This window comes from Bos indicus, chromosome 7 (genome assembly GCF_029378745.1).
Source record: "Bos indicus isolate NIAB-ARS_2022 breed Sahiwal x Tharparkar chromosome 7, NIAB-ARS_B.indTharparkar_mat_pri_1.0, whole genome shotgun sequence".
Classification (NCBI taxonomy): Eukaryota; Metazoa; Chordata; class Mammalia; order Artiodactyla; family Bovidae; genus Bos; species Bos indicus.
In genome coordinates, this window is record NC_091766.1 from 17549273 (window position 1) to 17613189 (window position 63917).

The window sequence follows — 63917 nt, forward strand, 5'->3', positions numbered from 1 at the left end:
AGACCCTGATGGCTAGCAACAAGAGCAGGAGGAAGGTTACCTTTTAGATATTGAACCATATGACTATATTACCAATTCTTATGCAACAAGTTAAATACAATTTTTAATAATAATAATATCCCAAGAGGATGTTTTTAAATTTTTTTTAATTGGAGGATAATTGCTTTATAATGTTGTGTTGGTTTCTGCCACACATAAACATGAATCAGCCATAGGTATACACATGTCCCATCCCTCTTGAACCTCCTTCCCCTAAGAAGGCATTGATGTAATACAAAAGCTAGCCATGGGACTTTCCTCAATTATGACTTTTTAGCCACTCAGGCCTCTTGACGAGATTAGGTGAAGGGAATTCCAGGCTCTCCTTGCCCTAGAAAACATTGTCCTTGGATAGTGAACTCCTACACATACTTCAAAGCCCAGTTGAAATGTCCCCTCCTCCAAGAAACCTTCCCTGACTCTCCAAGAAGCTGAGTCCCTCTCCACTGGAGAAAACACTCTGTGGGGCTAGGAGCATTGATGCTGGACTCTGTCCCCGGCCCCCAGCCCCATGCCAACATGGAAGATTCTGGAAGTGGAACATGAGATGCTAGCACAGAAATGGACTCACAGGAAGAGTCTGGTGAATAAATGCATGCTTAAAAGTAGACTGAGGGCCAGGACCAGATATCTGGAGTTGGGGGCAAGGGGTGGCTCTCTGCCCTTTGCTTTCATCTGCTACCAAGTAGATGTAACAGGGAAAGGTCCCTGATCACCAGATGGCCATGACCCGGAGGGAGGCCCGGGCAGGAGGTTGTTGTGTCTCTGTAGCTGAAGAACATGGCCCCGGGTTACTTATGCCAGGCATGCTGGCCCTACAGATTGAAAAACTTAGGAAACAGTATTGAGAAATCTGGGGCAGTCCCAGGGAGGAGGGAGGCCGCGGGGAGTGAGGGCTGGTCAGAGGAGGGAGGAAGCCAGGAGCCAGATAAAAAGGCAGACTCCAACAACCTCAGCTCACTGCCCCCCTGCCCTCTCCCTCCGTCCCTCTATCCCTCCTTCCCTCCACTGCCCCGGCACCATGAAGCCCACCTCAGGCCCCAGCCTGCTGCTGCTGCTTCTAGCCAGTCTCCCCATGGCCCTGGGGAACCCCATGTGAGTAGTCACAGCCTGACCCCCAAAAAAGGCTGCTTCAGAGACGAGAGTGTGCATTTGTGGTATGCGGCCCTGCATGTGTAGGGCGTATGCGGTGATGAGTGATTCTGCAGGAGAGGTGATCTGGCGTCCTGGACATTTGACCGTCATAGATTCTGGGAGTTTGTAGTTTCAGGTTTTAAGGGTCTAGAGATTTCGCGTGGGTGTATGTGGCTGAGGGCGTGGATCTGGATCTGGGGTGCCACAGGTTTAGGGAGGAGTTTGGGATGGTCTTGGCTGCCCTGGTGGCTCAGCAGGTAAGGAATCCGCCTGCAATGCAGGAGACACAGGAGACGCGGGTTTGATCCCTGGGTCAGGAAGATCCCCTGGAGGAGGGCACCGGCAACCCACTCTGGTATTCTTGCCTGGAGAATCCCATGAACAAAGGAGCCTGGCCGGCTACAGTCTAGAGGGTAGCAAAGAGTCGGACACGATTGACGCCACTTAGCTCATAGCACATATGGTGTTCCAGGGCTGGGTGTTTAGAGACTTGGGGTGTTTAAAGATTTCGGGATTAGAGCTCCTGGAATAAGTGGATTCAGTGGTGAGTTTGGAAGTCTTGGAAGAGGTGGCACCTCTCATTTTGGTGTTGAGGAGTTGATGGGATGTGAAGCACCGCCCCTGCCTCCTCCTCCCCCGCCCCGCCCCCAGTTGTCTGCCGGTCTCCGGATCCCCTGTGAGACCAGGGACTGGGGCAGAGCGCTCACCCTGGGGAAGGGCTGGCAGCCCGGGCTTCCGGGGATGACAGCGCCACGCCCCATGCTCCCCTCCGGCAGGTATTCCATGATCACCCCCAACATCCTGCGTCTGGAGAGCGAGGAGACTGTGGTGCTGGAGGCCCACGGAGGACAAGGGACTATTCAGGTCTCGGTCACCGTCCACGACTTCCCGGCCAAGAAACAAGTGCTGTCAAACGAAAACACCCAGCTGAACAGCAACAATGGCTACCTGAGCACCGTCACCATCAAGGTGGGCGCGCCAGGGAGCCCAATCCTGCTGCTGCCGCACCAGCTCCGAGAGTCCTCCACGCATCCACGTGGCTGAGCTCTCTGAGCCCCACCCACACTGCCTGAGCCCCGCCCCTTCTGAGTCTCCCCCTCCCCCATCTGAGCCCTCCCTTTTCTGAGCCCCTCCCACTGCTTCATCCAGTGCTTTCTCTGAGCTGTCTCCACCTTCTTTTTTATTTTAAATTAATTAATTTATTTTAATTGGAGGACAATTACTTTACAATATTGTGATGGTTTTTGCCATACATCAGCATGAATCGGCCACGGGTATGCATGTGTCCCCCTCCATCCTAAAAACCGCTTCCACAATTCTCCCCACCCTATCCCTCTGAATTGTCCCAAAGCACTGGCTTTGGGTTCCCGGCTTAAAAAAAAAAAAACAAAAAACTTTTAATTTATACTGGAGCATAATTGATTAGCAATGTTGCAGTAATTTCAGGTGTACAGTCAAGTGATTCAGTGATACATATACATGTATCTATTCTTTTCCAAATTCTTGCCTCATTTAGGCTGTTACATAATATTGAGCAGAGGTCCCTGTGCTATACAGTAGCCCCCTGATCTCTCTCAAATCCACCTCCTTCCAAGCCCTAGGATCTCTGAGCCCTTTCCCATTTCTGAGCCCCCGCCCTCCAAGCCCCTCCCTCTCTTAAGCCCTCTTCCTTCAGAGGCCCTTCCATCTGAGTTTTCTTTTTGAGTCCCTTCCCCTTCTGAGCCCTCCCTCCTCTGAGCCGCCTCTTACTCCCCCTTCCCATCCCTCCCTCTGACTCCCACCCCCTCTCTTACCCTCCCGCCATCTCAGTACCCCGTTACTCCCCAAATCTGGGCAAACCAGAATTGATGGGCAGGCTGTGTTGTGAAGAGGGCAGGTGGAGCAGACCCCTAATGATCTCTTGGTTCACGCCCAGATCCCGGCCAGCAAAGAGTTAAAATCCGACAAGGGGCACAAGTTCGTGACTGTCGTAGCGACCTTCGGGAATGTCCAGGTGGAGAAGGTGGTGCTGATCAGCCTTCAGAGCGGGTACCTCTTCATCCAGACGGACAAGACCATCTACACCCCAGGCTCCACGGGTAAGGGGCGGAGAGGGGTGGCTGGAGAGGGCGGGATTGGGGAGGGGCAGGGCTGGGGGAGGAGCAGAGTCTCACCCAACTCTCTTTTTCTGTCCCACCACCTCTCAGTCCTCTATCGGGTCTTCACTGTTGACCACAAGCTGCTGCCCGTGGGCCAGACGGTTTTCATCACCATCGAGGTACCAGCCAGCCAGGGCCCCAGACTTACCCGGGGCTGAGACTAAGGGAGAGACAAAGAGATCGAGACAGAGAAAGAGCCACGGACGGAGACCCAAAGTCAGAGGCATATAGAGAGGTCGGGAGAGGGGGCCGGGAGCCAGGGAGACCACGTGGGGCGATGCTTGCTTGCGCCTGAGGATTCTAGCTCCAGATAGACACCCGGTCACTGTGTGACTCTGGACAGGTCACTTCACATTTCCGCGTCTGTTTTCTTCATCAGAAGATTGGGATGATGACTGACACTAATTCTCTAGTGCCGCCAGAGGGCGCCCGTGAGCACTTGAGTCAGGCCCTGCCCCCTCCTCAGCCCCCAGCCTTCCAGGGCTCCCACTTCCCTGAGAACAAGTTTCAAGTCCTCCTGTGGCCCACAAGACTCTGCAAGACCTACCCCATCCCCTCCGTGCCCTCGCTGCTTCCCTCTTCTCCTCGGCTTACTGTGCTCCAGCCACACACCAGTCTCTTCAGGCAGAGCCCTGCCCCAGGGCCTTTGCATGGGCTACTCCCCCTACCCAGAAAACCCTCTTCCTGGAAATTTCCACACAGACCGCTCCCTCACCTCCTTCAAGTCTTTGTTCCAGTGTCCCAATTTTACAGTGAGATCTCACTGAGTGCCCTGTAAAATTGCAACACCCCCTCTCCTTCTGGCATCTTGTAAATGGGATCTATACATTTTATTAATTGCACCTTCCCCTAACCTCCACTGAACATAAATTCAGTGCTTGGCGGGTAGTAGGATAAATAAAAACTTACTGGAAGGAGGGAGGGAAGGAGAGGGGAGAGAGAAGCAGGGAGAGATGGGGAGGGAACCATACATGTAGAATGAAGGGAGAGAGAAGGGAGGAAGACTGGGGCATGTCCTCCTGTGGGGATCTTCCTGAGTATTTATTGAGATTACACAGAGCTAACAAGGACCAGGTCCTGAAGGCTGTGAGCTGGCTTTAGAGATTTAGGGGTATACAGGGAACAGGATACACATCTCCCCTCAAGGCACAGTGCTCAGCTCCCAGCAAATGTCACCCCGTACCAACAGAAGCATGTTATCCACAGTGACCTTAATTTCCAAGAGAAGCCAGAAAATTGGATTTCTATGTGATGTCTCCTGATGTTTAACTGTTGGCAATGCATGAAATCACATGTGTATGAGGTCTAGCCATGCAACATTGCTATGTCAAAAAGGCAGATGTGGGCAGTTATGTGTGGTGTATGTATGTGCTAATCAAATGCTTAGCACAGGGTCCTGCATCACAATAGATGACACATGTCATCTATTTTTAACATTTATTTATTAGGTTGTGTCGCGTCTTAACTGCGGCATGTGGAATCTAGTTCCATGACCAGGGATCGAACGTGCAATCCCTGCATTGGAAGCGTGGAGTTTTAGCCACTGGACCACCACCAGGGAAGTCCCAAACGCTAGTTATTATTTGTTTTTGGAGAGACGCTGATCATCATCAGCTCTTGCCTATATTAACATTTCCCAAACCAGTGACATAGGAGTAATAATTATCTTTTTCCAGATATGCTCATTGAGCACAGAGAGGCTAAGTAACTTGCCCAAGGTCACACAGCTTGTAATTGGCTCAGTGGGGATTTGAACCCAAGCTGACTGGCTCAGGGGCACGTTCTTCACCACTGCCCCTGTGGACCTAACACAGAGAAAATGTCCAGACACAGACAGGGAGGGGCAAGCCAAGAGGCAAAGCCTCATCTCTGAAGAGCCATTTTTCTCTCTGTCTCCTGACAGACCCCTGATGGCATCCCTGTCAAGCGGGACTCCAAGTCTTCTCAGAACCAGTTTGGCATTTTGACCTTGTCCTGGAACATTCCAGAGCTAGTGAAGTATGTCAGGTCCTCCAGGAGGGGGTTTGGGGCTCCCCTACCCCAGGAGAGGGAGTGGGGGGCCGCCAGGTCTGTCCAGATCACCAGCCTACCTCCCCCACAGCATGGGGGTGTGGAAGATCAAAGCCTACTATGAAGATTCTCCGCAGCAGGTCTTCTCCGCTGAGTTTGAGGTGAAGGAATATGGTAAGAGGGTCCAGGGAACTGGGGTTAGGGGGTAGGGGGATGGGGGAGTGCATCAGGCTGGGCTCAATGCTGGTCCCCCACCAACATGATCTGTCCCCCCCCAGTGCTTCCCAGTTTTGAGGTCCAACTAGAGCCTGAAGAGAAATTCTACTACATTGATGACCCAGATGGCCTGAAGGTCAACATCATTGCCAGGTGAGGGGCAGGGGGAGGGGCCAAGTGGGGGGAGGGGCTCAACCGAGGCCAACGCTAGTTTGGAGGAAGACTCATCTGCAGAGGGGAGAATCTGAGACTGTCCCTGCATCGCAGGTTCTTGTACGGGGAACAGGTGGACGGAACAGCTTTCGTCATCTTTGGGGTCCAGGATGGCGACCGGAGAATTTCATTGACTCACTCCCTCACCCGTGTTCCGGTACCTAACAGAGGCCCTGTCTGGTCTCCCCCACCCTAAACACCCTTCCTGTCTCCTGTCGTCTGAGCCCACCCCCTGGTCCCTAACCCCAGGTCCCCCCTCCGCCATGAACCCTTACTGTCTCCCCCAGATCAACGATGGTAATGGGGAGGCCATACTGAAACGTCAGGTTTTGCTGAATGGAGTACAGCCCTCCCGAGCTGATGCCCTGGTGGGCAAGTCCATATATGTGTCCGCCACCGTCATCTTGCAATCAGGTGAGGCCCAGTCTGGGGGCGGAGGCCCAGAATGAAAGGGGGATCCAGTCTGAGAGGGGAGACCCAGAATGAAGCAGGGGATCCAGTTTTGAAGGGGGAGATGCAGTCTGAGGGAGAAGGCCAAGAAGGAAGGGGGCAGGATCCAGTCTGACAAGGGAGGTCTCATCTGAGAGAGGAAGCCCAGAATGAAGGGAGGGTCCAGGCTGGCAGGGGAGGTCTAGTCTGAGGGAAGAGGTGCAGAATGAAGGGAGGGGGGATCCAGTCTTACAGGGGAGACCTAGTCTGAGGGAGGAGGCCCAGAATGAAGAAGGGGTCCAGTCTGACAGGGAAGAACCACTCTGGGGCATAAGACCCAGTGCAAGAGGGAGACTCATTCTGAGGGTGGATGTTCAGAATGAATGTGGAATCAGGTCGATGGGGAAGATACATTCTAAGGACAGAGGCCCAGTACGAAGGCAGAGTGCAGTCTGACGGGGGAAGCCTGGTCCTGAGGGGTGGCCCAGGAGCCCACCCTCATGGCTGGCCCCCCTCAGGCAGTGACATGGTGGAGGCAGAGCGCACCGGGATCCCCATTGTGACTTCCCCCTACCAGATCCATTTCACCAAGACCCCCAAGTTCTTCAAACCTGCCATGCCCTTCGACCTCATGGTGAGACCCTGGGCAGGACTGCACCCCTCAACACTGCTCCTGAGCACGATCACACCCCTGGGTCTGCCTGAATGCCCTCCACCTGCCCCTGTACCCACAGGTGTACGTGACAAACCCCGACGGCTCCCCCGCTCGCCACATCCCGGTGGTGACCCAGGGCAGCAATGTGCAGTCCTTGACCCAGGATGATGGCGTGGCCAAGCTAAGCATCAACACACAGAACAAACGGGATCCCCTGACCATCACCGTGAGTTCTGGGCCAGCCTCAGGGGACTTAATTTTGTAGACTGGGGTCCTGACATGTGCACAAAAGGATCCTGTCTTGGGCATAGAGTGGGTTTCTTTCATTTGCATAAAGGGATGTGCCATCCACAGAGATGTTTTCATTTGCATAGAAGGGCTCTTTTTATGTTTTCATTTATTTGATTGAAGTAGAATTGACTTACAATGTTGTGTTAATTACTGCTGTACAGCAAAGTGATTCAGTTAGACATATACATATGTCTTTTTCATATCTTTTTCCATAATGGTTTATGACAGGATATTGAATAGAGTTCCCTGTGCTGTACTGTAGGGCTTTGTTTATCCATTCTATATATAATAGTTTGCACGCATAGATGTGTTCTCATCTGCACAGCAGGGTCCTACCTTCTAGATGTCTGCTGCCCAGATGTCTTCTTATTTTAAATTATTTACTCATTCATTTTTGGTGGCACTGGGTCTTTGTTGCTGTTTGCCAGCTTTCTCTAGTTGTGGGGCTTGGATTTCTCATTGAGGTGGCTTCTCTTTGTTGCAGACCACAGGCTCTAGGGTGCACAGGCTCGATAGTTGTGACACACAGGCTTAGTTGCTCCACAGCATGTGTAATCTTCCCGGACCAGGGATCGGACCCATGTTCCCTGCATTGGCAGGCAGATTCTTATCCACTGTGCCATCAAGGAAGTCCCTGCCTAGACATCTTATATGGACACTTGTGATGGCATTGGGCCCACCTGGATCATTCAGTCTCCTCCCCATCTCCTTAATATCCTTAACCTAATCTCATCTGCAAAGTCTTTCTCCTCACATAAAATACCCTGGTCTCAGGGGTGTGGATTTAGATGTCTCTGGGGAGGGCGGGTGGGCATCATGGCATCCATCTTTCCCTGACCAGGTACGCACAAAAAAGGACAATATCCCCGAGGGGCGACAGGCCACCAGGACCATGCAGGCCCTACCCTACAACACCCAGGGGAACTCCAATAACTACCTGCACCTCTCTGTGCCCCGCGTGGAGCTCAAGCCTGGGGAGACTCTCAACGTCAACTTCCACCTGCGCACGGACCCCGGCGAGCAAGCCAAGATCCGCTACTACACCTACATGGTCCGTGGCTTTCTAGAACTCCCAGTATCCCCGGGAGCCCTCATCCATCCCAGATTCCACCCCCCACCCCCGTCCCTGACTCCCACCCATTCTCCCGCTCACCTTCCTGATCCTTATACCGAACTGTCCCCCCAGATCATGAACAAGGGGAAGCTGTTGAAGGTGGGACGCCAGTACCGAGAGCCCGGCCAGGACCTAGTGGTATTGCCCTTGACCATCACGTCAGACTTCATCCCTTCCTTCCGCCTGGTGGCCTATTACACACTGATTAATGCCAAAGGCCAGAGGGAGGTGGTGGCCGACTCCGTGTGGGTGGATGTCAAGGACTCGTGTATGGGCACGGTAAGCTCCCTGGCACCTCTCTGTGCCCATCTGGAGACCCTCCACCTGGCTGTCCCTCTCCCCGTCTTGTGCCTCTGGCTCTGTCTCTCTCCAATCTTTTGAGTCCATGCCTCTCCCCATTTCAGAGTTCCTGCCTCTCCTCCTTTTCCATCTTATTCTTCCATCTCTTTCAGCCTCAGTTTCTTCATCTTTTTTTTTCTTGATATGGACCTTTTTTTAAAGTCTTTATTGAATTTGTTACAATATTACTTCTGCTTTATGCTTTTGGTGTTTTGGCTGGGAGGCAGGTGGGATCTTAGCACCCCAACCAGGGATCGAACCTGTACTCCCTGGATTGGAAGGCAAAGTCCTAACCACTGGGCCACCAGGGAAGTTCCCTTAGTAGCTTCTTTTTCTTCCAGTTTTATTGAAATGTAATTTACACACAGTACTAAGTTTAAGGTGTAGAGCATAATGATTTAACCTAGGTACATCATAAGTGATCAGCACAATAAGTTGAGTGAATAGTGATCACCTCATAGAGATATGAGATTAAAGAAATAGAAAAAGAAAATCTTTCCCTTGTGGTGAGAATTCAGGGTTTCCTCTAACGACCTTCCTTATATAATGGCACAGCAGGGTTAATTACATATATTTATTATGTTGTACATTACACCCCTGGTACTTAAAACTGAAAGTTTGTTTTTAACCACCTTCACTCAATTCCCTCTCCCTTTACCACACATCTGATCTCTTTTTCTATGAGTATGTTTGTTTGAAGTATAATTGACCTATGGTGGTGGTTACACGCTAAGTCATGTCTGACTCTTTGAAACCCCATGGACTGTAGTCTGCCAGGCTCCTCTGTACATGGGATTTCCCAGGCAAGAATACTGGAGTGGGTTGTCATTCCCTTCTCCAGGGGATCTTCCTAACCCAGGGATCAAACCTGGGTCTCCTGCATTGCAGGCGGATTCTTTACCAACTGAGCTACAGGGAAGTGCCTAATTGACCTATGCCACTATGTTAGTTCCTGGTGTACGACATTTCTACAATCCACATATCAACATATTTCTGTGTGTTTCAAAATGCTCACCATCATGAGTCCTGTTAGTAACCACATGTCACCATACAAAGGTCCTATGTGCTTATTGACTATCTTCTTCACACTGTGTATTTGATCCCTATGACTCATTTATTTCATAAGTAGACGCTTGCACTCAGTATCTCTCTTGCTCCTGGTTTTCTCTCTTTTCTTGATTTTCTGCCTGATGCCAGTTTGGCTTGCTTCTTCCCCTCCCCTTTCAGTCCAGCTCAAGACCTCCTCTGTCTTGGGCTTCTTGAGGTCTTACAGGGCTGAATTCCCCCTCCAACCTGCTCCCCTCCCATAGCTGGTGGTGAAAAATGGTGGGAAGGAAGAGAAACACCATCGACCCGGGCAACAGATAACCCTGAAGATCGAGGCTGACCAGGGGGCCCGAGTGGGGCTCGTGGCCGTGGACAAGGGCGTGTTTGTGCTGAATAAGAAGAACAAATTGACCCAGAGAAAGGTATGCCCCAGAGTCGCTGAGGTTGGTTCAGAGATGGCATTGGGTTGAGGTGGGAGTGATGCTTATTGTCGTTCAGTCACTCAGTCCTGTCCAACTCTTTTTCAATCCCATGGACTGTAGCCCACCAGGCTTCTCTGTCCATGGCATTTCCCAGGCAAGAATACTGGAGTGGGTTGCCATTTCCTTCTCCAGGGTACCTTCCCCACCCAGGGATGGGACCTGTGTCTCCTGCATTGGCAGGCAGATTCTTTACCACTGAGCCACCTGGGGATGATGCTGGAGAGGAGCAGATAGGTTGAGCATAGAGGTCTGAATGGATGTAGACACGGGGATGGGTTGAAGTCAAGTTGAGGATGAGAATGTGGGTGGACAAAGGTCCACGTTGGAGATGGTGCTGGGAATGGACGCAGTCCAGAGTCCAATTCTGGATCGTCCATCGTGGCCTGCCAGCTTGGGGAACAGGATAAGGATGGATGGGGTGGGGCTGGATGGACAAGCTGGCCAGAGGGTGGTGGCCCTTCTGACCCTCCGCCTGCACTCCACCCCGCAGATCTGGGACGTGGTGGAGAAAGCGGACATTGGCTGCACCCCAGGCAGTGGAAGAAACTATGCTGGCGTCTTCACGGATGCAGGACTCACTCTCAAGACCAGCCAGGGCCTGGAGACCCAGCAGAGGGCAGGTGAGGATGCAGGGAAAGGCAGGGCAGGCGAGAAGCAGGGCCTCCATCCCCCAGATACTGAGATCATGTTAAGGGCAGGGCTCTGGGGTGCAGGTTGGGGTGTTGGAAGTCCCGCCTCCACTATCATCTCGCAAATCACTTCTTTCTGAGCCTCGGTATGGGCCACAATAACACTCCAACATCACGGCGGGGGTGGGGGTGGGGGGAGGCTGCAGTGGGGAGGAAACCAAGGACACATCAGTCAGTCAGTCAGTTCAGTCGCTCACTCATATCCGACTGCAACCCCATGAACTGCAGCACGCCAGGCCTGCCTGTCCACCACCAACTCCCAGAGTTTACCCAAACTCATGTCCATCGAGTCGGTGATGCCATCCAGCCATCTCATTCTCTATCGTCCCCTTCTCCTCCTGCCCCCAGTCCCTCCCAGCATCAGGGTTTTTTCCAATGAGTCAACTCTTCTCATGAGGTGGCCAAAGTATTGGAGTTTCAGCTCAGCATCAGTCCTTCCAATGAACACCCAGGGCTGATCTCCTTCAGAATGGACTGGTTGGATCTCCTTGCAGTCCAAGGGACTCTCAAGAATCTTCTCCAACACCACAGTTCAAAAGCATCATTCTTTTCTTCACAGTTCAGCTCTCACATCCATACATGACCACTGGAAAAACCATAGCCAGGACCTTTGTTGGAAAAGTAATGTCTCTGCTTTTGAATATGCTATCTAGGTTGGTCATAACTTCCCTTCCAAGGAGTAAGCGTCTTTTAATTTCATGGCTGCAGTCACCATCTGCAGTGATTTTGGAGCCCCAAAAAATAAAGTCTGACATTGTTTCTACTGTTTCCCCATGTATTTGCCATGAAGTGATGGGACCAGATGCCATGATCTTAGTTTTCTGAATGTTGAGCTTTAAGCCAACTTTTTCAGTCTCCTCTTTCACTTTCATCAAGAGGCTTTTTAGTTCCTCTTCACTTTCTGCCATAAGGGTGGTGTCATCTGCATATCTGAGGTTATTGATATTTCTCCCCACAATCTTGATTCCAGCTTGTGCTTCCTCCAGCCCAGCGTTTCTCATGATGTACTCTGCATATAAGTTAAATAAGCAGGGTGACAATATACAGCCTGGACATACTCCTTTTCCTATTTGGAACCAGTCTGTTGTTCCATGTCCAGTTCTAACTGTTGCTTCCTGACCTGCATACAGATTTCTCAAGAAGCAGGTCAGGTGGTCTGGTATTCCCATCTCTTTCAGAATTTTCCACAGTTTATTGTGATCCACACAGTCAAAGGCTTTGGCATAGTCAATAAAGCAGAAACATAGTAGGTGCCTAACCCATCTGGTTCCCCTTCCACCTGCCTTTAGATCCGCAGTGCCCGCAACCAGCCACCCGCCGACGCCGCTCGGTGCAGCTCATGGAGAAGAGGATGGATAAAGGTGTGCGCCCTCCGCTGGTCCCCACCCATTCTGGATCCCAGCTAGAGAGGGAAGGGGAGGGTCTGACCGTGGGGAAGTTCTTCCTGGGCTGTGTCCTGAGTGTCTGCTGCTTCGAGGCCAGCAGCTGAGGGCGCGCGGGACGTGTCGGGGAAATCTGTGTTCCCATAGCGGGTCAGTACAGCAGCGATCTGCGCAAGTGCTGCGAAGACGGCATGCGGGACAACCCCATGAAGTTCCCGTGCCAGCGCCGGGCCCAGTTCATCCTGCAGGGCGACGCGTGCGTCAAGGCCTTCCTGGACTGCTGCGAGTACATCACTCAGCTGCGGCAGCAGCACAGCCGCGACGGCGCCCTGGAGCTGGCCAGGAGTGAGTCCTGTGGCGGGGAGGGCGGGCCTGTCCGAGGTGGGAGGAGGAGCCAATCCGAAGAGGGTAGAGCCAATCTGTTCAAGGAGCGGGGAGTCCAGTCCTAGGGGGAGGAGGTGCCTGTCCGAAGGAAGAGGGGGTCTCTATCCAGCGAGTCCGAGGTGAGGAGGAGGCCTGTCCGGAGAGGGAGGAAGACGTGCCTGTCTGAGGGAGGAGGAGATCTCCAGTGGGGCAAGGAGATCCCTGTCTGAGAGGGAAGGACGTCCTGTCTGAGGGGGATGCGGGTCTGTCGCAGGTGGAAGAAAGTGCCTGTCTGAGGGAAGAAGGACCTAGTCTAGTGGAGAAGACTCCTTTCCTGAGGGCAAGGAAATTTCCTGCCTGGGTGGATTAGCCTGGCCCTGGCCCCAGACCCTCTGAAGTTTGACTTTACCAGTGCCCAGGACACCCCTCCCTCCCATGATCTGAGGGATCATTCTAGAAGATAGAGCTGGTCACACTAGTTGCCAGTAGGAAGACATGAGATGGGTTATAAGCTTGCCTTTACCAAAGAAAACTAATTCATGTTGCCTTATTAAGAGACCTGCTCAACCTTTGCCCAATGTTCAATCATTCATTCATTCATTCGATTCTGGAGAGGACATGTACACAGTCAAAACTCTACATCTCAGGCCACATCAATCTTAAGCAAAGCCAGGGCTTCTCTTAGAAGCCCCCTTTAAGCAAAATCAGAATGGTCTCACCACAAAGTGGCCTTTACAGAACTGACACAGTCTCCACGGCCATCTGTTGAGAGACAGAGGAGCCCGGTGTGGCCTGATCCCACCATTATTCAGTTTTTAAAATTTTTGGTTATGCCATGTGGCATGCAGAATCTTAGTTCCCTGATCAGGGATTGAACCTATGCCCCCTGCAGTGGAACTTCGGGACCTTAACCACTGGACTACCAGTGGGAGAAAAGGAAGTCCCTCTCCTTTTCTTTTTGTTTTTTAAAAATATATTTTAGTATGTCTTAATTAGAAGACTTCTGTGCCAGAATGGGCTTTGTTGAAACTGAACTATCTGCAGATAACTTCTCAAAAGCAGCCACTGCCAAAGTCAAATATTTCTGAATTCCTTTAGCTGGAAAACTAGCAACCCCTTCAACCCTCTACCCCACCAAAAACATGATTCCCAACATACATGAACACAGAATTCTACCTTCAGTCTCTTTGCAAATTATAATGACTAGGCATGCTACTCTCTGCTCCAGTGACCCAAGACTTTTCTTTCGCAAAGAAGAAATTTAGACAATGTGTGTATGATTTACACACACGGATGACTTTTTTCCCCCAGCATTATGTCATTTTTTTAGCCAACTGGGGGTGATACAGAGGGTTGATTAAGAGTTAGTATCCCAAGGCACTTTCATAGATTACTCCAGAGTACTGGGCTTCCCTTGTGGCTCAGCTGGTAAAGAATCTGCCGGGAGACCTGGGTTCGATCCCTGGGTTGGGAAAATCCCTTGGAGAAGGGAAGGGCTACCCACTCCAGTATTCCGGCCTGGAGAATTCCATGGACTGTATAGTCCATGGGGTTGCAAAGAGTCGGACATGACTGAGCGACTTTCACCTTCTTCGCTTTTATGGGTGGATTTAAGTATCTATGGAATTCCACCTACTTTGTGGTTAGGCAGAAAAGTGAAAGTGTTAATCACTAAGACTCTGACTCTGTGACTCCATGGCTGTAGCCCACCAGGTTCCTCTGTCTATGGGATTTCCCAGGCAAGAATACTGGAGTGGGTAGCCATTTCCTCCTCCAGGGGATCTTCCGGACCCAGGGAACCTGTAAGTCCTGCATTGACAGGCAGATTCTTTACCATCTGAACTACCAGGGAAGCCCCAGAACCAAATTAAAATCTGTTCATCATTGTTTGAGGAAAGCCCAGCCAGGATTAAACTCTATTCTAGTCCAGCTTTGTGTACTTGCTGATGGGGTCAAGATGACTTTTAAAGACCACTGTCTCTTTGGCAATCTCCATCAAGTCCAGAGAATCTCTCAGCTAGCCCCATTGCTTTCAGGATAGACTTAACCATCACATGGTTAATGTAACACAGCAGGCATGGGCCAATGATGCTTTTAGAGGCTCTTTCATGCAAATATTTTCATTCCCTTGAAAATCAAAGGGGAAAAAACAAATCAACCCAATGCAGTGTGGCTTATTTTCACCTTTATACCAACATGGTTGTAAAATGTGACTTTTAATATTTTTTTTTATGGAGAAAGGAGCCTCTTGGGGCAAATGTGCCTAGGATCCCTGGAAGTGATCATGTGACCTTGGGTGTGTCCATGCTAGGAATCCCTCTAGGGGATGATAAAGATAAATATCTAAAAGGGACAGTGGAGGGAGCAGGAGGGGGGATTCAGTCTGTTTTAACCCCCCACCCCCCACCCACAGGTGACCTGGATGATGACATAATCCCAGAGGAGGACATCATTTCCCGAAGCCAATTCCCCGAGAGCTGGTTGTGGACCGTCATTGAGGACCTTAAACAAGCAGACAAAAATGGGTAAGGCTGGGATGGCCCCACTTCAACCTATCCCCAGGCCAGCTTCTATGGTCACCCTAGATTGGACACTGCATTTGCATGCCCCTCAAACCCCCTTCTTTTGTGGAATCATGGTGGAAGCACACAACCCAGCCTAGAAAATAGAGTTGGGGCTACCTAAATGTACCCACCTCCAGCCCCCTTCCAATCCTGTCCCTTGGGGCCCCTCCCTACCTGCTCTCCCCCTGCATCCTGCTAGATGTCTTCTCCTAATCACCGCCCCCCCCCCCCCACTTCTCCCTGGACCAGAATCTCCACGAAGCTCATGAACGTGTTTTTGAAAGACTCCATCACCACTTGGGAGATTCTGGCCGTGAGCTTGTCAGACAAGAAAGGTGAGAGAGGATGGTGGTCCGGTCCTCGGAGGCCGGGACCCCAGATCCCCTGAGCATTTTCTCATTCCATCCTGACAGATCTTTTGTTTCTTGGTGGCTGACACTTTGCCCTGGTTACTAGAGAGGGATTAGAGTGCAGAATGTGAGTGACATCGTGATTTGGTAAATAGACTTTATTTTTAGCGGTTTTAGTTCAGAGCAAAATTGAGAGGCTGGTGCAGAGACTTCCTATGTACCATTTTCCCTGACCACATACACAGCCTCCCTCACCATCTACATTGTAACAATTGATGGACACATCATTATCTTTGCTAGTTCTTAGCTGACATTAAGGAGAAAGCAATGGCAACCCACTCCAGTACTTTTGCCTGGAGAATCCCATGGACAGAGGAGCCTGGTAGGCTATAGTCCATGGGGTCACATAGAGTCGGACATGACTGACGCGACTTAGCAGCAGCAGCAGCTGACATTAGGGCTCACACTCGGTGTCTTACGTTTCTGCGGGTTTGGACAAATGTATAAAAACACACAGGCTTCCCAGGTGGCGCAGTGGTAAAGAACCTGCCTGCCAAGGCAGGAGATGCAAGAAAGGCAGGTTCGATCCCTGGATCAGGAAGATCCTCTGGAGTAAGAAATGGCAACTCGCTCCAGTATTCTTGCCTGGAAAATTTCATGGGTGGGCTACAGTCCATGGGGTTGTAAAGATTTGGACACGACTGAGCGATTGAGCGTACACGTGCATAAAGACATATATCCACCATATCATATAGAATTATTTGCTATATGATGTATTATTCTATAATATCATAGAGAATAATTTGCAACAACAACTTGGTAGGGGTGATGTTGCCATGATAGTGAGTCAAGCAATTAAGAAAAAATAAAAGAGGAAGCGGGATGAAGTGAGTGATTGAAACATCAGCAGGTAGGCTGTGAAACACAACAAAAAGGGGTATGCGTATCCTCCCCCGCCACTGCCACCAACAGCTGCGTGTGGGACCCTGACAAACCCTAGTCAAGTATGAATGATTTAGAGCTGGTCTGGGAATGGGGCAAGGAAAGTGAGGCACTGACTTTGAATGCAAAATTAGGTGGGTGCCAAAAAATCTCAGTCATCAAGGTAAATTGTATTTTCATGCAATAGTTTTTTAAAAGATCAAAATGAATGCCAAAAAAAAAAAAAAATCCATGATGTACAAAATACCTAGATTTTAAATAAAAACCAGCACTGTGTTGAACCCTGTTAGAGCTTGAGGCCAAAGGAAAGATGTGTTTCATATACATATTTTCTGTCCATTTTAAAGGTTATTTTTTTTCCAGAGCATTAAAGTAGTTGAAAAACTATTAAAAACACACACAAAAAAGATGTATTAAAACTCACAGCATTAAGTGTATTTCATTTATACCACACCCAGTTACTCTAGTATACGTTTATTTAGTTATAATTTATCATAAATTATACGCAAGGCACATAGTTTTCCTTCTGCCTGGGACTCCAAAGCCACTCAGCACAGTTCTGGTTTGGGGTCCCCATCCCTGTTTCAAATCAGGGCATCTTCATATTTGCCTGTTGTGCATTTCTGTATACCAAGGTTCTGTCTGAGGTTTCCTTTACCTAAAAAATGTTCCTGCAGCTTGAAAAAAAAATGTAAACTACCTTTAGACCCTTGCCTCTTAAGCATGTTCTCTGGACTAGCTGCAATCTGGTCAAGAAGCTTTACCTCGGAGTTTGTTAGACATTATCTTTTTTTTTTTTTTAACTTTTTTATTTTATATTGAAGTACAGCCGATGAACAGTATTGTGATGGTTTCAGGTGGGCAGTGAAGAGACTCAGCCATACATATCCATGTATCCATTCTCCCCCAAACTCCCCTCCCATCCAGACTGCCACATAACATTGAACAGAGTTCCCTGTGCTATACAGTAAGTCCTTATTTGTTGCCCATTTAAAATATAGCAGTATGTATAAGACATTTAGGCTTCCCTTATGGCTCAGTCAGTAAAGAATCTGCCTGCAATGCAGGAGACCTGGGTCTGATCCCTGGGTTGGGAAGATCTCCTGGAGAAAGAAATGGCAACCCACTCCAGTATTCTTGCCTGGAGAATCCCACGGACAGAGGATCCTGGCGGGCTACAGTCCAGAGTGTTGCAAAGAGTCAGACACGACTGAAGCAGCTTAGCATGCATGCAACCAATAGAACTTGAAAATTTTAAACTTAAGAGCTCTTATGGGGTAAAGAAAGAGTATTGTTAAAAGTGGGGCGCTTCACAAGCCCAAGTCCCTGAGTCCAAATCCCACATCTTTCTCTGGGCAGCTGTGTGGCCTTAATCAAGTTACTCAGCCTCTTGATGCTCATCTATAAAATGGGCACAACTGAAAGAGTAACTACTCAAAGTGTTGGGATTTTATAATAGTTATAATAGTACCGGACACATTGTACATGTTCAATGAGTGTGAACTATTATTTTTATTATTGGAGTTGAGCATATTTTAGGGGTCAAAGAGTAAATGCCTTTTGGAGATGTATAGACGCCTCCTTAAATGACACAGATCAGATATCAGAAGTCAATTCTTTTTTAAAAGATATTTCTTTTTATTTATTTATTTGACTGCACTGGCTTTTAGCTGCGTCATGTGAGATCTAGTTCCTTGATCAGGGATCAAACCTGGGCCCCCTGCATTGGAAACCCAGAGTCTCAGCCACTGGACCACCAGGGAATTCCCTTTTTTAAAAATTGAATTATGGTTGATTCACAGTGTTGTGTTAGTTTCTGGCTTAGTCATTTCTTTTTAAGAGATTTTCTTTTTGTCCACTCCATGTGACTTGCAGGATCTTAGTTCCTTGACCAGGGATCAAACCCCCCCAACCCCCGACCCCCGCCACGATGTGCCATCTATGTGTGTGTGCTTAGTGGCTCAGTCATGTCCAACTCTGAGACCCCATGGACTGTAGCCCGCCAGGCTCCTCTGTCCACAGGATTTCCCAGGCAAGAATCCTGGAGTCGTTTGCCATTGCCTTCTCGAAGGGAATCTTCCTGACCCAGAGAACGAACCCACATCTCCTGTGACACAGGCAGATTCTTTACTATCTGAGCCACCAGGAAAGCCCCCATATTATGTCTATGGGCTTCTGCAAAGACCTTGGGATAGCTCCCGCGGTTAAGTGTAAGCACTGAGACATTGGTAGGGGCAAGAGTTTGGACCCAGTCCACCCTGCCCAGTCCTCTGACCCACTCCTGACACTCTGTGTTCTGTTTCCACTCCGGGCAGGGATCTGTGTGGCTGACCCCTATGAGGTCACTGTGATGCAGGATTTCTTTATCGACCTGCGTCTCCCCTACTCGGTGGTGCGCAACGAGCAAGTGGAGATCCGAGCGATCCTCTACAACTACCGGGAGGCGGAAAATCTCAAGGTGCGTCCCTGGCGCAACAGAGGCATGGAGGGCGCGGGGACTTGGGGGAGCGAGTCTGTGGCACGTTCTCCTGACCCCATACTCTCTCCCCCTGGCAGGTGAGGGTGGAATTGCTCTACAATCCAGCCTTCTGTAGCCTGGCCACCGCCAAGAAGCGCCACCAGCAGACTATAACGATCCCAGCCAGGTCCTCGGTGGCGGTGCCTTACGTCATTGTGCCCCTGAAGATCGGCCTCCACGAGGTGGAGGTCAAGGCTGCCGTCTACAACCACTTCATCAGTGATGGTGTCAAGAAGACCCTGAAGGTCGTGGTGAGTCCTTGGGGTACCTGCTGCCCCTTGTCCTTCAGGAGAGGCTCCGGTTCTCCCTGTGCTGTCAACCCAACTTGGAGACCCAGGCACACCATAGGAGATTCAGGAGTTCTGGAACTTTGAATGGAGGGCCAGGATTAGGGTGAGGCAAGTGAGGCATTATTCTTGGGCACAGAATTTTTAGCAGACACCTGAAAACTCAGAAATCAATAATATTTTTTCATTAAAATATATTTTAATATCAAATATGACATCTTGTAACATTTTAGCACAGGAGTTTTCTTCTGACTTTAAAAATCTTGGGGACAGTTCCCTGGTGGTCCAGTGATTAGGACTCAGTATTTTCACTGCTGTGGCCCTGGATTTGATCCCTGGTCATGGAACTAAGATATCATAAGCCACACAGCACAGCCAAATAAATAAGTAAAATTTAAAAAGCTTGAGAAAATATATTTCACAGAGCAAATATTGGAAAGGAATAATACACAACTGCAAGAACTAGAACACTTCTTTTTTACCTATGAGTTTTACCTATGAGTCTTTACCTATGAGTCTTACCCTTAAAATACGCGTTAACACACAACAAAAAAGAAGACCCATGGGGAAAAAAAACTCAACCCAGAAAAAAAGAAATATGCATTAACAGTCATATTTCTGTTACTGTTTCCTATAGTGTTGAACATTTTCAAATATAATAGACAAAATCATCAACCAAAATGAAAGGATTTTAGCATCTTTCATGAGTACTTTAAAGCAAAGCATAAGATCATAAACAAGATCAAAAATATTTTAGTGCAATATTTTAAGAAATCAAAATTCATTCCCAAAACCTCTGCAATATACAAAATATCAAAATTTTAGAGACAAATTTGATGGTGTCAAACTATGTCATATTGACACCTAAAGCAAAAGAAAACTGAGTTGGGCCCGTGTATATTTTTTATCAGTTATTTTTTCCCAAAAAACATTACAGTAGTTGAAAAAATATTGAAACATTCAAAACCAAATGTATCAAAACTGACAGATTTCACATTGAAATGTTTTATTTACACCCAAATCATAATTTATTATAATTTTTATTTTCTGGCTTTAATGGAAGCAAACATATTTTTTCAACTACTTTAATGTTCTGGAATAAACCTAACCATTAAAATAATATATTTTAAAAATTACATGAAAGTGTGTATATATAGGTGCACACGTTTTTCCCCTTGCTGTGAATTTCAATATGACTCAACACAGGCACTGGTGGGAAGAAACCAGTAGTGAGCTGGAGCCTGTGATACCCAGCTCCCTAGATCCAGTATGTCTACCACGTCCCAAGTCTGTACTCACTCACGGTGGTAGCTTGAAATCCATCATGGTGGAGATATTCACACCAAGGAAATTGGCAGCACTATAAATCAAGAGCTTTTCTTCCTGGAGAGCTGGATGTTACACACTGATGAATACAACATAGGCAGGAACTCAGTCTGCAAAGGAAAAGATGGGACTCACTCCAGGCAAAAGGAGAATGGGTTCTGTGAGGGCAAATGCACCCACTGTCCTCCATGGAGGCTTATGTGCATATACACGTGAGAGCTTGTGTTGGGCCTTTGACTCTAATTAAGATGCCCCTATTTTAATTGAGCACTTACTATCTGCTAGGCACTGTGTTAAGTAGTTATGTACATTCTTTCATCTATTTTTTCTCTTTCCTTTATTATTTATTCTTGTTTACTGGCTCAAAAAGTTTCTTTTAAATTATTTGTTTTAAAATTTTTATTTTATTTAGCCCATTAAGAGGCACTGGGTTAAAAACAGGCTCTGGAGCCAGACTATTAGGTTCAAACCCAAATCCTGTTCTACTTGCTTTGTGACCTTGGGCAAGTTACTTTACCTGTCTGTTCCCCAGTTCCCTCATCTTTAATATTTATTTATTTGGCTTAGTTGTGGCACAGGGATCTTCTTCTCTAGTTGTGGCATATGGGCTCAGTAGTTGCAGCACATGGGCTTGGTTGCCCCATGGTATGTGGGATCTTAGTTCCTTTACCAGGGATCAAACCCATGTACCCTGCACTGCAGGCAGATTATTAACCACTGGGCCATGAGGAAGTCCCTCCCCCATCTGTAAAATGGGAGTGATAAAAGCGGTACCCACTCCAGTGGGTTGTTGTGAAGATTAAATGAATTAACCACAGGAGAGCAATCATCTAGGCTCATAGAAAGATTTCTAAAGGTCTTGTTACTTCTTTGTTAATTTATAATTTTATTATGAACTTGCACAACAATAGGCATGAGGAAAGAAGGAAGATGAGGCACAGAGAGGTTAAGTAACTGACCTCCAGTCACACAGCTAAGATCAGGTGGAGGCCCTCATGCCTTATACTACAGTAATCCCCAGCATATAACCAACTGTCTGTCTTACTCATGCAACTCCCCCTGCCCCTAACACCATCCAGCCAGAAGGCGTAAGAGTCAACAAAACTGTGGCTGTTCGTACACTGAATCCAGAACATCTGGGTCAAGGTGAGTCATCCACGGGAGAGGGAGTGAGGCCTGGGTGGTGGTGATGCAGAATGGGGTGGGAGGGAGCTGGTGCCATCTGTGTCTCCCATTCATCCTGCAGGGGGAGTGCAGCGAGAGGAAGTCCCAGCTGCAGATCTTAGTGATCAAGTCCCAGACACCGAGTCAGAGACCAAGATCCTCCTGCAGGGTGAGATGCCCTTGGACCCCAACCCCAGGAGACCCAGAACAATGTTGGGAGGAGAGTCATGACCCGAGAGTCAGGAGCCCAGTTCCATCCACTCTCACCCCAGGGATATTTAACCATGTGTCTCCTGCCTCCTCTTCAGCTAGAACCCCTCCTCGAACCACTTCATAGAAGGCTCCAGGCAGTACTTAGTTCAGCAAACAGCTTTTGCTGATAAAGAGGTTTACATGAGCAATATAGTTCAAGAGCAGAAATTCCAGATCTAATTGTCTTGGATGGAGAACTGGGGCAAGACGGAGCTAGAAAGGCACCTTGCATCTTGACAGCTGTGAAGTTTGGGGAGGAGACCCTTGGTTTCTTCATCTGTGATAGGAGCGAATAATAGTATTGATATCTAAGGGTATGATATCTAAGAGAATACTATATGGTATTCTCCTAGAACAGAGCCTGGGGAATAGCATGAAGCCTGGTAAAAGTATTCATGACTGTTATTACCGCTGGTGGAACCAGAGGAACCAAGGCCCAGAGTTCCCTTGTGAAGCACAAGCCCACCCCCCACAAAAGCAAAACCCCCTCCAGCCATTCAGCCATGAAGTATCTCCATCATTCACATGCCCCCAGCTGTCCCTGACCCCTTTGGCCCTAGCTGGTCAGAGCCTGAAAAGTCTGGAAGCAGCCGTGGACTTGAGTGCCATCCTCCTGCCGGGTTGCAGGGACTCCGGTGGCCCAAATGACGGAGGACGCCATCGACGGAGAGCGGCTGAAGCACCTTATCCAAACCCCCTCCGGCTGTGGGGAGCAGAACATGATTGGTATGACGCCCACGGTCATCGCCGTGCACTACCTGGACAGCACCGACCAGTGGGAGAAGTTCGGCTTGGAGAAGCGGCAGGAGTCCCTGGAGCTCATCAGAAAGGGTGCACGTCCTACCTGTCCCTCTGAGCCTGCTCCACCCCTGAACCCCGCCCCTCTGAGCCTGCTCCACCCCTGAGCCCGCCCCTCTGAGCCCACTTCATCCCTGAGCCCCGCCCCTCTGGCCTTGCTCCGCCCCTGAGCCCCGCCCCACTGAGCCAGCTCCACCGAGCCCCAGCCCTCTGAGCCGGCTTCATCTCTGAGCCCCCTCCACTCCTAAGACCCCGCCCCTTTCGGGGTCCGGCCCCTTCTCTGAGACTGCCCCCTCCCCCCTCTCTGAACCCCTCTGAGCTCCCTCTCTCGCTGAGGCCCCCTTGCCCCTGAGAACCCATTTTGAGAACCTCTTCTCTTTGAATCCTCTTTCCTCCAAGAATTCCTTCCCCTTCTCTAATCTTCCCACCTTCTGAGTCCCTCTTTAGCTCTCCGTCCTCCCACACACCCGCCCCCTACCCAGAGACCTCTTTCCTCTCTAGACCGCTGTCCCGCCCTTCACAGAATCTTTATCCTCTCTCTAAGCCCCTTCCCTCCCTGGAGGGCGTACGCCCACCAGCCACCCCCTCCACTCAGCCTCTGGTGACACATCTCTCTTCCCCGCAGGGTACACCCAGCAGCTGGCCTTCAGACAAAAGAGCTCAGCCTACGCCGCCTTCCAATATCGGCCCCCCAGCACCTGGTGAGTCTCCAGGATCAGCTTGCACATCCTCAGCCTTTCACATCCCTGAGCAGGCCCTCGATCTCGGCCTGGGGTGGTCTAGGTAGGTCTCCACCCAGAGTCAAGGTACCAGCCCGCTGAATAATCAGCATGCCACACTGGTTTAAGAGCTTGAAGGAACCAAGCCAGGCCCAGCCCCACTCTGCTCATTGGTTGGTTGAGATGCCAGTCTCCGGATCCCAGAGCCAATTGCCTCACGCTTTGTACCCACCCCCGCAGGCTGACAGCCTACGTGGTCAAGGTCTTTGCACTGGCCGCCAACCTCATCGCCATAGACTCCAAGGACCTCTGTGAGACCGTCAAATGGCTGATCCTGGAGAAGCAGAAGCCTGATGGAATCTTCCAGGAGGATGGGCCTGTGATACACCAAGAAATGATTGTAAGAGGCAGAGATTCGGGGCAGGCCAGGGGAGAGGGCACCAGAGCATCACAGGATGGACTGGAGAAAGACTCCACCATCCACCCACTGCCCAATTCACTGCGTGCGGGGACAGGGAAATAAGGGAGCTGACAGTGTCCCTCCTCCCTTGCAAAGATCAGAGACCTGCAGGATCTAGGGCAAAACGAACCCCCCCTGGCTTCCTGTTGCTCTTAAACATACAACGCCTTAGAGCTATGGTCCTAAGAGTGTGATCCTCAGGCCTGCAACATCAGCAAAATTACCTGCAAGCTTTTAGAAATGCAGAATGTCAGAAATTCTCAGGCTGGACTCTAGGTGCACTGAATCAGAAGCTTTAGGGGCAACGTCTAGGAATCCGAGTTTTAACACCTCTCCACCCCCACCGGGTGTGCTTAAGTTGGAGAATTGATGCGTAAGCCTGACCTTTCAGGCTTCCAGCCTCGTGGCCTTACCCACTTCTCTCATCATTCCATCTGTACTGCTAGGAACCTTGCTCTCCTTTGTACATGCTGTTCCTCCTGCCTGGCATGCTAAGCCCCACCCTTTGAGAGTTGACTTCTCCTCTCTGCTCAGATTGTGGTTTTAGCTATCATCTCTCCGGGACACTTTTCCACGACTGAGTCACACTCCCATAGTCCATTCTCAACGCCACATCCACTTCTGCACAGCACTCGTCACTTTCTAATTATGTATCTGTTGACAAGCTGGTTGGTAATCTGTCTCCCCTAACAGACCGAGAGGGCTGGGACTAGAATCTGGTCTTCATCCAACATCTCATCCACAGCACCAGCACATTTGCAAGATGAATGAATGAATACTAAAGAGCCTGGCCCTTCTGGAGAGACATTGGGAGAGACCCAGCCCTGCCTTGATCCACTGAGCCTACAGGGGGCGTAGGTTGACATGTGAAGACATTGGTGACCCTATCTTTGCTTCCACGCTTCTCCTCTAGGGTGGCTTCAGGGACACCAGGGAGAAAGATGTGTCCCTTACAGCCTTTGTTCTCATCGCGCTGCACGAGGCTAAAGACATTTGCGAGGCACAGGTCAACGTAAGTGTCCCCGCCCTCCCCTCCCCGCCCTGCCCTCCCCCACCAAAAACACACCCACCTGAGGTGAGATTTGCTTTCAGGCCATTTCCAGTGCTCCCAGTGCGCTAACAGTCACCACAGTGGCCATAATAGTGTCCAACATTTACCTGGCAATTAAGATCCCAGGTGGCTCAGTGGTAAAGAATCTGCCTGGAATGCAGGAGATGTGGGTTTGATCCTGGGTCGGGAAGGTCCCCTAAAGAAGGAAATGGCAACCCACTTCAGTATTTTTGCCTGGGAAAGTCCATGGACAGAGGAGCCTGGCAGGCTACAGTCCATGGAGTTGCAAAAGACTTGGACACGACTGAGCGACTAAACAACAAAACAAGAGTCTCATATGTTTAATTCCTGTAATCCTTTTAACAGCCCAAGAGATAGGCTACTCTTATTGCCCCCAGTTTACAGAAGAGACAACTGAGGCACAGAGAAATCAAAGATTGGGTCTTTTCTGCCTGCTTTACCATTTTCAGAAAGTTGTAGCCAAACCCAACAAAAAGCCCCTTCAGCTTGCTTTCCACGAGACTCCTACATTCATATTCCTGTGTGTTAGTCACTCAGTCATGTCCAACTCTTTGCGACCCCATGAACTATAGCCCTCCAGTCTCCTCTGTCCATGGATTTCTCCAGGCAAGAATACCAGAGTGGATTGCCATTCCCTTCTCCAGGGGATCTTCCTGACCCAGGGATTGAAACTGGGTTTCCTGCATTGCAGACAGATTCCTTACCATCTGCACCACCAGGGAAGCCCTTCATATCCTTATGGCTTCCCTAAAGAAAACTGAGGACACAAAACTAAAAATGGAAGGAAAATCCTTCCTGGAGATCTTTAAGGGGATTCTTAAAGGGGTCCATGTCCATGACCCCAAAGGATCACCCAGTGGCTCAGTAGTAAGAATCCACCTGAAGTGCACAGGAGACGCAAGAGACGTGGGTTCGATCCCTGGATTGGGAAGATTCCCTGCAGTAGGAAATAGCAACCCACTCCAGTATTCTTGCCTGGGAAATCTCATGGACTGAGGAGCCTGGCATAGGGTCTCCCATAGGGTCACAAAGAGTCAGTCACGACTGAGCATGCATGACCCCAGAAGGGAAAGAATTAATAATGTAGGCTTTTTGCTGTCCCCTATTCCTCTAGTTTGGGTTCTGAAGGAGAGAAGCTTAGAAAGACAGCCTTAGAAAGACAGCCTGTAATCACTCCATCTGCTTTGCTCTGGGGTTTTGAGATTGGGTTGTTTGACTTTTAGTTTCCCTAGTGGGGAACTTCAGGATCTCTCTTTCAGCCAGCTGCTTCTTCCTTCTCAGGACCCCAGAAAAGAGATGGAGTGGAGGGGGCTGCTACCATTAATGCTGGTGACCTTTAAACCAGGATTTCCTGGTTCCAATCTTGGAGATTTGAGAGAAATTATAGTAGAAAAGAGCACCAGGACTGTGGGGTCAGACAGAATTGACCTCAAATCTTGACTCTCATGTAGCCTTTGTCAGGCCTTATTGTGTGCATTTGTAAAATAGGTATAATAATTTTTTGCACTTTTTAGGACTCTCTGAGTTATCTCAGAGGCCACGTGTGTGTCCTGGTTGTCATATGTGTGACTAGATTGTGCAAAAATAAATGGGAAATTTATTTTAGGGATCTAAGAATTTATAGAGTTCAAAAATGAAAGTAGGAATCTGGTAGTCCAGCGGTTAAGACTCCTTGTTTCCACTGCAGGGAGTATGGGTTCATCCCTGGTTGGGGAACTAAGATCCTGCTTGCCATGCATTGCAGCCAAAAAATTAAAAAAAAAAAAAAAATGAAAGTAGCTTCAAGGACTCTGCCAGAATTCTTTGTTCTTTATGTTCTCCATGTCTTCCAATCCTTTCTTGCCCAATAATTCACCTTTGCCTGCCACCCAACCTGCCTGGCAGAACATGGCTGTCTTCCTTGAGGAAATAGTCAGACCAAGGCTAGAACGGTCGGATTCCCAGTGAAGGACTCTGATTGGTTCATCCTGGGTCAGGTGATCATCCCTGAACCAATCAGCTGAGACCAGGAAGTAGGTCTCAGTTGGCAAATATGGCTACTTCCATTGTGGCCATTTGAATGAAAGGGAGGAGGTGTTCTTACAACAGAGGAGGATAGATGTAGGAAGGCAGTCAAAAGGGTTGTTTCTACTACAACACAACATTTTCTACAATACAGCAACATTAAAATAAAGTATGGCATAGGCGGTGGAGCCAGACTGACGGTGTTTAAATCAATAGGATGCTACCCAGCTTGTGAAAACCAGTTGTTAAATTTATAGGAATTTGCAATCTGGTTGCTGAACACAAACGTTGTTAAAAATTAAATCATATAAATTCACACTGCAAAGATTAAACACTGAAAACAGGTGATAAACTTAAAATGTATCACTTCCTAAATATTTTGCTACTTTTTATCATTATTCTCAGGGTTATTTATGTCTATTGTATCTCTATATTGGAAATATTATATCATGTTGTTCCACTGTTCCTCTCTTCCCAAATCTACAGTCAGCCATGCCACATTGGTGGGTTGAAATCAAGCATGATAGTATTGACACCATGGAAATCATCAAACATTTCAAATCATGTCTTACCCTGGTCCCCATCTTTCTGTGTCACAGTATTTAATCTGTGTAGTAGGATAATGATGAAAGTAATGCCTGCCTCATAAGATTTTATGAGATTAAATGAGCAGCTATATGACTGGGACATTGTCAGAGCTAGCTGATAATGACTGAATAAGAAGTGTTCCCTGGTGTGCTGAATCTGGCTCACACTAGCTCATGAATGCCTGTTGGGAGTATGTCTTCCCCATTCTATGTTCAAGGACATCACAGTGGTTACTTGAAATTGACCCTGGTGGAAGGTTTTATGCCATTGTAATGGGCAATTTATTGGATTGGCAAAAGTTCAGATTTTTCTATAACATCTTACAGAAAAGCCCGAATGAACAACTAGTACCACACCCATGGCCCCCCGCCCAGTCCTGTGCCTCCACTGAAGAGCTGGTTGTTAAATATTCACCAGCACACCACTTGGTATTTACACATACACACCGCACCACACACACACACACACACACACACACACACACAGCCCATAGTAGGTACTCAGCAACAAAGCAGCTCACAATGGAAAACCCTCAAACATAGATCCAAGGCAAACAGGTCCCAAGGACAAAAGCCACCTGGTCCCAGAAAGTGATCTTCATCAGTTGTCTAACAGCAACGCTCCCCTGACCAGAGTACCCAATCCTCTTTGTCATAGAGCCTGGGCCGCAGCATCGCTAAGGCAGGAGACTTCCTTGAAACCCACTACAGAGAGTTGCGAAGACCATATACTGTGGCCATTGCTGCCTATGCCCTGGCTTTGTTGGGCAAGCTGGAGGGTGACCGCCTCACCAAATTTCTGAACACAGCCAAAGGTGAGGGGTAGCCTGGAGGAGTACGGAGGGACCCCTGGCTGGGGACTGAGGGTGGCCCTCTCCAGCTGGGGTGCATGGTTTTAAGCTGCACTGGGATGAACGTCTCCAAGCTGAACTGGGATGAATGGCTTTGTGGTGTAATAATTTCTGCTTGTAAACCACACAAGAAGGCTCACTGCATAATTCATTCAACCATGTTGAATGCTGAGCACTTGCTATGACCCAGCAGTGAGGTGTCATTACGACCATGAGCATGGACATCAGACAGATCTAAATTGAAATCCCACTCTGCCACTTTCTCACTGTCTGACCTTGTACAAGTCGCTTAACCTCTCTGGATCTTAGTTTCTTCATCTTTAAATGATACCTAGGGCTTCCCTAGTGGCTCAGTGGTCAAGAATCTGCCTGCCAGGAGATTCTTGGGTGCAATCCTTGGATCAGGAAGATCCGCTGGAGAAGGAAATGGCAACCCACTCCAGTATTCTTGCCTGGGAAGTCCCATGGACAGAGGAGCCTGGCAGGCTACAGTTCATGGAGTTATAAAAGAGTCAGATACCACTTAGTGACTAACAGCAACAATATTGTAATATTATAATTATCTCAAAGGTAATCAGGATTCAGTAAAATAATACCATGGGGAATTTAGCACAGTGGTTAGAACATAGTGGGCTGCTAGTCATTGGTTCCAGTGATGACACTGTATCATGTTTGTACGCACTGATAATAAGGTATCTCAAGTATCATATAAACACCAAAGTGGTTTAACACGACAGAAGTATGTTGTTGGTGGACAGCTCTCCTCCATACAGTGACACAGGGATCAAGGTCTCTATCTTTTCATGGCTCTGCCATTCTGGGGCCTCAGAATCCTGCCTTTTCAAGCTGAAAGGGAAATAGGAAGATTGTGCAAGGGACTAGACATAGAAGAGGCCCAATCACTGCTGTGCACATTCCATTGGCCAGAGCTTAGTCATGTGGCCATATCTACCTGCAAAGTCTTCTGGGAAATGTAGTCCAACTGTGTGCACAGGGAGAGGAGGTTATCCTCCTCTTGGTTCTCAGTGACAATCTCTGCCATCATAACTTTCTTTGGCACTTGGGACACCACCGTGAGTACAGCACAGCCCTTGCCATTATGGCCTCACACTCCAATTGAAGAATGAAATGAGTTCATAGATTACTATAGAGTATCAGAGTGCTGGGATCGGAGAAGCACAGGATCCTTTAAGAGACAGGAGGAAGAGGGACCTCCACTCAATCTTGGGGTGCCCACTAATTGTGCAGGGTGGGTAAGAATTAACAAAGTAGATGGAGAAAAGGGGTGGGTAAGAATTAACAAAGTAGATGGAGAAAAGGTACTCTATGTTAAGGGAACAGAATATGCCAAGGCTCAGAGGTAAAAATGTGTGTTTCAAGTTTAGGAAATCTCCCACAGTGGGGCTGAAGTGCAGAGCTCATATGGAAGAGTGAAGGTGGATGAAGGAAGAGAATGAGGCAGGAGCCAGCAGATTAAGGACCTAGAATGTGGGCCAGGACACCTGAACACCGAGCAGTCTAGGCTATGAGTCTTTTTTTCCTGAGTTTTCTCTGAGCTGTTTACAGGATGGACAGAGCAGTGAGCACTTGGGGTGGGGGGTTCTCCCTGCAGAAAAGAACCGCTGGGAGGAACCCAACCAGAAGCTCTACAATGTGGAGGCCACGTCCTACGCCCTCTTGGCTCTGCTGGTACGCAAAGACTACGACACTACGCCTCCTGTCGTGCGCTGGCTCAACGAACAGAGATACTATGGAGGTGGTTATGGCTCCACGCAGGCAAGTAGTCCACACATACCCCGCCCTGGTAACTGCATCCCAGCCTCCTCTGGCCTCATTAGTCTTCTGAAGAAAGTACCGAGACCAAGAGAGGCAGTGCTTCTCTTCCATCAGCCAGGATGATTGGAATGAAGTCAAGAATCTTTTTTTTTTTTTTTTTTAATTGCAAACCCATCTGTGAACTCTAGACTACATTCTGAATGCCCTGAGCTGTGTTTCAAGCCTCCTTTTCCCTCTTGGTGTCTATATCATGTTCTCAGGGCCCAGGTTCAAGTGTGAATCTCTCTTTCCCACTGTGGGTTCTAGACCATGTTCCCAGTGCCCCATCTTACTCTGTCTCACTGGTGGGTTCTAGCTCATGTTCATTTCACCAGGCCCCCAGTGTTACCCTGTCTCATCAGTGGGTTCTAGACCAGGTTCTTAATGACTCTACAGCATTATCCAAGGGGCTTCCCTGGTGGCTCAGAGATGAAAGTATCTGCCTGAAATGCAGGAGACCTGGGTTAGATCCTTGGGTTGGGAAGATCCCCTGGAAAAGGGAATGGCAACCCACTCCAGTATTCTTGCTTGGAGAATTCCATGGACAGAGGAGCCTGGTGAGCTACAGTCCATAGGGTCACAAAGAGTTGGACACAACTGAGCAACTAACACCTCACACACCATTATCCAAGCCTCTGTCTCCCACTAGTGGGTTCTAGACCACATTCTAAGTTCCATCAGGCTCCCAGTGTTACCACATCTTATTGTGAGTTCTAGACCAGGTTTTTAGTTATTCTAGTCCCTGATGGGTTCTAGACTATGGGTTCAGTAACCTCAAACTCCAAGAAGCTCAGGCTCCAGTCTAACCGCTTTTCTTTCTGGTGGGTTCTCAATCACACTCTCAGTGTCACTTTGGGGTTCTAGATCAGATGCTCAGTGTTCCCAGATTCCAATTTCATTCTTTTATTTCATGAGTGGGTTCTAGACACATTCTCAGTGCCTCTACCAATGCTTGTCTTAGACTCTCTCCTCTGGATGTGTCTAGAGCACCTTCTCAGTGTGGCTGGACTTTCTGTCTTATGCCTGTACACTCTGGTGGATTCTAGCCATGTTCCCAGTGTCTCTAAGCTCTTGTCTGACCTGTCTCACTCAGAGTTCTAGGACATGTCCTCAGTATCCGACCAGCCCCTAATCATATTCTTACCCTCTCTGGTGGGTTCTAGGTCACTGCCTCAATGCCCCAGGTCTGATATGAGTCTCTTCATCCCTCAGTGGTTCTAACCACTTTCTCAGTAACCCAAATTCACCCCCTTTCTCTGTCATGGGTAACAGGCCACTTTCATGGTGTTCCAAGCCTTGGCCCAATACCAGAAGGATGTTCCTGATCACAAGGAGCTGAACCTGGATGTGTCCATCCAACTGCCCAGCCGCAACTCTGCGGTCAGGCATCGTATCCTCTGGGAATCTGCCAGCCTCCTGCGCTCAGAAGAGGTAAAGTCACCTGGCCACACCCTCATCACTTTCATCCTCCATGCCAGCCAGACTTTCTAGGAGGCAGGAGATAGAGTCGATGACAATCACCAATGGGGGAAGGCTTGGTTCCAAATACTCTCTCATCTCTCTCCCCACTCCTTGCAGACTAAGGAAAATGAGCGTTTCACAGTAAAAGCTGAAGGGAAAGGACAAGGCACCTTGTCGGTAAGGAATGGGAACCTACACCTTCTTGACCCACCACCTTCTCTAGGCCCCTCTGTTCCAGTATCCCCTTTCCTTCCCAAGTCAAATGGACTGACACCTCATCTCCCCTCCTACCTCACCAGGTAGTGACCGTGTACCATGCCAAGCTCAAAGGCAAAGTCTCCTGCAAAAAGTTCGACCTCCGGGTTTCCATACGCCCAGCCCCCGAAACAGGTAAAAGGAGTAGAGACCCTATCTGTTACCCTTCCCCCAACCCTGTTCTTATGTCTGCCTCCCTCCTGGATCAGAACCCAGGAACTACACTCCTCCCGCTTCCCCACCACCATCCATCCTTCTGTTTTCTGTGTTTCTAGTCAAGAAGCCTCAGGACGCCAAAGGTTCCATGATCCTTGACATCTGTACCAAGTAAGAGATGGTTCACTGGGATTCATCTTGGCCATCCCTCTGTCTCTAGCAAGACTTCTTAAAAATAATAACTGTGATGCTTAACACTTTCTGAGAGTATATTGTGCATCTAGTCTTGTGCTGAATACAGGACAAGAAGACCTCCCTTTGCATGGCAGTGTGAGATTAGCAACGTGGTCTTGATGTCAGAACATGGTGCTGGGGGATTGGTGACGTTGAATTAGACCATGGTAACAGAAACATACAAAGTGAGACCTGCCCATGTTCATTCCCAAGAACTGAGGCACAGAGAGGTTAAGTAACCCATCAGATGTTACAGAGAGCTGGGATTTGAACCCGGGCCAGTTGGGTTCCAGAACCTGAAAAATGAATCATCTTGATCATTATGTAGCTTTTCCTGTATTCCCCTTAGGAGAATGTTTCTTACATTTGAACCTCCCTCTGTGCTCCTATGTGGGAACTAGAGGCCTCAGTCTTTGATATGACCCCCTTGTCCGGGCACTGATCCCACCTTGGGGACCAACCCCCTCTCCCTCTGCCCCATCCAGGTACCTGGGAGACCAGGATGCCACTATGTCCATCCTGGATATATCCATGATGACAGGCTTCTCACCTGATGTTGAAGACCTCAAAACGGTATGAAGGCCTTGGGCTCAGGGGCTGGGATCCATGGGCAGGAGCCCAGGGTCTGGAAGAAGCTGGAGTGGCAGGGGGAATGGGGATGCAGGAGGGATTTTTACAAACCACATCCTTCCCCAGCTGAGCACTGGTGTCGACAGATACATCTCTAAGTATGAGATGAACAGAGACTCCAACAAGAACACACTCATCATCTACCTGGACAAGGTAAGGCTTCCATTGGGATCCTGAACCTCTGCCTGGCTGACCTTTCCTTCTCCACTGGCCTCGTGCCCAGGTGGGGCCAGGGAGACAAGGTCTGGACTGCTGGGTGTTGGAGGACAGGGGCATGTAAAACAAGGCCAACCCACCTTCTGTAAGCATTGCACCGTCTGACCACTCATGTCCCAACTGTATTTTTCACTTGTTCCCTCCAGCTTCTTCTCACCAGAGTCTTAACCACTGAGTGGAAAAAAAAACCCACTTGTGGTTTTAAAAAAGCAGTGCTTGATGGAGAGAAAGAGCTTCCCTTGTTCCCCAGCCCCCAGCATTTCTCTCTTCTCTTATTTTCTCCCCATTCTTCCCTTGTTCTATTTATTCCCGTGTTCTATTTATTCAGTTATATGACAGAGCTGGGTCTTCATTGTGGTGCATGGGCTCTTGGCTGTGGCATGCCACAAGTACTGAACCCACATGCCATACCTGGAGAAGTCCACATGCCGATTTACAGTCCGACCAACAGTGCACAGCTTCCCAACATTTGTTAGTTGTGTTCTTTGTGATGATAGCTATTCCGGCATGTGTGGGTGCTATCTCATTGCAGGTTTTGGGGTTTGTTTTTTTTTTTTTTGGCTGAACTGGGTCTTCTTTGCTGCACATGGGCTTTGTCTAGTTGCGGCAAGTGGGGGCTACTCTTCATTGCAGTGCGCGGGCTTCTCATCGTGGTGGCTTCTCTTGATGCTTGAGTGTGGGCTCTAGGGCACAGGCTCGGTACACGGTCTAAGTTGCTCCGCGGCATGTGGAATCTTAGTTCCCCACCCAGGGATCAAACCAGAGTCTCTTGCATTGGCAGGTGGATTCTTGACCATGGAGAGACCTGGGAAGCCCCATATTGATACATACACATGTGTATATGTGATGACACATATATTTGGAGAAAAGTCATAGTAGAGAGAAAGAGAGCAAGGGCAGGGACTTCCCTGCTGGTCCAGTGGTTAAAAATCCACTTTCTTAAGAAGGAAAGGAAATAGCAACCCACTCCAGTATTCTTGCATGGGAAATCCCATGGACAGAAAAGAGCCTGGCGGGCTACAGTCCATGGGGTTGCAAACAGTTGGATGCCACTTAATGACTAAACAACGTCTCAGTACATATATGTGTATATCTGTCTCCTTCCTCCTTCCCTCACTCCCTTTCTCCCTCTTTTCTTTCTCTCTAATTTTTCCAATTTTATTGAGCCGTAATTGACGTATAACACTGTGTAGTTTTAATGTGCACAATGTAACGATTTTATGTATTTATATACTGAGAAATAATTACCACAATAAGGTCAGTTACATCTACCTCCTACATAGTTATAATGTGTGTGTTGAGAACTTTTTTAAGATCTACTCTTAGCAACTTTCAAGTGTCTAATGCAGTCTTGTTAACCACAGAATGTTTTTAAGGACGTAAATAGCAGTCCTTGGCCAGAGCTCAATCACGTGGCCACAAGGAACTGAAACATGCTGAGAAGTGCAATCTAGCCTTAGTGGGGTGGGGTGGGGGTGGGGTAATGGATTTGATGAACTGCTTATTAATCTTTTGTCAAAGATTCCTGCCCACTGCCCCTGCCCCGCCCCTGGCATCTTCCCCACCTAGATCCCTCAGCTTCTCCACCACTTTCCAACCCCCAGGACCCCATGCTGGACTTCCTCCAATGTTGGCCCTGACACTGACCAACCTCCTTCTTCCCAGGTCTCACACACAGTGGAGGACTGTCTGTCCTTCAAAGTTCACCAGTACTTTAATGTCGGACTTATACAGCCTGGGGCAGTCAAGGTGTACTCCTATTACAACCTGGGTGAGCAGCCATCCTAGGACCTGGGATCTGGGAGTTAGACTCTAGGGGTCTTGGGGATCTGAGGGTTAAGAGTTTGGGGGTCCCCAGGTCTTGGAGTTAGGAGCCTGGGGTCCCCAGGTGTGGGAGTTAGGGGTCTGGGAGTTAGGGATCTGGGGGTTAAGGGTCTGGGGGCCTCAGGGATCTGAGAGCTAGGAGTCTGGGGATCCCGGAAATCTGAGGGTTAGGAGTCTGGTGGTCCCTGGGTCTGGGAGTTAGGGATCTGGGGGTCCCCAGGTCTGGGAGTTAAGGGCCTGGGGGTCTCTGGATCTGAGAGTTAGGGGTCTGGGGATCCCCAGGTCTGGGAGTTAGGAGTCTGGGTGTCCCAGGGCTGGGGACCTGGCATCTGGAGGTCTGACCGACTGGAGTTGGATAACTGAGCCTCCAGGTGTGGTGTCTGGGGCGGAGGCCCTAGCCCTCTGACCCCTCCCCATCACCTCTGCTGCAGATGAAACTTGTATCCGCTTCTATCACCCGGATAAAGAGGACGGAATGCTGAGCAAACTCTGCCACAAAGATACCTGCCGCTGTGCAGAGGGTAAGTGCTCAGGCGCCAGGAGGGTGGCCACACCCACTGGACCCCGGCTCCCTTGGGGTGGGGGGTTGACCCAAGAGGGCTAGACCAGGGTACCGGCGTACCCCTGGGTAGTGGGTGCCCTGAACAGGAAGTGGGTCTTAGACCGTGTCCCCCCCGCCCCGCCCCCCACCCACCCCTCAGAGAACTGCTTCATGCACCACACGGAGAAGGAGGTCACTCTGGAGGACCGGCTGGACAAGGCTTGCGAGCCGGGCGTGGACTATGGTGAGTGGGGCGCTGGGCGAGAGGCGGGAAAAGGTGCATGCATGCGTGCTTGTGTGTGAGCGGCAGTGTGAAGGCGGGTGTGGTCCTGGCTGCGTGTGGTGACTGTGGTTGTGGGTGACTGGTGTATGTGTGTGTGTGTTGTAAGGGGCTCTGATTACACAGGGAGACATGGTCATGAGTGGGGTGGTTTTGTGGGTGTGTGTGTGTGACAGGTGGTTGGGAATGGATGTGGTTGTGCATACCGCCATGTTGTGGGGAACCTGTAGGTCACGGTGCTTAGGAGTCACTATCATCATGTCTCCGACGGTGGTTGTGGAGGGCTCTGATTGTGTGCATGGCTGTGAGTGTAGCCCAGCGTGATATACTGCAGTGAGGGGGTGGCTAGCAGGGACATGAGCATGCCTGGCTGTGATCATCACTTGGGAGGAGCCAGGTGAGGGCGCCCCACAGAGAGCCTTGCCCAGGACGCCCCGCTGTCTTCCCCACCCCTCAACAGTGTACAAGACCAGACTTATCCAGAAGAAGCTGGAAGATGACTTTGACGAGTACATCATGGTGATCGAGAACATCATCAAATCGGGTTAGCCCTGTGTCTACTGTCTTTCTACCTCCCCCTTCCCCCAGCCCCTCCCCTTCTCCTCCCCCAACTCAGCTTCCCTTGCCCTCCCCACTCTCCCCCTCTCCCTCCCCCAGCTCAGCTTCCCTTCCCCTCCCTCCCCATACCCAGTCCCTCCCCTCCTCCTCCCCCAGTTCAGCTTCCCTTTCCCTCTGCTCCAGGCTCGGACGAGGTGCAGGTTAAACAGGAGCGCAAGTTCATCAGCCACATCAAGTGCAGGGAAGCCCTTAAACTGAAGGAGGGGGCACACTATCTCGTGTGGGGCGTGTCCTCTGACCTGTGGGGCGAGAAACCCAAGTGAGTTCCCACCCCAGTGCCTTCCAGAGGCCGCCTCCTCCCACCCTCCACACCCCGTCCTGACCCGTCTGTCTTCCCTCAGGATCAGCTACATCATCGGGAAGGACACCTGGGTGGAGCTGTGGCCCGAGGCTGAAGAATGTCAAGATGAGGAGAACCAGAAACAGTGCGAGGACCTGGCCAACTTCACAGAGAACATGGTCGTCTTTGGCTGCCCCAACTGATCCCACACACATACACCCTCTCATACACACTGTCCACGCAATAAAGCTTCACTTCTGTTTCACATGTCTCCTGAAGTCTGGAGGTCTTTGAGAGGGGGACAGAGGCAGCTTCGACCCCCCCCCCTCCGCCCCCCCACTGCCTCACTTGCCACTCAGCTCCATCCTACAGGAACCTGACCTGATTCCCACTTCATTACCTCCTGCAGTTCACCTTCACATTCACCGGCTTCCTCATCTCCAGTGCCCGTGCCTGCCTCACCTGTTCCTAGCCGGAAGTGCGTATGCCTCTTCCAGAGGCGGCCTCCGGAAGGCACGGGGGTGGGAACTCACTTGGGTTTCTCGCCCCACAGGTCAGAGGACATGCCCCACACGAGGTAGTGTGCCCACTCCTTAAGGCGGATTCTTCACCATCTGAGCCACCAGGGAAGCCCAAGAGTAGTGGAATGGGTAGTCTATCCCTTCTCTAGGGGAAACTTTTGACCCAGGAATCCAACCAGGGTCTCCTGCACTGCAGGTAGATTCTTTACCAGTTGAGCTTCCCTGACCGGGGATTGAACCCTGCATTGGGAACATGGAGTCTTAGCCACTGGAGCACCAGGGAAGTCCCTCTTCGTGTTTTCTTACCAGCATCCTTGCCTACATCCTCACCTGGGTATTTCCCTGGCTTCTTGCTTGCACCTCCCCCTGCGTCTCTACCTGTGTCTTCAGCATCAGAACCCTCCAGTCCTTCTCTGCCTTTTCACCCTCATGCCCGCCTGTATCCTGAGCTCCCATCCTCATCTGCTGGGACCTTCATCGCATTTGCCCTCCTCCTCAGCTCACTTTCACTCCATTTCCAGTCTCACCTGCACCCCGTGTGCCGGCCTCTAGACTCACCCTCCTGGTCACCATTTTGTAGATGGGCCTGAGCAGACTGGTGGGATTGTGTGAGGCGGCTGGGCCGGGAGGGGGCAGTCACAGGCAGGTCAGGGTGATGTTTCCGCCTGGAGCCTGAGGGACCAAGTCAGAGATCTGACTCATCAGCCAGCGATTGAGGAGGCAGTGCAGGGGCTCTTGTGGTCACAGCCTCATCAGAAACACATAGTGAGGCAGCAGCCACAGAGGGTGAGGCCACTGGCTGCCCAAGGGCCCTAAGTGCCTATCCACCTGTGGCCCCTTGAGGATGGTTGAAGGTGAGATCCAGGCTCAAGCTCTGGGTGAGACCATCACAGGAAAACACCTCTGAACCTGGAAGTCACCCCTGCACAGCCCCCTTCCCCTAAGACCTCAGGTTCTGGAATTCCCCACCCCCTTAACTCCAGGAATGTGAGGGGAAATTGACTCACAGCCCATCCCTACTCCCTCCAGTCCCTGATTGCCAGAGGCTCCTGTCAAGGGGACACTCAAAAATCCTCCTTACTCACTAGGTGTCCCAGCTGACGTCTACCAGCCACTCCCCTCCCCATCACTCTCCTTCTTGGACAGTTTCTCATTTCTTTTCACATTCATTTCTCCTTCCTTCTGGCTTGGAATTCAAGTTCCTCGTTTCTTTAATGCATTGGGTGGTTTTTTGTTGTTGTTTGATTTTTTTTTTTTTTTCCAGCATCTATGGTTCGAGGCTGTGAACATATGGTTTGAGGATCTCACATTTCTAAAGATAGCATGGAGTTGATTTCAGACAGTGAGGGTGTCCAAATAAGAAAGGAGAACAGGGCAATGTGAAAAGCCTGCCTGTGATGGAACCACCTTCAAAGTCATTTAGATTGAGGGGTGGTTCAGTTTACATGTCAATTTTTGCTAGGCTATGGTGACCAGTTGTTGGGTTAAACACCAGTCTAAATGTTGCTATGAAGGGTTTTTTTTCCCCTTGAATTTTTTTTTTACTTTTTTTGAAAACTGGGCAGAATGCTAAATATCCACCTTTACAATAAACAAATACAGTAACAGTAACTCACACTGAAACAAACCATATTGGAGAAGGAAATAGCAACCCACTCCAGTATTTGTGTCAAAAAATCCTATGGACAGAGGAGCCTGGCAGGCTACAGTCCAAAGGGTCACATAGGGTCGGACAAGACTGAGCAACTGAGCACGCACGGGGCTGATTCGTGTTGCTGTATGGCAGAAATCAACAGAACGTCGTGAATCAATTATCCTCTAGTTAAAAATAATTTAAAGAAACATATTTCTGATAGCCATTATTTTTCTGTTTGGGACTGTTTTCAAGGTTTCTTTTGTTAATATTTATATATTTATTTGGGTGTGCCAAGACTTCAGTTGCAGCATGTGGAATCTAGGTCCCTAACCAGGGATGGGCCCCAAGGCCCCTGCGCTGGGAGTGCAGAGTCTTAGCCACTAGACTACCAGGGAAATCCCTGTTTTCAAGGTTTTTTGTCTCAAAAACATGAATGTCCCAATCCAAAGGCTCAGAATAGGCCATCTTTTAAACAAAGAGGCAATGATTGACAAAAGGCTATGAATACAACATGTAAATAGTTGATACAGACCTAATAGGATTTGTCAAAATCAGTCACATCTAGTAACACACCTGAAGTGTTCTTGCATAAAATACCATGTGAAGAAAAGAAGACTTTATCAATGTCTAAAAAAAGTGGGTTTGTTTATAGACAATCTGACAAGTTATCATAAGAAGTGTTTCCTGAGACTTCCCTGGCAGTCCAGTGGTTAAGACTCTGTGCTCTCAGTGTAGGAGGCACAGGTTTGATCCCTGATTAAGGAACTAAGATTCCACACGCCGCGCAGCATGGCCAAAAAAAAAAAAAAATGTTTTCCTGAGACATAAGTTAACGCAACATTATTCTTGAACCCTTTCAGTTCGACTTCCCACTCCATAAAATTGCTGAGGATCTGAAACTGAGAAAGTATATTTGAGTACAAACAGCTTGTGAAACTTAATACATTTTTAAACTTTTTTAAATTAATTTTTTAATTGGAGGAAAGTTGCTTTACAATGTGGTGTTGGTTTCTGCCATGTGTGCTTTAGTGCTCAGTCATGTCCTACTCTTGTGACCCCATGACTGTAGCCCGCAGGACTCCTCTGTCCATGTGGATTCTCCAAGCAGTGATACTGGAGTGGGTTGTCATGCTATCCTCCAGGAGATTTTCTCAACGCAGGGACTGAACCCAGGTCTCCTGCATTGCAGGCGGATTCTTTACCATCTGAGCCACCAGAGAAGCTCTGTTTCTGCCACACAACAAAGCAAAATTGGCCATAATTATGCATATATCCCCTCCTTCTTGAGCCTCCCTCCTCTTGCCCCATCCCTCCCCTCTAGGTCCACAGAGCACCAAGCTGGGCTCCCTGTATTATACAGCAACTTCTCACCAGCTATCTGTTTTACACATGTAGCATATATATATATATATATATATATACATATATATATATGTATATATATATATATGTCAATGCCTCTTTCTCCATTCATCCCATTCTCTCCTTCCCTCCCTCTGTCCACAAGTCATTTTTTTTTCTTTTTTGCATTATCAGCAGGTCTTACTGAACTACCAACCAACTTGCCCATTCCATATGCATTTCAGATGGGTGAGGCTTCTCTGTATAGGAGCCAATATTGTCTTTGATCCTATGCTCAAGGTTGTCTAACAGAACAGTTTTCTCCCCATTTTGCAGTACTTTAGCCTTCCTATTAGCAAAAGAGGTGACCAGCCCCATAGACCAAAGAGACTACAGTCACAGGATGGGGAGTTCCTCTTACTTTTTGTTTTTTGACCAAGCTGCATGGCATATGGGAGGGAGCTTAGTTTCCAGACAGGGATTGAACCCATGCCCCCTGCATTGGAAGTGCAGAGTCTTAACCACTGTACCACCAGGGAAGTCCCTCCTCCTCTTACAATTTTTTATTTTGATGTTTGGAATTCTTTTGTTGTTGTTTGAGTTTTTGGTTTGTTTTCTTGCTTGTTTGGGGTTCTTTTTGTTTCTTTGTTGGTTTTTAATTGAAATAAGAGCTTCCCAGGTGGCGCTAGTGGTAAAGAATCTGCCTGCCAATGCAGGCGACACAAGAGATGTGGGTTCAGTCCCTGGGTGGGGAAGACCCCCTGAAGGAGGAAATGGCTACCCACTCCAGTATTCTTCCCTGGTGAGGAGTCCCATGGACTGAGGAGCCTGGCGGATTACAGCCTGTGGGGTTGAAAAGAGTGGGACACGACTGAGTGACTGAACACTACTACTGCTACTAAAGTTGACTTACAGTGTTGTGTTCGGATGTTTGGGACTCTTGATGCCAAGTCTATTTACTTTATTGTTTTGGGTTCGAGTTTATACACCCTTTCTGTGTTTCCTGTCTAGAGAAGATCCTTTAGTATTTGTTGGAGAGCTGGTATGGTGGTGCTGAATTCTCTCAGCTTTTTTTTTTTTTTTTTGAAACAGAACTTTATTCTTCTTTAATATAAATTTATTTATTTTAATTGAAGGCTAATTACTTTACAATATTGTATTGGTTTTGCCATATATCTACAAGAATCTGCCACGGGTGTTCCCCATCCTGACCCCCCCTCCCACCTCCCTCCCCATCCTATCCCTCTGGGTCATCCCAGTGCACCAGCCCCAAGCATCCTGTATCATGCATTGAACCTGGACTGGTGATTCATTTCACATATGATAATATACATGTTTCAATGCCATTCTCCCAAATCATCCCACCCTCGCCCTCTCCCACAGAGTCCAAAAGACTGTTCTATACATCTGTGTCTCTTTTGCTGTCTCGCATACAGGGTTATTGTTACCATCTTTCTAAATTTCATATATATGCATTAGTATACTGTATTGGTGTTTTACTTTCTGGCTTATTTCACTCTGTGTAGGAGAAGGCAATGGCACCCCATTCCAGTACACTTGCCTGGAATATCCCATGGATGGAGGAGCCTGGTGGGCTGCAGTCCATGGGGTTGCTAGGAGTCGGACACGACTGAGCGACTTCACTTTCTCTTTTCACTTTCATGCATTGGAGAAGGAAATGGCAACCCACTCCAGTGTTCTTGCCTGGAGAATCCCAGGGATGGGGGAGCCTGGTGTGCTGCCATCTCTGGGGTCACACAGAGTTGGACACGACTGAAGCGACTTAGCATAGCATCACTCTGTATAATAGGCTCCGGTTTCATCCACCTCATTAGAACTGATTCAAATATATTCTTTTTAATGGCTGAGTAATACTCCATTGTGTATATGTACCACAGCTTTCTTATCCGTTCGTCTGCTGATGGACATCTAGGTTGCTTCCATGTCCTGGCTATTATAAACAGTGCTGCGATGAACATTGGGGTACACGTGTCTCTTTCAATTCTGGTTTCCTTGGTGTGTATGCCCAGCAGTGGGATTGCTGGGTCATATGTCAGTTCTATTTCCAGTTTTTTAAGGAATCTCAACACTGTTCTCCATAGTGGCTGTACTAGTTTGCATTCCCACCAACAGTATAAGAGGGTTCCCTTTTCTCCACACCCTCTCCAGCATTTATTGCTTGTAGACTTTTGGATAGCAGCCATTCTGACTGGTGTGAAATGGTACCTCATTGTGGTTTTGATTTGCATTTCTCTGGTAATGAGTGATGCTGAGCATCCTTTCATGTGTTTGTTAGCCATCTGTATGTCTTCTTTTCAGAAATGTCTGTTTAGTTCTTTGGCCCATTTTGTGATTGGGTCATTTATTTTTCTGGAATTGAGCTGCAGGAGTTGCTTGTATATTTTTGAGATTAATTCTTTGTCAGATGCTTTGTTTGCTATTATTTTCTCCGATTCTGAAGGTTGTCTTTTCACCTTGATTATAGTTTCCCTTGTTGTGCAGAAGCTTTTAATTTTAATTAGGCCCCATTTGTTTACTTTTGCTTTTATTTCCAATATTCTGGGAGGTGGGTCATAGAGGGTCCTGCTGTGATTGCCTATGTTCTCCTCTAGGAGTTTTATAGTTTCTGGTCTTACATTTAGATCTTTAATCCATTTTGAGTTTATTTTTGTGTATGGTGTTAGAAAGTGTTCTAGTTTCATTCTTTTACAAGTGGTTGATGAGTTTTCCCAGCACCACTTGTTAAAGAGATTGTCTTTTCTCCATTGTATATTCTTGCCTCCTTTGTCTAAGATAAGGTGTCCATAAGTGTGTGGATTTATCTCTGGGCTTTCTATTTTGTTCCATTGATCTATATGTCTGTCTTTGTGCCAGTACCATACTGTCTTAATGACTGTGGCTTTGTAGTAGAGCCTGAAGTCAGGCAGGTTGATTCCTCCAGTTCCATTCTTCTTTCTCAAGATTGCTTTGGCTATTCGAGGTTTTTTGTATTTCCATTCAAATTGTGAAATTATTTGTTCTAGCTCTGTGAAGAATACCGTTGGTAGCTTGATAGGGATTGCATTGAATCTATAGACTGCTTTGGGTAGTATACTCATTTTCACTATATTGATTCTTCCGATCCATGAACATGGTATATTTCTCCATCTATTAGTGTCCTCTTTGATTTCTTTCACCAGTGTTTTAAAGTTTTCTATATATAGGTCTTTTGTTTCTTTAGGTAGATATATTCCTAAGTATTTTATTCTTTTCATTGCAATGGTAAAAGAAATTGTTTCCTTAATTTCTCTATTTTCTCATTATTAGTGTATAGGAATGCAAGGGATTTCTGTGTGTTGATTTTATATCCTGCAACTTTACTATATTCATTGATTAGCTCTAGTAATTTTCTGGTGGAGTCTTTAGGGCTTTCTATGTAGAGGATCATGTCATCTACAAACAGTGAGAGTTTTACTTCTTCTTTTCCAATCTGGATTCCTTTTATTTCTTTTTCTGCTCTGATTGCTGTGGCCCAAACTTCCAAAACTATGTTGAATAGTAGTGGTGAGAGTGGGCACCCTTGTCTTGTTCCTGACTTTAGGGGAAATGCTTTCAATTTTTCACCATTGAGGATAATGTTTGCTATGGGTTTGCCATATATAGCTTTTAGTATGTTGAGGTATGTTCCTTCTATTCCTGCTTTCTGGAGGGTTTTTATCATAAAGGGATGTTTAATTTTGTCAAAGGCTTTCTCTGTATCTATTGAGATAATCATCTGGTTTTTACCTTTCAATTTGTTAATGTGGTGTATTACATTGATTGATTTGCAAATATTGAAGAATCCTTGCATCCCTGGAATAAAGCCCACTTGGTCATGATGTATGATCTTTTTAATGTGTTGTTGGATTCTGTTTGCTAGAATTTTGTTAAGGATTTTTGCATCTATACTCATCAGTGATATTGGCCTGTGGTTTTCCTTTTTGTGGCATCTTTTTCTGGTTTTGGTATTAGGGTGATGGTGGCCTCACGGGATGAGTTTAGAAGTTTACCTTCCTCTGCAATTTTCTGGAAGACTTTGAGTAGGATAGGTGTTAGCTCTTCTCTAAATTTTTGGTAGATGGCTGGGAAGCCGTCTGGTCCTGGGCTTTTGTTTGCTGGAAGATTTCTGATTACAGTTTCAATTTCCGTGCTTGTGAAGGGTCTGTTAAGATTTTCTATTTCTTCCTGGTTCAGTTTTGGAAAGTTGTACTTTCTAAGAATTTGTCCATTTCTTCCAAGTTGTCCATTTTATTGGCATATAGTTGCTGATAGTAGTCTCTTATGATCCTTTGTATTTCTGTGTTGTCTGTTGTGATCTCTCCATTTTCATTTCTAATTTTATTGATTTTATTTTTCTCCCTTTGTTTCTTGATGAGTCTGGCTAATGGTTTGTTAATTTTATTTATCTTCTCAAAGAACCAGCTTTTGGCTTTGTTGATTTTTGCTGTGGTCTCTTTTGTTTCTTTTGCATTTATTTCTGCCCTAAGTTTTAAGATTTCTTTCCTTCTACTAACCCTGGGGTTCTTCATTTCTTCCTTTTCTAGTTGCTTTAGGAATAGAGTTAGGTTATTTATTTGACTTTTTTCTTGTTTCTTGAGGTATGCCTGTATTGCTATGAACCTTCCCCTTAGCACTGCTCTTACAGTGTCCCACAGGTTTTGGGTTGTTGTGTTTTCATTTTCATCGTTTCTATGCATATTTTTATTTCTTTTTTGATTTCTTCTGTGATTTGTTGGTTATTCAGCAGCGTGTTGTTTTGCCTCCATATGTTGACATTTTTAATAGTTTTTCTCCTGTAATTGAGATCTAATCTTACTGCATTGTGGTCAGAAAAGATGCTTGGAATGACTTCAATTCTTTTGAACTTACCAAGCCTAGATTTATGGCCCAGGATGTGATCTATCCTGGAGAACGTTCAGTGTGCGCTTGAGAAAAAGGTGAAATTCATTGTTTGGGGATGAACTGTCCTATAGATATCAATTAGGTCTAACTGGTCTATTGTGTCATTTAAAGTTTGTGTTTCTTGTTAATTTTCTGTTTAGTTGATCTATCCATAAGTGTGAGTAGGGTATTAAAGTCTCCCACTATTATTGTGTTATTGTTAATTTACCCTTTCATACTTGTTAGCATTTGTCTTACATATTGTGGTGCTCCTATGTTGGGTGCATATTTATTTATAATTGTCATATCTTCTTCTTGGATTGATCCTTTGATCATTATGTAGTGTCCATCTTTGTCTCTTTTCACAGCCTTTGTTTTAAAGTCTATTTAATCTGACATGAGTATCCCTACTCCTGCTTTCTTTTGGTCTCTATTTGTGTGGAATATCTTTTTCCAGCCCTTCACTTTCAGTCTGTATGTGTCCCTTGTTTCGAGGTGGGTCTCTTGTAGACAACATATATAGGGGTCTTGTTTTTGTATCCATTCAGCCAGTCTTTGTCTTTTGGTTGGGGCATTCAACCCATTTACATTTAAGGTAATTATTGATAAGTATGATCCTGTTGCCATTTACTTTACTGTTTTGGGTTCAAGTTTATACACCCTTTCTGTGTGTCCTGTCTAGAGAAGATCCTTTAGCATTTGCTGGACAGCTGGTTTGGTGGTGCTGAATTCTCTCAGCTTTTGCTTGTCTGTAAAGCTTTTGATTTCTCCTTCATATTTGAATGAGATCCTTGCTGGGTACAGTAATCTGGGCTGTAGGTTATTTTCTTTCATTACTTAAGTATGTCCAGTGCCATTCCCTCCTGACCTGAAGAGTTTCTATTGAAAGATCAGCTGTTATCCTTATGGGAATCCCCTTGTGTGTTATTTGTTGTTTTTCCCTTGCTGCTTTTAATATTTGTTCTTTGTGTTTGATCTTTGTTAATTTGATTAATATGTGTCTTGGGTGTTTCGCCTTGGGTTTATCCTGTTTGGGACTCTCTGGGTTTCTTGGACTTGGGTGATTATTTCCTTCCCCATTTTAGGGAAGTTTTCAACTATTATCTCCTCAAGTATTTTCTCATGGTCTTTCTTTCTGTCTTCTTCTTCTGGGACTCCTATTATTCAAATGTTGGGGCGTTTAACATTGTCCCAGAAGTCTCTGAGGTTGTCCTCATTTCTTTTAATTCGTTTTTCTTTTTTCCTCTGTTTCATTTATTTCTACCATTCTATCTTCTACCTCACTTATCCTATCTTCTGCCTCCATTATTCTACTGTTGGTTCCCTCCAGAGTGTTTTTGATCTCATGTATTGCATTATTCATTATATAGTGACTCTTTTTTATTTCTTTCTTGCATCTTCTCAATCCTTGTCTCCAGGCTGTTTATCTGTCATTCCATTTTGTTTTCAAGATTTCAGATAATTTTCACTGTCATTATTTGGAATTCTTTATCAGGTAGATTCCCTATCTCTTCCTCTTTTGTTTGGTTTGGTGGGCATTTATCCTGTTCCTTTACCTGCTGGGTATTTCTCTGCCTTTTCATCTTGTTTATATTGCTGTGTTTGGCATGGCCTTTCTGTATTCTGGCAGTTTGTGGAGTTCTCTTTATTGTGGAGTTTCCTCGCTGTGGGTGGGGTTGGACAGGTGGTTTGTCAAGGTTTTCTGGTTAGGGAAGCTTGTGTCGGTGTTCTGGTGGGTGGAGCTGGATTTCTTCTCTCTGGAGTGCAATGAAGTGTCCAGTAATGATCTATGAGATGTCAGTGGGTTTGGTGTGACTTTGGGCAGCCTGTATATTGAAGCTCAGGGCTATGTTCCTGTGTTGCTGGAGAATTTGTGTGGTATGTCTTGCCCTAGAACTTGTTGGCCTTTGGGTGATGCTTGGTTTCAGTGTACTTATGGAGGCTTTTTGATGATCCAGCAGATGTTGGAAATTTGATCTCTGGTTCCTCTGCCTTTCCTAAAACCAGCTTCCACTGTGGAAGTTCACAGTTCACATATTGCTGAAGACTGGCTTGGAGAATTTTCAGCATTACTTTACTAGCGTGTGCTGCTGCTGCTGCTGCTGCTGTTGCTAAGTCGCTTCAGTAGTGTCCGACTCTGTGTGATCCCATAGACGGCAGCCCACCAGGCTGCCCCATCCCTGGGATTCTCCAGGCAAGAACACTGGAGTGGGTTGCCATTTCCTTCTCCAATGCATGAAAGTGAAAAGTGAAAGTAAAGTCGCTCAGTCATGTCTGACTCTTCGTGGCCCCATGGACTGCAGCCTACCAGGTTCCTCCGTCCATGGGATTTTCCAGGCAAGAGTACTGGAATGGGGTGCCATTGCCTTCTCCAACTAGCGTGTGAGATGAGTGCAAGTGTGTGGTAGTTTGAGCATTCTTTGGCATTGCCTTTCTTTGGGATTGGAATGAAAACTGACCTTTCCAGTCCTGTGGCCACTGCTGAGTTTTCCAAATTTGCTGGCATATTGACTGTAGCACTTTCACAGCATCACATTTCAGGATTTGAAATAGCTCAACTGGAATTCCACCACCTCCACTAGCTTTGTTCATAGTGATGCTTTGTAAGGCCCACTTGACTTCACATTCCAGGATGTCTGGCTCTAGGTTAGTGATCACACCATCATGATTATCTGGGTCGTGAAGATCTTTTTTGTACAGTTCTTTTGTGTATTCATGCCATCTCTTCTTAATATCCTCTGCTTCTGTTAGGTCCATACCATTTCTGTCCTTTATTGAGCTCATCTTTGCATGAAATGTTCCCTTGGTATCTCTAATTTTCTTGAAGAAATCGCTAGTCTTTCCCATTCTGTTGTTTTCCTCTATTTCTTTGCATTGATCACTGAGGAAGGCTTTCTCATCTCTCCTTGCTATTATTTGGAACTCTGCATTCAAACAGAAATATCTTTCCTTTTCTCCTTTGCTTTTCACTTCTCTTCTTTTCACAGCTATTTCTAAGGCCTCCTCAGAGAGCCATTTTGCGTTTTTGCTTTTCTTTTCCATGGCGATGGTCTTGATCCCTGTCTCCTGTACAGTGTCATGAACCTCCATCAATAGTTCATCAGGTACTCTATCAGATCTAGTCCCTTAAATCTATTTCTCACTTCCACTGTATCATCATAAGGCATTTGATTTAGGCCATACCTGAATGGTCTGGGGGTGTTCCCTACTTCCTTCAATTTAAGTCTGAATTTGGCAATAAGGAATTCATGATCTGAGCTACAATCAGCTCCCGGTCTTGTTTTTGCTGACTGTATAGAGCTTCTCCATCTTTGGCTGCAAAGAATATAATCAATCTGATTTCGGTGTTGACCAAATGGTGATGTCCATGTGTAGAGTCTTCTCTTGTGTTGTTGGAAGAGGGTGTTTGCTATGACCGGTGCGTTCTCTTGGCAAAACTCTATTAGCCTTTGCCCTGCTTCATTCTGTATTCCAAGGCCAAATTTGCCTGTTACTCCAGATGTTTCTTGACTTCCTACTTTTACATTCCAGTCCCCTATAATGAAAAGGACATCTTTTTTGGGTGTTAGTTCTAAAAGGTCTTGTAGGTCTTCATAGAACCATTCAACTTCAGCTTCTTCAGCATTACTGTTTAGGGCATAGGCGTGGATCACCGTGATATTGAATGGCTTGCCTTGGAAATGAACAGAGATCATCCTGTCGTTTTTGAGATTGCATCCAAGTACTGCATTTTGGACTCTTTTGTTGACCATGATGGCTACTCCATTTCTTCTAAGGGATTCCTGCCCACAGTAGTAGATATAATGGTCATCTGAGTTAAATTCACCTATTCCAGTCCATTTTAGTTTGCTGATTCCTAGAATGTTGATGTTCACTCTTGCCATCTCCTGTTTGACCACTTCCAATTTGCCTTGATGCATGGACCTGACATTCCAGGTTCCTATGCAATATTGTTCTTTACAGCATTGGACCTTGCTTCTATCACGTCACAACCACAACTGGGTATTGTTTTTGCTTTGGCTCCACCCCTTCATTCTTTCTGGAGTTATTTCACCACTGATCTCCTGTAGCATATTGGGCACCTACCGACCTGGGTGTTCCTCTTTCAGTATCCTATCATTTTGCCTTTTCATACTGTTCATGGGGTTCTCAAGGCAAGAATACTGAAGTGGTTTGCCATTCCCTTCTCCAGTGGACCACATTCTGTCAGATCTCTCCACCACGACCTGTCTGTCTTCAGTGGCCCCACACGGCGTGGCTTAGTTTCATTGAGTTAGACAAGGCTGTGGTCCGTGTAATCAGATTAGCTAGTTTTCTGTGATTATGGTTTCAGTGTGTCTGCCTTCTGATGCCCTCTCGCAGCACCTACCATCTCACTTGGGTTTCTCTTACCTTGGACAAGGGGTCAAACATCTATTTCTGCTTTATTGACTATGCCAAAGCCTTTCACTGTGTGGATCACAATAAACTGTGGAAAATTCTGAAAGAGATGGGAATACCAGACCACCTCACATGCCTCTTGAGAAACCTATATGCAGGTCAGGAAGCAACGGACCGGCATAGAACTGGACATGGACCAACAGACTGGTTCCAAATAGGAAAAGGAGTACATCAAGGCTGTATATTGTCACCCTGCTTATTTAACTTATATGCAGAGTACATAATGAGAAACGTTGGGCTGGAAGAAACACAGCTGGAATCAAGATTGCCAGGAGAAATATCAATAACCTCAGATATGCAGATGACACCACCCTTATGGCAGAAAGTGAAGAGGAACTAAAAAGCCTCTTGATGAAAGTGAAAGAGGAGAGTGAAAAAGTTGGCTTAAAACTCAACATTCAGAAAACGAAGATCATGGCATCTGGTCCCATCATTTCATGAGAAATAGAAGGGGAAGCAGTGGAAACAGTGTCAGACTTTACTTTCTTGGGCTCCAAAATCACTGCAGATGGTGATTGCAGCCATGAAATTAAAAGGCGCTTACTCCTTGGAAGGAAAGTTATGACCAACCTAGATAGCATATTAAAAAGCAGAGACATTACTTTGCCAACAAAGGTCCGTCTAGTCAAGGCTATGGTTTTTCCAGTGGTCATGTATGGATGTGAGAGTTGGACTGTGAAGAAAGCTGAGTGCTGAAGAATTGATGCTTTTGAACTGTGGTGTTGGAGAAGACTCTTGAGAGTCCCTTGGACTGCAAGGAGATCCAACCAGTCCATCCTAAAGGAGACCAGTCCTGGGTGTTCATTGGAAGGACTGATGCTGAGGCTGAAACTCCAATACTTTGGCCAACTCATGCGAAGAGTTGACTCATTGGAAAAGACTCTGATGCTGGGAGGGATTGGGGGCAGGAGGAGAAGGGGACGACAGAGGATTAGATGGCTGGATGGCATCCCCGACTCGATGCACATGAGTTTGTGTAATCTCCAGGAGTTGGTGATGGACAGGGAGGCCTGGCATGCTGAGATTCATGGGGTCGCAAAGAGTTTGACACAATCGAGTGGCTGAACTGAACGGACCTGATGGAGGGGTTTGGTGAGCTCTTATGAATTAATGTTCCCTGGAGTCAGGAGTTCTCTGGTGTTCTCAGGATTTTGACTTAAGCCTCCTGCCTCTTGTTTTCAGTCTTATTCTTACAGTAGCCTCAAGACTTCTCCATCTATACAGCACCGATGGTAAAACATCTAGGTTAAAGATGAACAGTTTCTCCACAGTGAGGGACACCCAGACAGGTTCACAGAGTTACGTGGAGAAGAGAAGAGGGAGGAGGTTAATAGAGGTGACCAGGATGAGAAGAGGGGGAATCAAAAGAGGCGAGAGCAAGCTAGCCAGTGATCACTTCCTTATGTGCTCTCCACAGTCTGGACCTCTCAGAGATGTTCACGGAGTTATACAGAGAAGAGAAGAGGAAGGAAGGAGACAGAGGTGGCCAGGAGGATAAAACGGGGAATCAAAAGGAGAGAGACAAATCCAGCCAGTAATCAGTTCCCTGAGTGTTCTCCACAGTCCGGAACACACAACGAGATTCACAGAGTTGGGTAGAGAAGAGCAGGGGGAGGGAGGAGATAAAGGCGATCTGGTGAAGAAAAAGGAGAGTCCAAAGGGGGAGAGAGCAGTCAAGCCAGTAATCTTGCTCCCAAGTAAAAATGGGTACTGAATATTGGGTTCTTAAAGGTACAAAATTGATAACAAATACCAAAAAGCAAAGATTAAATATCTAGAGTAGAGGTTGGATTCTCAAAAGTACACTATAAAGAAAAAAAACAAAGTCACAAAAATTATAATATATGAGATCCAACCAGTCCATTCTGAAGGAGATCAGCCCTGGGATTTCTTTGGAAGGAACGACGCTAAAGCTGAAACTCCAGTACTTTGGCCACCTCATGCGAAGAGTTGACTCATTGGAAAAGACTCTGATGCTGGGAGGGATTGGGGGCAGGAGGAGAAGGGGACAACAGAGGATGAGATGGCTGGATGGCATCACTGACTCGATGGATGTGAGTCTGAGTGAACTCCGGGAGTTGGTGATGGACAGGGAGGCCTGGCGTGCTGCGATTCATGGGGTCGCAAAGAGTCGGACACAACTGAGCGACAGATTTGATCTGATCTGATATATATATATATATATATATATATATATATATAAAGTTTGCTTTAAGAAATAGGGTCTTTTTTCTCTTTGCAAAGTAATAGTAGGTTATAAAAATGAAAATTAAAGGAGTAATAGAGGACTTAAAATAATTTTTTTAATTTAAAAACGATAATAGTAAAAATATACCTAGGACTTTCTCTGGAGGTATTGCGGACAGTGTGGGGTCAGTTCATTTTCAGATAGTTCCCTGATCTGGCTTATGTTTCTCAAGATCTATAGGCCCCTTCTTATGTAGTCGGTGCTAACTACAGGCTTTTAATCTATTGCACCTGTCATTCCAAAGGGGCTCCCTCTGTTTATTTTAGCTTCTTCTGTTTGCTGGTCTCTTCAGTGTCTAAATTCTGCCCTGACACAAGGGGGGCGGTGGCGGTCACTTCTTCTAGGCTCACTTTTTCAGTTGTGCTGTGGGGAGGGAGGAACACTGCAAACAAATATCACTGGTGTCTGTGGGGAGTGTTTGCAGTGTTTCAGCCACACTGGGTTTGCCTCCCCCGCCCCACACCGGCTCCCGGCATGTGTGCTTTCCCAGTCTACGCTGCTCAGGCTCTAGGTTGCTCTGCTGGGAACTGTCTGATGCGGGCCCTGGGTTGCGTGCACTTCCCAGGTCTAAGCCGCTCAGGTTCAGGTACTCGGGTACTCCACAAAGGCACAGACTTGGTTGGGCCTGCGTTTTGTGCCCTTCCTCGGTCCGAGTAGCTCAGGTGACCAGGTGCTTGTCAAGCGCAGTCGCATCTTATCACCTCCCCCGTCCCAGCCGCTTGGTTTTCTGGGTGTACAACGGGCGCGCCTTCTCAGGCATGCTGTGTGTCTCTTCTGGGTAGCTGATCTCTGGCTGCGACCCTCCCGGCGGATGTCGACCGTCCAGAATCCCAAGAAGTTTTGGTTAGCAACGAACTTTGCTTGCAGTTTGGTATAGGATGCCTCTCTGGGGCCGCAATTGCCCTCTTCCAGCTATTGCTGCCCTCACCTGCCTGTCTCCAGCAGGGGATGGGCCCGGCCGCAGCCGGCTAGCTCTGCTCAGTCCTTTGTTCTGAGAGCGGGCCTGGTGGAGTCTTAGGTTAGGGCTTTTCACGGGATAGCTATCCCACAGTCTGGGTTGCTATCTCAAGCTAGTTCCCTCAGATTGCCCTTGGGGCATTCAGGCCAGGTCTTTACCCTAACCAATGCAGCCGCACCAATCTGTCCAGCCCCCCCTTGCTAGTGGGGGATGCAGCATCTGGGCTACTGCTCCGCTTGGAGTTTCTATTAGGTAGGTAATCTGTGGGTTTTAATTATTTATTTTTTCTCCCAGTTATGTTGCCCTCTGAGGTTCCAAGGCTAGCCACAGACCCGCCGGAGAGAGTGTTTCCTGGTGTTTGGGAACTTCTCTCTTTTTAAAGACTCCTTTCCTGGGATGGATCTCTGTCCCTACCTCTTTTGTCTCTCTTTTTATCTTTTATATTTTGTCCTATGTCCTTTCAAAGACAACGGGCTGCTTTTCTGGGCGCCTGATGTCTTCTGCCAGCATTCCGAAGTTGTTTTGTGGAATTTGCTCAGCGTTCAGATGTTCTTTTGATGAATTTTTGGGGAGAAAGTGGTCTCCCTGTCCTATTCCTTCGCCATCTTCTGTGTCTCCCCTGATGCCAAGTTTAGAGCAAGGTGTCCAGGACCTGCTATGCCCAAGGAACAGATAAAGGACTTCTTGGTGACTGATGCACAGATGAAAAACTTAACACACAATAACAGAAGTTGTTACTAAACCACGTCCTAATCTTCCTTGCTTCCACAAGCATATCACATCTTCAATTTGCCCATGCCTCCAGCTCTTTTGTAGTTTTAACTCTGCAACATCCATGGTGCCTATGTACAGAATCAGTTAAAAAGACTGTCAAATTCCTTTTCTCTTGAAAGTGAAAGTCACTCAGTTGCATCCGACTCTTTGCTACCCCATGGACTATACAGCCCATGGAATTCTCCAGGCCAGAATACTGGAGTGGGTAGCTGTTCCCTTCTCCAGGGGTCTTTCCAACCCAGAGATCGAACCCAAGACTTCCACATTGCAGGAGGATTCTTTACCAGCTGAGCCACCAGGGAAGCCTAAGAATACTGGAGTGGGTAGCATATCCCTTCTCCAGTGGATCTTTCTGCCCCCGGAATTGAACCAGGGTCTCCTGTATTGCAGGTGGATTCTTTACCAGCTGAGCTACCAGGGAAGCCCCAGAGCAAACAGTTGACCCCGACATGATCAATTTTTTAAAAAAATTTTATTGGAGTAGAGTTAATCTACAATGTAATGTTAGTTTCAGGTATACAGCAAAGTGAATCAGTTATATGTATACATATACCCACTCTTTTTTAGATTCTATTCCCATATAGGTCATTCATTACAGAGTATTGAGAAGAGTTCCCTGTGCTATACAGTAGGTCCTTACTAGTTATCTGTTTTACATACTAGTGTGTATGTTGATCCCAAACTCCCAATTTATCCTTCCCTTCTTTTTCCTCCCTGGTAACTATATGTTTGTTTTCTACATGTGTGACTCTATTTTTGCTTTGTAAATAAGTTCATTTGTGCCATCTTTTTTAGATTCCACATATAAGTGATATCCTGAGATATTTGTCTTTGTCTGACTTACTGCATTCAGTCTGACAATCTCTAGGTCCATCCATGCTGCTGCAAATGGCATTATTTTATTATTTTTATGGCTGAGTAATATTCCATTGTACATATGTACCACATCTTTTTTATCCATTCATCTGTCAATGGACATTTAGATTGCTTCTACATCCTGGCTATTGTAAATAGCGTTGCAATGAACATTGGGTGCATGTATCTTTTCAAATTATAGCTTTCTCCAGATATATGCCCAGGAGTGGAATTGCAGGATTGTATGGTAAGCTATATTGTTAGTTTTTTTTAAAGAATCTCCATACTGTTCTCCACAGTGGCTGTACCAATTTACATTCCCACCAAAGAGTGTAGGAGGGTTTCCTTTTCTCCATACCCTCTCCAGCATTTATTCTTCATGGATTTTTTGATGATGGACATTCTAACCAGTGGATACCGCACAGTAGTTTTCACTTGCATTCCTCTAATAATTAGTGATACTGAGCATCTTTTCATGTGCTTTTTGGGCTATCTCTGTGTCTTCTTTGGAAAAGTTCATCTATTTTTCACCTGGTCCCAGGTGTATCTGAAGGATTACCTTTTGTCACTCTCTGCTATCACTTGTAGGGGGTGTTCTGGATCATCCCTGTGTTTTGCGGGTTTGTTGGGAGAGGGAACTTGGGGAGGCTGTGCCACTGTGGAGAGGTTGTGGATAACCAGGATGCCCTCCAAGAGCTGGTCCCTCCCTTGGCTGCAGGAAATCATCCTGCAACCCTGCCCATGATGCCTGGCGGGCATCTGCAGTGGCAGCACCACACTCTGGATGAATTTCTTGCTGCTGTATATGGACCAGGCTGCTGATGTGACCAAGAACTCCTGATTCACACAATTTCTTAAACCTTCTGGGATGCAACTTGTGATTGCCAGGTAGGTCTCTGCTCACTCTACCATGCTGTGGGAGGTGTACAAATGAGAGATCTTTCAAGGACCCTGAGCAAAGCTGTAAGGCTCCGACCAGTGCACAACCAAGGGCCACCCCTCTATCCTGCCTTCCTTGAGGTTTAGACCTAAGGATGTCTCATCCACCCGTCCCTCAAGTGTCTCATTCACTAGGGATGCTCCATACCTCATCTGCTCTTTTTTTTTTTTTTTCCCCAAAACACCTCAAATTTTACTCATGGTACAAAAGTATTTCATAAGCGCTGTGTTGGTAGAGGAAAACACACAGCCTATAGCTCATCCTTTAAAACCAGAACAGCCAAGTGAAAAGTCAGTATTTTTTTTTTACTGAAAGTCAGTATTATTTTTACTTGAAAAATTAAAACACAAACAGAAAAAAAAATTAAGGTACACATTGGGAACGGAACTACTATGGTTTTTGTTTCTAGGGATGTGACATCCATGTTTTCTGGTCAGTGATGTTCTACCAAACATTGTGCTAAGCCAGTGTACGAAACCCAAGCAGACAGATGACCAGTGAGGCTGTCTGCTAGCTCCTACTGGTGCTGAGGTCGACCAGTGGAACACTATCATGATAAAGTTATTTTGACAGCAAGAAGGGGGTGCAGAGGCCTTCTCTGGTGGTCCAGTGGTTAAGTATCCTCCTTGCAATGCAAGAGACACTGGTTCAACCCCTGGCCTGGAAAGATTCCACATGCCATGGAACAACTGAACCTGTGCACCACAACTACAGAGCCTACACTCTGGAGCCCACAAGCTGCAACCACTGAAGCCCATGTGCATAGAGTCTGTGCTCTGCAACAAGAGAAGCCACCACAATGAAAAACCCTCGCCATACAATGAAAAGTAGCCCCCACTCGCTGCAACTAGAGAAAGCCCGAGTGCAGCAACAAAGACCTAGTGCAGCCAAAAAATAAATTAAATAAGTAGATATAATCTTTTTCGTTTTTAAAGAGAGGAAATGCAGAGCCCTTAACGCAACAGAAAACCTGAAGAGCTGATTTACATAGAAAGCGTTTTACGCAAACTTGCTCAAACACCAACTTGCTTGAAAAAAAGGATGCCTTTTAGTCTACTTCCACCATGAATTCATTAGTGTCAGTAATATAGGACCACCTGCTTTATAGTAAAGTCACTGATGAGGTGGTGGTTATGTCCATTGAGATTATAGTGCAAGGAGATCACAAGGAGACCGTTCTGATAACACTAAGTCCTGAGGGACATAGACCATCTGCAGGCCCAGGGACTGCTCAATCCTGCCCTGCAAGTAAGGGTCATAAAATATGATGCTGAGGGACTTCCCTGGGGGTCCAGTGGTTAAGGCTCCGAACTCCAAATGCAGGTGGCCTGGGGCCGATCCCTGGTCAGGGAATTAGATCCCACGTGCGGCAACTAAGACCAAAGAATGCAGGAGATGAGGGCTGCTCCCCCAGATCAGCTTGATGTTGTGTAATGGTGTGCCTTCAACAGCTTGCCCTGCAGCCTTGATGCCTATCTGCAGGGTCACTCTCAAGGGCCTTGAACTTCTCGAGGTCCTCCCCGAGGAGGGTGATGATGTGATACATCATGGCACCATGGGGGATCTTAGTTCTCTGACCAGGGATTGAACGCATGCCCTCGGCAGTGAAAGCATGGAGTCCTAACAATTGTACCACCAGAAGTCCCCTTAATGTATATTCTTACTTCAGGGGACAGCCCTTCCTCAAAGGGCTATACAGTAAATATTTTAGTCTTTGAGGGCCGAGAGATAAAATTAAGGCTATTAAGAAGGTATTCATAAAACGAAGGATGCTTCCAGCCTGCCTTATGCCCCATTTGCTTGGGATGGGCCATCCAGGGTTGGAAGACAGGATTCCTGTCCAGCTGCTGGAGACATTCTCTGGATGAAGAGTGATGGGCCTGAGGCTTGGAGATTGTCAGCTACAAATTGGCACTTGCCAAGGGCATTTGCCACCTGCCTCTGCAGAGATGGAATCCTGTGCTGCTGCAGTTGCTGACTCTCAATATGCCTTGAAGGCAGTTCAGGGTGAGAGTGAGGCCCTCTGTGCTCCAGAGAAACTGGTGGGACAGGTCTTTAGATAGTCAGATATTTTCAGAAACTGATTTCATGACCCCAGTCCTTATATCTCCTCACATCTAGAGAGTGAGTGAGAGTTTCTTAGTTGTGTCCAACTTTTTGTGACCCCACGAACTCTAGCCCTCCAGGCTCCTCTGTCCATGGAATTTCCCAGGCAAGTATACTGGAGTGGGTTGCCATTTCCTCTTCCAGGGGATATTACTGACCCAGCGATCGAACACGGGTCTCCTGCATTGCAGGTGGATTCTTGACTTATATCTAGAAAAGCACTAAATCCCTTCATGATGACATCAGCTCCTCATGACTAGCAGAAAACCTCATGTGAAATGAGTGCTTGACGGCACTGAACTCCCCCTTCACCAAAATCTTATATATTGACCTTCTTTGATGATTGCTCTTTGAAGCAGTCTCTCAGAGCTATCCAAGGTGCTGTCTCCTATGTTGCAGTCCTCATTTTATCCCAAATGAAACTTAACTTACAACTCTCACGTTGTGCATCTTTTTTAGTAGACAAGATCCAGGTGAGTGGAGAGGGTGTGGGATGACCACCAAGGCCAGTTTCTCTCTGCTCCAGTGATGCCCAGTTTCCAGCCAACCTCTCTTTCCCAAGTCTGGGCTGTCTCATCTGGGTGAGCTGGCCGGAGTTGAAGCAACATGCTGAGTCACCAACCCCCAGAATCAGATGCACCCAGTCAATGCCTAGTAACTGCCAACAGAAGACACACCAACATGTAGGTGGCAGCCCATGTGATGATTACGCAGCCCAAGCTTGCTCTGCTCACCACATGATGGGCCAACTAACCATAAGAGGTGTTGAAGCAAAGAACATGACTTTATTCGGAAAACTGGCTGACCCCGAAGATGGCAGACTAATGTCTCAAGGTAACCATCTTGTTGGGGTCTGGATGCCAGGTTCTTTTATCTAAACAGAGAGGGAGAGACGGTGAGGAAGTAAAGTAAAAAGACCATTTATCTTGCAAAGTAGGACGGGGTGTGTTAATTTCTTCTTTTCTTACAGCCATTCACAGGTGGGCAGGGTCAGATTATCTCTCTGTGAGCTAAACAAAGGCACTTTAGTTCAAGTCAGGCAGAGGGGTAGGATCCTCTGAGGCAGTCAGTCCATAACGTATGATTATAAGAACAAAAGCAAGTCACGGTTCCAAAAGCAAGTCACAGGTCCTGCCAGCTCACCCAGATGAGACAACTGAGGCAGAATCAGTTCTTCCCTGCAACACAATCAGCTACGAAGCCTGGATAGTGGTGAGTGTTGGCTGCCATTTAGGAAGCCAGTTGGAAGCAAAGGGGGGAACAGGGACCAGAGGAAGGTGCCTCATCTGTGACTCCAGGACACTAAAGTATGAGTCCCCTGAGAGCAACTCCTGTGGCTGTACAGAAATATAAGCCTGGGCTGACTCTGCCCACGGGCCACAATCCGTCAACCCTCATAAGCTCAATATGAGGTCATTGGAAGCTTTGTACGGATGTGAGAACTGGACAGCGGCAGCTGCGCGACGCAGGGGCGGCGGCTACGAGGCACAGGGGTGAAGGCTGCACGGCGCAGGGGCAGAGGCTGCACGGCGCAGGGGCGGCCGAGAGGAGCTACCCCACGTCCAAGGTCAGGAGCGGCAGCCGAGAGGAGCTACTCCACGTCCAAGGTAAGGAGCAGTGGCTGCGCTTTGCTGGAGCAGCCCCGAAGGGATATATGTCCAAGATAAGAGAAACCCAAGTGCGGCTGAGAGGAGCTACCCCATGTCCAAGGTCAGGACTGGCGGCCGTGAAGAGATACCCCATGTCCAAGGTAAGGAGCAGTGGCTGCGCTTTGCTGGAGCAGCCCTGAAGGGATATACGTCCAAGGTAAGAGAAACCCAAGTAAGACGGTAAGCGCTGAGAGAGGGCATCACAGGGCAGACAGACTGAAACCACAATCACAGACAACTAGCCAATCTGATCACACGGACCACAGCCTTGTCTAACTCAATAAAACTAAGCCATGCTATGTGGGGCCACGCAAGATGGATGGGTCATGGTGGAGAGGTCTGACATAATGTGGTCCATTGGAGAAGGGAATGGCAAACCACTTCAGTAGCCTTGCCTTGAGAACCCCATGAACAGTATGAAAAGGCAAAAAGATAGGACACTGAAAGATGAACTCCCCAGTTGGTAGGTGCCCAGTATGCTACTGGAGATCAGTGGAGAAATAACTCCAGAAAGAATGAAGGGAAGGAGCAAAAGCAAAAACAACACCCAGTTGTGGATGGGACTGGTGATAGAAGCAAGGTCCGATGCTGTAAAGAGCAGTATCGCATAGGAACCTGGAATGCCAGGTCCATGCATCAAGGCAAATTGGAAGTGGTCAAACAGGAGATGGCAAGAGTGAACATCGACATTCTAGGAATCAGCGAACTAAGATGGACTAGAATGGGTGAATTTAACTCAGATGATCATTATACCTACTACTGTGGGCAGGAATCCCTTAGAAGAAATGGAGTAGCCATCATGGTCAACAAGAGAGTCTGAAATGCAGTATTTGGATGCAATCTCAAAAACAGAATGATCTCTGTTCATTTCCAAGGCAAACCATTCAATATCACAGTAATCCAAGTCTATGGCCTGACCAGTAATGCTGAAGAAGCTGAAGGTTCTATGAAGACCTACAAGACCTTTTAGAACTAACACCCAAAAAAGATGTCCTTTTCATTATAGGGGACTGGAATGCAAAAGTAGGAAGTCAAGAAACACCTGGAGTAACAGGCAAATTTGGCCTTGGAATACAGAATGAAACAGGGCAAAAGCTAATAGAGTTTTGCCAAGAGAACACACTGGTCATAGCAAACACTCTCTTCCAAAAACACAAGAGAAGACTACACATGGACATCACCAGACGGTCAACATTGAAATCAGATTGACTATATGCTTTGCAGCCAAAGATGGAGAAGCTCTATACATTCAGCAAAAACAAGACCAGGAGATGACTGTGGCTCAGATCATGAACTCCTCATTGCAAAATTCAAACTTAAATTGAAGAAAGTGGGGGAAACCACCAGACCATTCAGGTATGACCTAAATCAAATGCCTTATGATCATACAGTGGAAGTGAGAAATAGATTTAAGGGACCGGATCTGATAGAGTACCTGATGAACTATGAATGGAGGTTTGTGACATTGTACAGGAGACAGGGATCAAGACCATCCCCAAGAAATGCAAAAAAGCAAAATGGCTGTCTGAGGAGGCCTCACAAATAGTTGTGAAAAGAAGAGAAGTGAAAAGCAAAGGAGAAAAGGAAAGATATACCCATTTGAATGCAGAGTTCCAAAGAACTTCCAGATGTTCAAGCTGGTTTTAGAAAAGGCGGAGGAACCAGAGATCAAATTGCCAACATCCGCTGGACCATCGAAAAACCACTATGAGGTACCATTTCACGCCAGTCAGAATGGCTGCAATCCATAAGTCTACAAGCAATAAATGCTGGAGAGGGTGTGGAGAGAAGGGAACTCTCTTGCACTGTTGGTGGGAATGCAAACTAGTACAGCCACTATGGAGAACAGTGTGGAGATTCCTTAAAAAACTGGAAATAGAACTGCCTTATGATCCAGCAATCCCACTGCTGGGCATACACACCAAGGAAACCAGAAGGGAAAGAGACACGTGTACCCCAATGTTCATCGCAGCACTGTTTATAATAGCCAAGACATGGAAGCAACCTAGATGTCCATCAGCAGATGAATGGATAAGAAAGCTGTGGTACATATACACAATGGAGTATTACTCAGCCATTAAAAAGAATACATTTGAATCAGTTCTAATGAGATGGATGAAACTGGAACCTATTATACAGAGTGAAGTAAGCCAGAAAGAAAAACACCAATACAATATACTAACGCATATATATGGAATTTAGAAAGATGGAAACAATAACCCTGTATACGAGACAGCAAAAGAGACACTGATGTATAGATCAGTCTTATGGACTCTGTGGGAGAGGGAGAGGGTGGGGAGATTTGGGAAAATAGCATTGAAACATGTATAATATCATGTTTGAAACGAGTCGCCAGTCCAAGTTCGATGCACGGTACTGGATGCTTGGGGCTGGTGCATTGGGACGACACAGAGGGAGGGGAGGGGAGGGAGGAGGGTGGAGGGTTCAGGATGGGGAACGCGGGTATACCTGTGGCGGATTCATTTCGATATTTGGCAAAACTAATACAATTATGTAAAGTTTAAAAATAAAATAAAATTTAAAAAAAATTTAAAAAAAGAATAAATTGCAGTTTAGAAACAAAAAAAAAAAAGAAAAAGCAAGAGAGTTCCAGAAAAACATCTATTTCTTCTTTATTGACTATGCCAAAGCCTTTGACTGTGTGGATCACAATAAACTGTGGAAATTCTGAAAGAGATGGGAATACCAGACCACCTGACCTGCCTCTTGAGAAACCTATATGCAGGTCAGGAAGCAACAGTTAGAGCTGGACATGGACCAACAGACTGGTTCCAAATAGGAAAAGGAGTACGTCAAGGCTGTATATTGTCACCCTGCTTGTTTAACTTATATGCAGAGTACATCATGAGAAATGCTGGGCTGGAAGAAGCAAAAGCTGGAATCAAGACTGCTGGGAGAAATCTCAATAACCTCAGATATGCAGATGACACCACCCTTATGGCAGAAAGTGAAGAAGAACTAAAGAGCCTCTTGATGAAAGTGAAAGAAGAGAGTGAAAAGGTTGGCTTAAAGCTCAACACTCAGAAAACTAAGATCATGGCATCTGGTCCCATCACTTATGGTAAATAGATGGGGAAACAGTGGAAACAGTGTCAGACTTTATTTTTGGGGGCTCCAAAATCACTGCAGATGGTGATTGCAGCCATGAAATTAAAAGGCGCTTACTCCTTGGAAGGAAAGTTATGACCAACCTAGACAGCATATTCAAAAGCAGAGACATTGCTTTGTCAACAAAGGTCCATCTAGTGAAGGCTATGATTTTTCCAGTAGTCATGTATGGATGTGAGAGTTGGATTATAAAGAAAGCTGAGCACAGAAGAATTGATGCTTTTGAACTGTGGTGTTGGAGAAGACTCTTGAGAGTCCCTTGGACTGCAAGGAGATCCAACCCGTCTATCCTAAAGGAAATCAGTCCTGGGTGTTCATTGGAAGGACTGATGTTGAAGCTGAAACTCCAATACTTTGGCCACCTGATATGAAGGGTTGACTCTTTGGAAATGCCCTGATGCTGGGAAAGATGGAGGGCAAGAGGAGAAGGGGATAACAGAGGATGAGATTGTTGATTGGCATCACTGGCTCAACAGACATGAGTTTGAGCAAACTCCAGGAAATAGTGAGGGACAGAGAAGCCTGGCATGCTGCAGTTCATGGAGTCACAAAGAATCAGACACAACTTAGTGGAAGAGATGAGAGTTGACTGAAGTGTTTAAAAGCTGATGCCAGGGGATTTCCTTGGAGGTCCAGTGGTTCATACTTCACGTTTGCACAGCAAGGGGCATGGATTCAATCCCTGGTTGGGGAGCTAGGATCCCACATGCCCCATAGTGTGACCAAAAAATTAAACTATAATTATTTTTTTAAGGCTGATGCCAGCAGTTCCTGTCCTAGGTATATACCCAAAAGAATTGTGACCTGGAACCCAAACACATGCACACACATGTTCGTAGCAGCATTTTTCAAAATAACAAAAAGGTGGAAATAATGTAAATATCCATTAATGGGTGAATGGATAAGCAAAATATGGTTCATCTACACACTGGAATGTTACTCAGCCTTAACAAGGAGTGAAGCACTGAACACGCGCTACAGTGTGAATGAATCTTGGAAACATTATCCTCAGTGAAAGAAGCCAGACACAAAAGACCACGTAGTGTGTGTTTCCATTTTTTTTTTTTTTTGAAATGCCCAACACAGGTCAATCCATAGAGCAGGAAAGCGGACTCATAGTTGCCAGGGTCTGGGGTAGGGGAGTTGGGGAATGACTTCTTGATGGTTGTAAGGTTTACCTTTGAGACACTGAAATGCTTTTGAACCAGATAGTGTTGTACAACACTGTAAATGTACTAAATAGACTGAGTTGCTTGCTTTAAAATGATTCATTTTGGGACTTCCCTGGTGGTCCAGTGGTTGAGAATCTGCCTTCCATTGCAGGGGACACAGGTTCAATCCCTGGTCAGGGAACTAAGGCCTCAGGGCACCTAAGCCCTCAAGCAGCAACTAGAGAGGCCTGTGCACCACAATTACTGAGCCCAAGAGCCACACCCAGAGAAGCCACAGTACCACAGTGAACACCCAGCAAGGTCAAAAAAAATTTTTTTTAATATAAATAAACAGTTCATTTTATGCTGTGTGAATTTACAACAATAAAATAAAAAAGAAATAAATAAGCAAGGCCATACTAGCTTGAAGGCACAGAATGAGTCATAAGATGGCATGAGGTAAAGCAGTGTATCCAGCTGGGAAGCTACTGTACCAGTCCAAGCAAAAACTGATGGGTCCCTTAG

The 63917-nt window shown here is 47.1% G+C and overlaps 1 protein-coding gene and 1 pseudogene across 1 annotated transcript; one reads left to right on the forward strand and one right to left on the reverse strand.

Moving 5' to 3' along the window:
* The first annotated feature begins 978 nt into the window (after nt 1–978).
* C3 (complement C3) lies at nt 979–37010 on the forward strand. Its single transcript, XM_019964329.2, has 41 exons — nt 979–1134; nt 1950–2142; nt 3089–3251; nt 3360–3430; nt 5215–5309; nt 5413–5495; nt 5600–5690; nt 5805–5907; nt 6038–6164; nt 6698–6813; nt 6914–7060; nt 7967–8176; nt 8312–8518; nt 9889–10047; nt 10598–10727; nt 12086–12157; nt 12326–12523; nt 14955–15066; nt 15355–15440; nt 18713–18855; nt 18954–19166; nt 21608–21674; nt 21775–21861; nt 22572–22775; nt 23368–23443; nt 23702–23861; nt 24835–24933; nt 28243–28399; nt 30048–30211; nt 31523–31681; nt 31829–31888; nt 32011–32101; nt 32242–32293; nt 32842–32929; nt 33053–33139; nt 34868–34973; nt 35458–35547; nt 35728–35811; nt 36308–36391; nt 36589–36724; nt 36807–37010. Exons 1-41 carry the CDS (start codon nt 1061–1063, stop codon nt 36946–36948), a joined length of 4986 nt encoding a protein of 1661 aa, XP_019819888.2. The 5' UTR covers nt 979–1060; the 3' UTR covers nt 36949–37010.
* Nucleotides 37011–54972: 17962 nt separating this feature from the next.
* LOC109560956 (C-terminal-binding protein 2-like) lies at nt 54973–56903 on the reverse strand (annotated as a pseudogene).
* Between the last annotated feature and the right edge of the window lie 7014 nt (nt 56904–63917).

Coding starts and splice junctions, on each gene's coding strand:
- C3 (XM_019964329.2), top strand. CDS start 1,061: ATGAAGCCCACCTCAGGCCCCAGCCTGCTGCTGCTGCTTCTAGCCAGT. Junction 2,143..3,088: donor TGAGCACCGTCACCATCAAG/GTGGGCGCGCCA, acceptor GTTCACGCCCAG/ATCCCGGCCAGCAAAGAGTT. Junction 22,776..23,367: donor CCTGGAGCTCATCAGAAAGG/GTGCACGTCCTA, acceptor TCTTCCCCGCAG/GGTACACCCAGCAGCTGGCC.